Source organism: Podarcis filfolensis (assembly GCF_964270895.1).
Source record: "Podarcis filfolensis genome assembly, chromosome: 8".
Taxonomy (NCBI): Eukaryota; Metazoa; Chordata; class Lepidosauria; order Squamata; family Lacertidae; genus Podarcis; species Podarcis filfolensis.
In genome coordinates this window covers 47,704,718-47,765,665 of record NC_139611.1, presented here as the reverse complement: position 1 = coordinate 47,765,665, position 60,948 = coordinate 47,704,718, and the positions used below count along the sequence as shown (strand labels likewise).

General features: G+C 42.1%; 1 long non-coding RNA gene across 1 annotated transcript; it reads left to right on the top strand.

The window, feature by feature from the left end:
- The first annotated feature begins 388 nt into the window (after nucleotides 1-388).
- LOC310769993 lies at nucleotides 389-34,252 on the top strand. The gene is made up of 4 exons (XR_014551909.1): nucleotides 389-509; nucleotides 11,263-11,333; nucleotides 21,317-21,424; nucleotides 33,921-34,252. It is a non-coding gene; the product is annotated as an uncharacterized lncRNA (long non-coding RNA).
- Nucleotides 34,253-60,948: the final 26,696 nt, after the last annotated feature.

The window sequence follows — 60,948 nt, the reverse complement described above, 5'->3', positions numbered from 1 at the left end:
GCAAAGCTGGTAACAGGCCTAGGCCAGAAGGGAAATGTAGGCTCTATTTCAATCATCTTTACCAAAGATCTCCCTTTGCCTCTACCAGGGGGACTTGGAGTAGGCCCTTTCAAAAAGGTAGGTGCATGCCAATTGTGTTACCTGCCCCCCAGCCTCTGTTCTAGCCTGGTCATGCAGGATAGTTGTGTATTGGTATTATAGATGCACTGTTTCTGGATAACGAAAAGCAGATTATTTCCAACATAATACCGTGTGGATCCACATTCTTTTGCAGTGCAAGGGCTGTAGGTGAAATGGAGATTAGAATGGGGATTGCATTTAGAATCTTGAAAAGCTCCAAATTCTTGGAAGCAACTCAAGCCAAGCTTTTTCAGATTCCTTAATGCTACAATAAAACAGCCCACAATCTCAGATGTCAGGCTCTCAGTTCATCCATGCTGTTCTAGTTTCAGGTTTGGGACACCCATTGAAGGAACTGGAAATTTATTCTGGATGTCAGACAACAAGAGGTATTAAATAGCCAGATGAGAAGGAGGGAGGCTAGGCGACAATGAGAAGGGACAGTGTATGAGTGGGAATGTCAGAGTATTCCAATGAATACACAAATGGGGGAAGAAATTTACAATGTTCATTTATTCATCCCATGTCCAGAGTGGACATTCATCCAGTGAATATGATTGTTATTTACTGCTGGTGCTTTCAGGCCTCAGAAAATACATAATTGATTACATTTTCCCTCATTTGCTGGTGATAATGGATTTGTAGTACTCTCCATTGAGAATCCAGGGTTCATGAAGCATTTCTGCCCCCATACCCTCAACCCCTGTCATACAAGCGCCACATAACCCAAATTTCAGGACTAGGAGGTATAATAATAGTTGATATATTAGAGAAACGCTCTTATTTGGGACATGAGTCAAAGCTTTGAAGTTTGCAATTTGTTGGGTCTATTGGAGCTGTCGAAGACCAAAGACTTCTCTTTGTACATTGTTGGCTATCTCTTTAATGTATCACAAGACAAGAGAAACCCCATCCCTGAAAATAGAGGATTTGCATATAATTGGCATCTGCTAATTTATATGTCTAGAGGCAAATGTAGAATAGTTACTATAATCTAAGTAGAAACACAGTCTCAGCATAGCAAGGAAGGCTGCGACCAGATGACCTGTGTCCCTGACCAGGTGTTGACTGTGGACTAGCAACTACAAGGACCCTGTTCTCCCTTCTTGTGGTTCTTTATATTTAAACTGGTCTTGGAATGGACCGCCCTTCAAACAGAGGGCTGTCCTAATAAAGCTGGACACATAGTAGCCTTACTTTTTTTACAGGTGGGGAACATTTTCAGCCTAAGAGCCACATTCCCTTCTGGCCAACCTTCTGGGGGCCACCTGCCGGTGGTGGGTAAGGTATGAGGAAAAGGTCAGTAGAGCAAAAAAATGTTTATCTTGGTACAGCAGACTCATTTATACTCACACTCACATAACCTTCTTTAGTCTCCATCCCAAAAATAAAAAAGACATTATCAGAGTTCAAGGACACAGACTAGCCGGGCAAAAAACAGCTGAGGAAGGTGCAAAGCAGGGCTGATGAGGGGTGTGGCTTAGAAGGGCATGTCACCAAGCAGAGTGTTTCAAGGGCCAGGAAGAGAGAACTTGGGGGCCACATTTGACCCCTGTGCTTGAGGTTCCCCAACTATGCTTTGCATATCAACAGTGTTTATATTCCAGCCCGTATTTTGTGGTTTTGCATCATTACAGGAGGGGCCTGTTCCTGTCTTCTCAACAGTGGTACTGCTGACAGTAGGGTAAATTTCTGTAGGGTAAATTTCTAGTTCTCCACTCAGCAGACTGAGCAGAAGGTTCCCCTAAGCACAGCAGAGCTGACTCACCATATTTTAAAGTAGGTGAAGTAATACACATTACCATCTAAAGAGCTCCCCACCCTAAGACCATGAAGTCCAGAGTCTAAAATTACCTAACGGCACCACTGCTTCTCTCCAGCCACAGAAAGCCCTTCCCAAGCTTTGCTTCTGCTTGAACATTTTGTTTCTTGACCCAAGAACATTCTCAGGAAGCCACAGTTCTGGAAAGTCCTGGCCTTATTTTCCCTTCCTTGTTTAGCCTCCCACCACGTTGGTATATACGCAGAGGACTTTGTTCTATTGCATTCAATTGAAAGGTTATAATTTGGACTAAAGAAAAATGGCAATGTGAGCTAAACAAATTCAAACAATTTCACTAATCAGGGTTGCTTATCTAATTTTTCAAAGGAGTTTTTTCTCCCAATGTTCCATCCCACTATGTGCAATTAGGCTAAAATAGTAGAAATGAACTGTTTAGCTTTCCCAGATCATATTGTGCAGTCTAAGTTGATGGTAAAACAGTAATCACAAAAAAACTTCAGATTTGGTTACCATTACAGCCAAAGTAAAGGTAATACTAATTGCGTGGATAAGAACATATGAAGGTCCATCTAGTCCATCATTCTCTTCTCACAGTGGCCAGCCAGATGCCTGTGGAAAACCTCAAGCAGGACATGAATTCAATAGCCGCCTTCTCACTTGTGATTCCCAGCAACTGGTATTCAGAAGCACATTGTCTCTGAGGGTGCGTTGTTATGGACAGATATGGATGGAGTAGGAAGAAATTGGATAGTTTTTTCCTCGTCTTAATTATTGCCAAATGGCTGTAATAAGATAGTAAGAAGAGCCCTGCTGGATGAGGCCAAAGACCCACTCTGTTCTCACAGTGGTCAACCAGATGCTTATGGGAAGTTCATAAGCAGAACCTAAGCGCAACAGCACTCTCCCCATCTACAGTCCCTAACAACTGGGATTCAGAGGGATACTGCCTCCATCAGCAAAGGTCAAACATAGCTATCATGACTAGAAACCTCTAATACCCTGCATGAATTTGTCTCATCTTCTTTTAAAGCTAGCCAAATTGGTGGCCACTTCAACTTCCGGGGGGGGGGGGGATCCACAACTACGCGCTGCATGAAGAAGTACTTTTTAATTAAATGTGTCCTGAATCTTCCAGCATACAGCTTCATCGGCTGTTCCTGAGTTCTAGTATTTTGTTTGAGAGACGGAAAAATACCTTCTCAATCCACACCATGAATAATTTTGTACACCTCTATCGTGTCCCCTCCTTACCTTTTCTATATAAAGGAGTTCTTCATAAAGGAGTTGCTCTATCCAGTTAATCATTTTGTTGCCCTTTGCTGGACCTTTTCCAGCTCTACAATATCCTTCTTCAGGTGAGGTGACTAGTAGTATGGCAGCTGGTCTATGAGCCTGTAGGATTTTGAGATGCATTTTTTTAAAAAAAAAAAAAGAGGGGACAGGGGTGGACATAGGAGTCACAGACCAGGTACTCCATCCCTTGACATGAGTGAATTCTCGTCACATTAGAGAATTTCCATCAATTTTTTCCCTGCATGCATACTGCTTCTTGCTTATAACATGTCCTTTTGAAGGCTAACATTTTCATTAAAAGGATGTTTCAAGGAGGGAAATGTATATTACGTTTCTTACATGGAAACTGTGGAGTTCCTCATAAGCCCAAAGAAAAACAAGGCATAGTCAGGGAGAACCACATCCCATAAAAGAAATGAGACAACCACAATGAAATGAAATGAAGCCCCACAAAGGAGGTGAGTGGTTTGGCTAGAAGACGATGAAAAGGGCACATCTGGTGAACTGATGACTCTCCAAGAAAGGAACATAGAATGATGCTTGTATTGCATGGTAAAATTATCTGGCTGGCAAGTGGCCTTTAAGGCAAGACGGCTGGGTTATTGGACAGTTTGTTCCATTATCTGTGGCTGTGTGCTGTGATTACTTGCCACCTCTTGTGAGGTTGGTCATCCAAAATGTAATGCTTCAGGGGTTCACAATGATAAGTCAATAGGAATATTTCATGAATATCACTGCCAGCTGGGAAGCAGAGTAATATTTGGGGAAAGGAATCTGATTATAAATGGGTCAGAGGACTCTAGGAAATAGCATCATGGGCTGGAAGGTGCCTGCTGGTCATAAGTTGTGAGGAGGAGATACATTCCCTGGATTCAGAGAATTCATAAATCACCCTATAAATTTAGCATCAGTTACTAAATTCTTATCAGTTTTGTTCAGGCATGATCACACTGCCAACTCTCATCATCTTTAAGGGGAATTTAAGGAACGCAGGAAGCTGTCTTATATTGAATCAGAACATTGGTCTATCTAGTTCAGCTTTATGTACACTGACTAGCAGTGACTGTTCAAAGTCTGACATAGGAAACGTGCAGCCTTACCTGGAAATGCTAGGGATTGAACCAAGGATCTTCTGCATTTAAGGCAGATGCTTTCCCACTAGGCCATTCAGTAACCTCTAGGGCCAGATGATCCTAAGTGCTCTTCTACCCTAGCAGAAGGTATTGATCACTGTGACTCCAAAGCTCAACAAGAAGTGACCTGACCATGGCAAAGGACAGGTTGTAAAATCCTGTGCTTTCAGAAAACTATCATGTCTAGATAGAGAAGACCAATTCTAGAGTGTGCTCTGCTATATGAGTTGGGCCAATGATATGTTGGGACAATCCTATGGGCATCATAGCCTCCACAAAGCTGTTGTGGAGTTGTTGTGGATTGAGTGGTCCTGACATGGATATGAAGATCTGCCAGGGCAATAAAATTAAGTTTGGCTCTTAAGAACATAATCACAAAAAAACCCCATCTAGCTGAGCATCCTGTTCTCACAGTGGTCAACCAACCTATAGAAAGCCAATAAGCAAGATCTGAGTGCAACAATTTTCTCCCCACTTGGGGTTCCCAGCAGCTGGTATGCAGAGACATACTGCCTCCAATTCTGAACATGCTTGTGTGTGGTATCTTATCAATGTGCAAACACTGGATAAAGACCCTTGATGTGATCATGCATGGAATCACATCACGTGAATTAACCCTAATATGCAGAGTTCCCCAGACTGCCCTCTCCATGATTATTTGTGCATTTAGCATTCAAAGCAATCATTCTAAGAGCACAACTGCACCTCCAAGGAGCATCTCATCTCAAGATACGAACCAGCAAGTTGTGTTTTTAGCAGCTGACACTGCACACGTGCGGAGCGGACAGTGACTGGTATTTTTAAAAACAAATTGTCATGTTGCTTTTGCCCAAGCATCACTGGTATCATTATTGAAACCCACCAGTGTTTAGTGGAAGTGCCACTGCTACACACAAAACCACGCCCAGAGTCTCAGATTTCTTAAATACAGTTGTGCTCAAAGAGTTCCTCTCACCACTTTGTTGGAGTTGGCTTCTTCTCTCCATTCCTAAAGTACTTTTAAAACACACACAAACACACACCAAAATTACATATCTATCAATGTGGCAAGTTATTTTTAAAGTTTCCAAGGATCTACTTCCTCAAGTAGAACACTTTTTCTTCTTGAGAGATATTAACATCACACTGAGCTCTGTCTCCAACTCTGAATCCTGGAACTGCAGGATTGAAAAAGCTCAAAGGGCTTCACTTCCCGCCATCCACAAAGGGGGTGGCAGCAAACTAACCAGACTGCTGGGCTCCCCCAATACTAGCTAGCCAACACATATATATTTTTTTTTAAAAAAAGCTTGGATATGGGCAAGTGGTAGGTCACAAGAAGGGATGTGAATGTCTCCATCTGAAACCCTAGAGAGCCACTGCTGGTCAGTGCTGAAAATGCTTTGTGAGATGGAATAATGATTTCACTCAGTTCAGGGCAGCTAAAAGGGGAAAGCTAGAATTAATTGATAACTTTCTGTTTTCTTGCATGTTTTTAATTGAAACCTATGTTGTTTGCTTTGCATATAAACTTTTTAAAAAACAGTGATATGCATTAATGGGATATAGTTTCCTGCAAGCAACCTTCCAGAATTAGACTTACCGTATTTGTTGCTCTGTAAGACTCACTTTTTCCCTCCTAAAAAGTAAGGGGAAATGTGTGTGCGTCTTATGGAGCGAACGCAGGCTGCGCAGCTATCCCAGAAGCCAGAACAGCAAGAGGGATTGCTGCTTTCATTGCACAGCGATCCCTCTTGCTGTTCTGGCTTCTGAGATTCAGAATATTTTTTTTTCTTGTTTTCCTCCTCCAAAAATTAGGTGTGTCTTGTGGTCTGGTGTGTCTTATAGAGCGAAAAATATGGTATCTTTTTTTAAAAAATGTCTCAATGAAAAATTCATCAGCCTTTTAGTGCAAATTTCTCATAATGTACGCATGCTTCTATGCAATTTTCATTTTAAAAACATTTTTGTAAAGCAGTTTCCCCTAATAATCGTACTTTTTAAAATGCTATTTTCACCATAGAATCATAGAATCTTAGAGGTGGAAGGGACCCAATGGTCTTCTAGTCTAACCCCTTGCAATGCAGGAATCTCAGCTAAAGCATCCATGACAGATGGCCATCCAACCTCTGCTTAAAAACTTCCAAGGAAGAAGAGTCCACAACCTCCTGAGGGAGACTGTTCCACTGTGGAGCAGCTCTTATTGTCAGAAAGTTTTCCCGGACGTCTAGTCAGAATCTTCTCTTTTGCAGCTTGGAACCATTGGTTCAAGTCCTACCTTCCATAGCAATTTGGAACAGTGCACATTTTGAGGAATGGCCACGTTTTGGTTAGCATACAGTTTCATAGCTTGTGAATTAGGTACATTTGCCTTTAGATGTGAATTGAATTGAAGTTTCCCTCCATCTCTACTCACAAACACCCTTTGGCCACAACAAAACCCTAAGATAAGCACCTCAGAAACTCTCAAACTTCCCCATGAGAATTTCTCCAAAATGTTGTCTCTACTTTAATAAGGAAATAAAATACATTTGAAAATTATCAAAGGAGAGAGAACAGTGAAGGGGGGGGGGATTTTCTGCAGAACAGTAGATTTCATGCTCTGTCTATGGCTGATAATATAATGTGCTTTCCTCCCAAAACTGTCTGCTTAAGACAGCTTCCCCTGATTTTGATATGGTATAAGTTCTCTTTCCCTGAGCTGAAGTGAGAGAACAGCCAAGGAAGTTTGTTATTCTTGGGGACTGGCTTTTATACATGTCTCTTCTTGATTTTTGTCATGACATTTTCTGAACCAATTGTTGATTGGAACCAGGCCAGTTTTTTTCCTAACAAAAAAATCTTTTAAAAAACTCCCTTCTCTGAAATTAATGCTTTTGATGTTAACATATATACAAACCTAGCTGATAATAGCTATTTCAGTTGTTGCTCAGTGCTTTAAACAAGCTTTAACCATTGATAAATTTTGCATTTCTTTGTACATCAAAATGATAAGGGAATAAACTTTGACACAGTCTTTTGATTCCTCATTTAGCCCCCAGTTTATCCCCTCATCAGAACGTTCTTCTTCAGATAGCATTGATCACCAAGCAATCCTGCAATAATTCATTCTGACAGAAAAACTCCACTGATGAAAATGTTGGGCTCTGGAACGATTCTGCCACTGGCTTTTGAACCACAGTCTACATAAGAGAGGTTTCTCTCTGTTTACAGCTTAGCTTTCTGTGGACAAACGCCAGCTCCCTTGGCCTGAAGTGAGATGAGTGTCGCACCCCATAGTTGCCTTTGACTGGACTTAACTGTCCAGGGGTCCTTTACCTTTTTAAAACTTAGAAGTCATCTGTAACGAAGAAGTAAGGGAGAAGGGAAACTGAGAATGCATGTTATGATTATTTGGGGGGAAACAAATTCCCCTTGGGTCCCCTGAGGGTTATCTAGTCCAACCCACTGCAATGCAGGAGTTGCAGATTTAGGCAAGAGAGGCAGATTTAGGCAAGTGTGACTGGTTGCATTGGGTATGGAGCTTTGGGAGTGCTGCAAGTACAGGGCCGCCTTTACCTGGGGGTGCAAGGGGTGTGGGGCACTCAGGTGCCAAATTCTGGGAGGCGCCCACTGCTGAAGCCGCCTAAGCGTATTCTATTGAGCTGCTATCCGGCAGTGGGGTCAGCAGCACCTTTGACATGGCTGATCTTGCGCCACCTGCCTGCTAATGCTGCTGCAGGGAGAGCTCTCTGGAAAGTCTCACTCACCAAAGCTGGGAGGAGGGGGAGTGACAGGAAAGACGGAGAGACAGACAGAAAGAGAATGCGCCTATCTAGCGTCGGGAGTGCGCACAGGCTCTGGAACCTTCCCAATAAGAACTTGTATATGCGCTCTCACAAGGGCCCTCCCAGCTCCTCTAGAAATAAGGTAGCTCCTACAATGAAAGGCTGCCTGAGATGGCTCTCCCACGCATGCACACAATGCCCACCCGTCTCATCTTTCAGACACCTCCCTACGACTGTAAGCGCATGCGTGGAGTCTTTACACCGATTCCCAATGTGTTCTTTGTCTTCTTTAGAAAAGCTGGTTTTAAACAAAACACACACACACACACACACACACACACACACACACACACTCCTTTTGGAGCCACGCAGGTGTGAGCACTATTTATCAAAAGATAATAGTAACATAAGGCATAATAAAAGTTAATTTGGGGGCTAAACTACATTTGGGGGCACTGGGCAGATCTTTGCACCCCGGCGGCGCATATGCTAAAGACGACTCTGTGCAAGTATGATGTAGAATGAAAGGCAAGAGATGGGGGGGGGCACCAAATTTTGGCATCACACAGGGCACCATGGAAATATGAGATCCCAAGGTCTGCCATTGACTAAAGCATCCACGGCAGACCTCTGCTTAAAAACCTCCAAGGAAGGACAGCCCACAATCTCCTGAAGGAGTCCATTCCAAGAGCTGTTGAACAGCTCTTACTGCCAGACAGATCTTCCTGATGTTTAGTCGGAATCTCCTGTCACAGGCTTGTGACAGCCCTTTAGACATTGGAAGTCGGCTATCTCAGTCTCCTCTTTTCCAACTCCCTCAACCATAAGGCTTGGTTTCCAGACTCTTGATAATTTGGTTGCCTTCCTCTGTACATGTTCCAGCTTGTCAATATCCTTCTTAAATTGTTGCACACAGTATTCCAGGTGTAGTCCGACCAAGGCAGAATAGAGTGGTATTCTTACTTCCTTTAATCTGAAGAAGAAGAAGAAGAAGAAGAAGAAGAAGAAGAAGAGTTTGGATATGATATCCCGCCTTTCACTCCCCTTCAGGAGTCTCAAAGCGGCTAACAATCTCCTTTCCCTTCCTTCCCCACAACAAACACTCTGTGAGGTGAGTGGGGCTGAGAGACTTCAAAGAAGCGTGACTGGCCCAAGGTCACCCAGCAGCTGCATGTGGAGGAGCGGAGATGCGAACCCGGTTCCCCAGATTACATGACTACCGCTCTTAACCACTACACCACACTGGCTCTCCAGTGTGTGTCTCTCTGGACACTATATTCTGTTGATGTAGCCTACAATAGCATTTGTTTTTTTGCTGCTACATCTCATTGTTGACTCATGTTAAGCTTGTGATCTGCTAAGACCCCTATATCATTTTCACATGTACTACTAGCAACCTAGGTGTCCCACATCTTATATTTGTGCAGCTTGTTATTCTTGCCAATGTGTGGAACCTTACATTTGTTCCTATTGAAGTTCATTTTGTTAGTTTGGGCCCAGTTCTCCAATATGTGAAGGTCATATTGAATCACGATTCTGTCTTCTACAACATTAGCTACCCCCACCCCACCCCGGTTTGGTATGTTCTTCAAATTTAATGAGAATCCCCTCAGTTCCTTCAGCCAGGAAATTCATAAAGACTTTTAAGAACAACAGGCTTTGGCCCAAACCCTGCAGCACCCCATCTGTTACTTTTTTCCAGGATGACAAGGAACCATTAGTGAGCATTCTTGGGGTTCAGTCAGTCAACCAGCTACAAATCCACCTAACTGTTACCTCATCCAGCCCACATTTTATCAGCTTCTTCACAAGAATATCATGGGAGACTTTGTTAACAGAATAACTTAATTTTTATTGATCTTCCAGGAGACTTTCAATCCAAGAACAGCGGTTTTCATAAGCACTGGACCACATTTTTGTGACATTCAAAATTGAAAGTTCTCTCCCCAGCCTCTGGCTTAAGGGCAGGAAACAAATTTGCCCACTGGCAATTTCTGCTCCCATTTCTATTTTTGTTTGAATTCTCTGACATCCCTAATTATGATTTTCTGGGTGTTTTAATTGTTATTTTCTAGTGATTTCTAAATTTAAAGCAGTAAATCCTAAATTTAAAGCAGTCTAAATTTAAAGCAGTTTTTGAAATAAATTAAATGTGTAATTGCGTGGTGTCATGGTTTCTGTGACCTGAGGGGTGTTTGCCCTCTAGACAGCAGCTGTGTTCAGGTTTGACATCCTATAGCTGCCAACATGTAAAGAAGCTAAGAACCTTTAGCCCCAAAATAATCTAGGGAAAACCAACGCTTCCTGATAGAATCTGTAGCCCCACAAATCCTGGACCAAGGGAAACCTAGGTTGTTTCTGGATGTCCTTGGAATTCAAAAACACGAACCAAACAGTCCACTCACGGTCTTTTGAGCACTAAACCCACAAGTTAGTCAGTAGCATATGACCAAGTAGCCAGTTACCAGATTCAGAGCCAATGCTTACTCCAAGAAGCCACACAAAGGATAAATACAATACTTTTTTAAATAGGTTATGAATGACAGAATAAGAACCATTTACAAATAAGGTATATTTAAGAAAGGCTAACGGTGTAAAGACACTTTTCCGGGTTTGAAAACAGACCGTAATAGCTTGTTTCACCCTAATACCAAACATTAGGGTCACAGATCCCACTGCATCCAGGCACATGGGTTGTTGCATCACACAGTCATTCATTCTGATGGGAGGGTCATTAGATCAAAAACCATTTTTATTCAAAAAGGCCTGGATACAGAAGGATAGGTTAAGGCCAATAAGGGCTTAGGGGCACAAAAGTAGTCATAAACAATAAATAAAACGTCATAAACCAAACTTCCACATTTCCACATAAATGATAGAAAGATTTAAACAAAAGATACAATCAAACTCCTAAGCAACACCCCCAACCCAAGAGTCTGTTCAGAAGCCTCAGCTTTTGTAGCTGGAGTCAGTCAGGGACCCACTCTCCCAGGCCAGATGGCAAAAAGCTTGCAAGAACTCACAGCCAAGATGGTCCACAGTGAAGGTTTTTGAAGACAATTTCTAGGAGCAAATTCCTAGGAGCTAACTAATTTTAAACTCTGCTTACATTTACAGCTGAAAACATGCCACTTGCACTCCCCAATGCATTCAATCTTACAGTTGTTATTTATTTGTATTGCTACAGGTATGAACTGATGGTGCTCCCATTCCATGGTTTTGCTGTCCTCTAGTGCATGACTGAAGAACAAAATAAATGTAAGTTTTTGAGTGCTTATTCTACACCAAGCAGAAAAACGTAAGTGTTCCTACTCCGCCACCAAGTGGCCATGTTGCATAAAAATAGCAAGCATCTTTAAGGAGCAATATGTGTTGGAATATAAACTGCACTGAGGATTTAGCAATGCCGAAAAAACATGATGCTAGTTTTATTTATTTATTTTAAGCATTTCTTTCCTTGTTGGTTAATCATGCTCTTAACCTCAAAAAGGTTCCTGCAGTGGTTTTGTTGTTGTTGTTGTTTAGTTGTTTAGTCGTGTCCGACTCTTCGTGACCCCATGGACCAGAGCACACCACGCACTCCTGTCTTCCACAGCCTCCCACAGTTTGGTCAAACTCATGTTATTAGCTTCAAGAACCATTCACAGATCAATAAAAACAAGGCAGTTCCTGTATTGAGACTTACAACCCAATCTATATGAGCCTAAAGGAAAATGGATTGGGAGGGATAAGGAAAGGGGCAAAACCAGAAACTAGCTTTTAATTACAAGTTCTCCTAGTTATTTATTTAACAGGATTTATATGCTGTTTAGTCGCCTAAAAGTGGCTTATATAAATTATACCAATAACATCAAACGTTAAAAAGAAGTTGACCTAAACTTCATACAAATATAAATAAACCCAACAGTTTAAACACAAATGTGCATAATAAAGTAAAATCACATGTTAAAATGGCTTGCCGGGGTAGGCTTACCTATCCCAAAAAAAGTTTTAAGCAGGCACCAAAAGCAGGGCAGTGAACATACAAGCCTAATCAATAATCCTTGACTGGATTACCACACCCAGTGGGGTCACCACCTAGCGATCATAAAAGGCAATTGAACTTTGGAACATGGACTTTGTCGGATAATACAGATAACAAGCATCCTGAACGCAGAACTGCCATCATAACAAGAGAGCTACAACATTTTAACATCAATATTGCAGCGCTTCAAGAGACTCGAAGAGCAGGTGAGGGACAACTGAAGGAAGAAAAAGGAGGCTACACATTCTTTTGGAAAGGTCTATCTGAGTAAGAACATCAAATACACGGGGTAGGCTTCGCTATCAAAAACGATCTTGTGAAGCTCCTGTCAGAAGTCCCTACCAACATTAATGAGCAACTCTCAACCTTTTGAATAAAACTGACCAAAATCCAACAGGCTACAAGTGCTTATGCACCAACATTGGATGCCAATGAAGACATTAAAGAAAAATTTTACTCTCAGCTGGATACCGTCCTATCAGAGACGCCTAAGGAAGATAAAATTATCCTCCTGGGTGATTTTAATGCAAGAATTGGGTGAGATTTCGATCTGTGGCCTGGGACTATTGGGAAAGAAAGAATTGGCAAGAGCAACCGGAACGGAATCTTACTTTTGACAATATGTGCAGCGCACAACCTTGTTATTACCAACACACTCTTTTGACAGAAAAATAAATTTAAAACTTCATGGAGGCATCCTCGGTCAAACCACTGGCATCTCTTAGACTATGTGATTGTCCATGCTAAAGATCGCCATGATGTGCTCCTTACCAGAGCTATGACAAGTGCCGATGACTGCTGGACATATCACCAACCAATACACTCCACGATGGCTTTCAAGATTATACCTCAACGCAGGCTTCAAGGAAGGAAACCAAGGAGCAAAATGAACACTCAAGCCCTTCAAGATCTCGTTAAGTGGGATTGCTTCCAAATGACTCTTAAGGACCATCTGCTTTCAGAATTTCCTGATAACATTGATGAACACTGGACCAAGCTAAAAACATCCATTATTGCAGCCTGTGAACAAACTATTGGATACGAAACCAAGAAACACCAGGACCGGTTTGATGAGAATGACAGTGAGATGGAACGCATGATTGACAAGAAAAGGAAGGCTTTTCAGATCTGGCAAAGAGATAGAAACTGTGCCACTAAGAAAAACACCTATGCCAACCAATGCTGAGGTTCAAAGAAGAATCAGAGAACTAAAAAACACCTGGTGGATAAAAAAGCTTAAGAGATTCAGCACTTAGCTGACACTCACGGTGCACAGAGTTTCTTTAAAGCCACGAAGACCATCTACGGGCCAATAAATCATGGCATATGACCCCTATGCTCAGCAGATGGTACCACACTGCTAAAAGATAAAGAAGCTATTGCACTGCCTGGAAAGAACATTACCAACATCTCCTTAACCGCAACTCCCCCGTAGCTGCTGAGGTCCTCTCACAAATTCTGCAAAAACAAGTTAGAGATGAACTTGTGGTATCTACAAATCTGGAAGAGTTGTGTACAGCTATTAACCAAATGAAAAACAACAAAGCCAGCAGACCTGATGGGATACCTGCCAAAGTCTTCAAAGTGGGTGGAATTGAACTTACACAACAACTTCACAAGGTCATCGAAAAAATCCGGGAGAGAGAAGAGATCTCAGCAGACTTTAGGGGTGCCAAAATTATCAATCTCTTTTTAAAAAAGGTAACAGAACTGACTGCGGAAACTATCGAGGCATCTCTCTATTAGCTGCGGCCAGCAAAATTCTTGCAAGGATCTTAGCAACCTTCTCTTAACAATATCTGAGGTGACCCTTCCTGAATCCCAAAATGGTTTCTGGCCTTTTAGGGGGACAATGGACATGATTTTCACCCCTCGACAGCTTCAAGAAAAATGCAGAGAGCAAAACCAACCCCTGTATATAGCGTTTATTGACTTAAGGCTTTCAACACTGTAAATCGTAATGCCCTGTGGACTGTCCTTCTGAAAGTTGACTGCCCAGATAAATTGTGAACCTCATTCGGCTCCTCCATGATAATATGACAGCAACAATCGCAGATAACAATGGCTTTCAAAGTGAACCATTCACAGTGGGATCAGGTGTTAAACAGGGTTGTGTTATTGCCCCAACTCTATTCATTATTTTCATTGCCATGATCCTACACTTTGTTGAAGGGAAACTCCCCACCGAAGTAGAAATCATATATCGAACAGATGGAAAGCTCTTCAATCTGAGCAGGCTGAAAGCAAAGAGTAAGGTTACCGTAACTTCCGTCATAGAGCTTCAGTATACTGATGACAATGTAGTGTGTGCATGCTCAGAGGTTGACCTCCAAACCATCCTAAATATCTTTGCAGAAGCTTACAAAAAACTTGGCCCATCACTCGACATCCAAAAAACTGAAGTGCTGCACCAACAAGTACAAAATAAGCCCTCTGAAGCTCCACACATCCAACTCAATGGTGTAATGTTGGAAAATGTCTATCACTTCTCCTACCTAGGCAATTATCTTTCCACAAGGGCCAACATTGATGCTGAAATCCAGCATCGCCTGAGCTTTACGAGTGCGGCTTTCTCCCAATTGAAGTGCAGAGTGTTTGAGGACATTTGCAGGGAAACCAAAATGCTTGTTTACAAAGCTATTGTACTACCAACTTTACTGTATGCTTGTGAAACATGGACCACTTATAAACGCCATCTCCAGCTCCTTGAAAGATTCCATCAATGGTGTCTCCGAAAAATTTTACACATCACTTGGGAAGCCAGGTGAACTAATACCAGTGTACTGGAAGAAGCAAAGATCACCAGTGTTGAAGCAATGATTCTTCAACATCGACTTCATTGGATTGTTTATGTTGTGCAGATGCCTGATTATTGTCTTTCAAAGCAACTACTCTATTCTGAATGGGAAAGCGTAATGCTGGTGGTCAACAAAAGAGGTTTAAAGACTGTCTCGAGGCAAATCTAAAAAAATGTAGTATAAACACCAATAATTTGGAAACACTTGTCTTCGAGCACACCAATTGGAGAACAGCCTTTACCAAAGGTGCCATGGGCTTTGAAGACACTTCAACTCAGGATGCAAGGGAGAAGTGTGCTAAGAGGAAGGCACACTTGGCAAATCCACACTGTGACCAACTCCCACCTGGAAACCAATGTCCCCACTGTAGAAGGACGTGTGGTTCCAGAATTGGTCTCCACATTAACTTACGGACTCATTGTTAAAACCGTGTTCATGGAAGACAATCTTACTCGGCTACGAGTGATCGCCAGAGAAGAAGACTCCTGTCAGCAATCACACAGCAGCATTCTGCACCAGCTGTGATTTCTGAACCAAGTACAATGCAAGCCCCACACTAAGTGCATTGCAGCAATTTAATCCAATCTTCTAATGACCACATGAAGTTTGGAACAACTTTTCAAAGTCATCCTGACAGAGAATGAATTGCCATGACCTAGTTGGACGGGATCAAGGCATAAGTAAACATGGACAGATTCTCCTCCTACTGGAAAGGAGGCAGTTGATGCATGGCCAAAGCTGAGGAAATGCACTTTTAACTATAGCCACCATCCTGCTCAAAAGCAGCATCTGAGCACAACAGCACTTTCTTCTCCTGCAGTTTCTAGCAACTTGTATTTAGAAGTATATTGCCTCTGACTATGGAGGCAGACCACATCCATCAGAGTTAGTGGCCACTGATACTCTTATCCACCATAGAATCCTCCTCTACATGGGAGAAGATCCTGGGCCAAACAGGATTCTTCCCTGTGTGGAGAAGCTGTACAGATGTAACTCAGTGCACTTTTAAGTCTCCTTCTCATTCGTGCCACATGCATAGGTAAGGTAAAAAAAGGTACAGTACCCCTGGACAGTTAGGTCCAGTCAAAGGTGACTATGGGGTTGCAGCACTCATTTTGCTTTCAGGCCGAGGGAGCCAGCGTTTGTCCACAGACAGCTTTCCGGGTCATGTGGCCAGCATGAATAAACCGCTTCCGGCGCAACAGAACACCAAGATGGAAACCAGAGCGCACAGAAATACTGTTTACCTTCCCGCCACTGTAGTACCTATTTATTTATTTCCACTCGCATGCTTTCGAACTGCTAGGTTGGCAGGAGCTGGGACAGAGAAATGGGAGCTCACTCCATCACAGGGATTGAAATCATCAACCTTCCGATCAGCAAGCCCAAGAGGCTCAGTGGTTTAGACCACAGCGCCACCCGTATCCTGGTGGCATAGTTGGTGGGTGGCACATGCATTTGAGGCCTGTCCATAAGGGCAAGTGGAGCAGGGTCATACCAACCTGAGTCTGCTCTCAGCCAATCTCCATCTGCCTGCTTTTTCTTACTCACGAACACCTCTGGTTGGGCTCTCTGCCTTCCACCCTACTAGCCTCAATCGACACCAGCCACCACTGGACATGTACAGCATTGGTGAGTGAGAGCTGACACAGGACGCATTGCCAGAAATGGCTGTGTGATGTAACTACCCTATATTCTTTCCGGGACAATTGTATCATTAGGCACGCCCTCCGGAGATAAAATTGTTTTTATATTTGAAATTGTTTCAGGCATGTTTTTATATGAGAAATTGTTTGATAGGGGTTGCAGCCGGTGTAGAACTGTTATAGTCACTTAGCGGTAGACTTGTTGTGGTGATGAAATGTCGCTGCACAAGGGAAAACATAAGAACATAGATCATTGTGCCGCCGGTTGTGCAACAATGACCGACTGTTACGTAACAAGCACCAGCTGTTGCACAACAAGAATTACAGTAGGTGCTCTGCAACAAGTTGTTGCATTGGATTCTTTTCTTGTGCAACTGTTAAACTTGGCCACCAGATGGCACTGTGGAGTCCCGTCTTTTCCAACTGGATTTCTCTATGTGAGTTTACATCGCGTTTAGCTGAAATGCCTCTTTGATGTGTCTAGATCCAGCCCAAGTCTGAAACCAATTACCAAAGCACACCTAATTAATATACACACTAAAACAAATTCATCAACTCTTTAAAATAAACAACCAGTATTGAAATGTACAGTAATTAAAATAGTTATAACAGCAGTTAAAAGATTTAAAACAGGAGGTTCAAGTCAGGTAATCAGGGGAATTGTTACAGATCCTGTCTGGGGTAGAACTAGATTGTGAACTTTAAACAACAGCCTTGCTGTGTATGCCAAAGTTGACCAGGCCTGAGACACACAGCTGGGGAATCTTTGCAAAAGAAGAATGCAAGAATACCAGGATAAACTTGTTTGCTAACTAAATGTTATAGCAAGGGTGTTCTCTGTTTATTGAAAAGTAGCCCTGAAAATGGGGAACAGGAAATAGATTGAAGGAATTATCCTAACTAGGCAGGCTTAATTCATACACACAGCTTGGTGGTAAAACAGAGAACCATGACCATCTTATTAATTTAGGAGAGTTAAATCATGCACCTTTTGAAAATTTATAATGGCAAAATCACCCCACAGCTCTTCAAGAACATAAAAGGAGTCTTTGCTCATTTGGCTTTCATATTTTATATCCTTCATGTGAAACAACTCTCTCCATTGATCTTGTAGAGTGGCCTTTATTTTGGAAGGAGAGTGCCCTATTACAGAGGCAACCTGCTGGGCTTGAAGGACCAGGCGGGAACTGTGCAATGCTGTGTCCTTAAATGTTAATAGCTGATAAAATTTTCGTTAAGAGATAGTTACAGGCAGCCTGATTTCCCAGGAGTTGCATTAGTGCTGATCTGAAATGTGGCCTTCCCATTTCACTACCCCATTTGAGGATGGCAGGAGTGAAGTGGGGGGCCATTTTGGCTATCTCTCAAGTGAGAATCCTTCTTTGGCCTGCCCATAAAAAGTATAGCATGAGAGACTAGGGTGATGTCTGCTCTTTCCAGGAACTTTTCTCATTGTGAGGCTTCTGTGGGTGAGCTGAGAGTTTATTTGTACTCTGGGTGAGAACCCAGAAGCTTTGAGGGAGGGTGCACGAGAAAGAAAATGGATTTGTATTGATTAATATATATTAGTAATTTTGTATTTATGTAACATTTTTATATGTGGTTGTGTATTTGTTTAAATTGTCTGTTGTTGCTTCAGTTTTCTGTAAACTGCTTAGAGATATTTTTAATTCATTAAGTGGTATAGAAATTAAATAATCAAACAATCTATCAATTGACTGTGGAGGCATAACATTGCCATCATGGCTAGTAGCCATTGATAGATTTCTCCTCCCTGACTTGCCTGGACAGAAAGGGGTGTGTATGTGTGTATAGTAGCCTCTGAATTTTATGTGGCTTGAATGTAGCTAATAACAGGCAGAGTCAGCTAATACTTGTTTTGCCCACATTCTCCTCCCTGCTGAGTTCTACAAGGGGTAAAACTAAGACTAAGAAGGAGGAAACAGACAGATAGTAGGTAAGAAGGAAGGCAGGTGGGGACAAACTGAGGACAGACTGAAATTCATGGCACAGTGACCCACTGGCCCCATCCTGGCCCTGGCCCTGACCTTGTCATATACCTAAGGTTGATTTTGGGTCAGCTGAAAAGGGAGAATTCAGATGTGCTATCACGGCTTAGCACAAACGTCCAAGTTTAGCCAAAAGTGTTTGAGGCATTAATAATCGGCTCTTGCAGAGGAAAAGAGAGACGTCTTGTCACAATCAGGCTGTAAAAAAAAAAAAAAAATTATCACTGCCCTGCACCTTCATTTTTAATAAATATTTGCTGTTAGCTTGCCAAAAAGCTGTAGAGTGCTGTTTGACTTCCTCAGCTTCCCTTTTCACATACAATCCATCAAAACCCCAACTGCTCAACTCCACCGGAATGTCTATTCTCTTTATTTATTCCATTCACTCTCCTTGGCTCACTGGGGGCAAATAACCTGTCTTAAGCTGTGGCAGATGCTATTTTATATATTTTTGAGACAAGTGAATGTGAAGCGGATCTGGATTAGAGGTGGCATTTCCTCTTAGGGTCTGTAAGATCCAGACAGCTGCTCTGGCTGTTCCCATATGGGAAACATGCCCTCAAAACCTGATGCGGCATTCATACATATTTCTGATCCTCCCCTGCTGGCTACCTGTGTCCATCTGTTACAATGCTTCAGTGCCAACTTGTAACTTAATCAGCCCTGTCCTTAATGCTCAGTTTCCAGGCAAAGCACTAGGTTAGGCAAACAACACCCTGCATGACAATAACCCATTCAATGGCTCACTACATAAGTTTACCTGCATTGTGGATTCTGTTCCCTTGATTGAAGCGTTAGGGACACACATACTCTCTCTTTTGCTTAGCGTAGTGAATCCTCTTTTATCCCAAGGGTCACATTTCCTTCTTCAATACCTTCTGAGTTTCACATGTCCATGGTGGGTGGGAATAGAGGAGAAATTTGGTGGAGCAATACATGGAGATACTTGCCTTTGAACAGTAGGCTAGTCTCTACACACCCTCTCACACAAATATCTGAAGGGTTGTCACATGGAAGATGGAGCAAGCTTGTTTTCTCCTGCTCTGGAGGGTAGGAGATGAACCAATAGCTGCAAGTTACAAGAAAAGAGATTCCGACTTAACACCAGGAGGAACTTTTTGACAGTAAGAGCTGTTCCAAAGTGGGACAGACTTCCATGGGAGGTGGTGTACTCTCATTTCTTGGAGGTATTTAAGCAGAGGTTGGATGGCCATCTGTCATGGATGCTTTAATTGAGATTCTTGTGCTGCAGGGGGTTGCATTAGGTGACCCTTGGGGGAGGGTACCTTTGAACTCTACATCCCTCTCTCATCTCCATCCAGACAAGCAAGGGGCATTATCAGAGTTCAAGAACACATTCCAGCTAGGCAGAAACCCTCAAGGTGGGTGCAAGGAAGGGCCAGGGAGGGTTATGGTTGGGGAATGGGTGTTGGAGAATGGATTCTTGGGAGAATCCCAAGAGCCAGATAAAGAACATAAGAAGAGCCCCATAGGATCAGGCCTGTGGTCCATCTAGTCCAGCATTATGTTCTCACAGGGGCCAACCAGATGCCCCTGGGATGCCCACAAGCAGCACAACAGCACTTACCCTTAAAGTGATTTCCAGCAACTGGTATTCAGTAACATACTGCCTCCAGCAGTGGAAGCAGAACATAGTCATCAAGGTTAGTTGCCACTGAGAAGCTTGGAGGACCACTGGGCTAATTAGAAGCCAAGGCTCCTTATTCAGCAAGGTATATGATGATGGAGAAACTGTGCTGAAGGCTTGCAGGCCTGGATCTAGTCTAGAGACAAACTGGAATTTCTCAGAAGATGTTTTACTCTGAGATAATTCTGAGATCTTTCTTTCCACAAGCACCCCCTGCTCCCAAGAAGGCCCCTTTGCAGAATTTTCTCTGAATATTCACTACCATTTTTGCACAGCAGCCACTATTCTCACCTACCACCTTGTCCCATAAGCATGGAGAAGAATCTGCCATTACATGACAAGTATGAAAAGGGAGTATTATCAGGAGTATCAGCAGCTGACCCTCAGTGCCTGAATTTCAGAAGATGGCAGTTTGGAACAAAAACATTTCACAGATTATGATAATGCAGGTGATTTAGCAGTACCATTTATATTCTCAGGACATTGGGGTATTAGCTCTTATTTGCTATTTAAACATTCTAAATGTACCTAGAAGGACAAATGAAGAGGAAAAGAGACATATCTGAATATTTTAACCATCCTACTGTAGACCTGAAATTTGTATGTTCTGTGAATGTGTGTCTTTTAGACATAGGGAGTTAAATTCTTGTTTACTTGGAAGTAAGTCCTGCGTGGGGCTTAATCTCTGGTAAGTGCATTTAGAACTGCTGCCTGAAATACTCTTCCAAATCAAAACACTCCCCTTTTAAAAATGTCAGAGCGGAATAATGTAAGACAAGCACAGTGCTATGTAGATCCTTTTGACATTTAACAGCAGCACTTCCAGCGACACCCGATACAATCATGAAGCCACTAAAAAGACAGATGGATCGGAGCAATAAAATGAATGGCTGGCTGGCTAGGCAGAGAGAAAAAAAATCTTGCCCTGCATTTTATCTCATCATGGTACTTTTTGCACAAGGAGCTCAAGTCCTCGGATGGAGGAGGCAGGATGAAGTATAGTGGTTGCTTTTCTTCCAGCTTAAATGTCAGAACTTTTGGATCTGTTTTCAAAAGCAGCCATGTCTTTTATTTTATCGACATTTTTGCAATTATTTCCCTCCTCTTGTTCATCAGCTCCTTTAAGTCTGTGCCGGTAGGGAGCCAGGAACAACAACAGCTCAACGAATCATATGAAGATGAATAGAGGAGCAGAAGGACCTTTAAAAAAATAGAATCCTGAGGGTGAGACACAGACACAGACACATGGAGGGCTAATTCTCTTCTATTACTGTATCAAAACCATATTCATTCCATAATTCTTTTCCTCCATTCACATTTGTTTTACTTATTTTTTCTCTCTCCCTCTTGCAGGTTCTTTTAACTTTTGTTTCTGTCATAGCTTATGATGGTAGGAACAGTGGAAATATTATCAGTGGCTACCTTGTGGTGACCACTCTTCTATTTTCTCTGAATGCCCTTGGTGTGGCATCAATTCAAAACATTTTTAAGGAAAAAGCAAAAGCTGCTACAGGACAATGTCAACCCCATCAATCCCTATTTAAGGGCATGCCTTAAATAACAAAAAAGAAAAAAGAAAGCAATCCATACACATGGGTCCCATCTGGTTTCATTTTTCTCCCATTTTTAATTACAGCAGTATACAGTGCTATTATTCTGGAAAAAGAGGTGCCAGAACTCACCATGAATGCCTCCCACACGAGAGGAGCTGGAACTGGTTCCAGTGAGTTCCGGCTGAAAAAAGCCCTGGCAGTATATAATTGATCACTATCTCATTTATTCCCAGGTGTTCTTTTAATACGTATTGAACTTTGTTGTTGTTGTTGTTTAGTCGTTTAGTCGTGTCCGACTCTTCGTGACCCCATGGACCAGAGCACGCCAGGCACTTCTGTCTTCCACTGCCTCCCGCAGTTTAGTCAGACTCATGTTTGTAGCTTCGAAGACACTATCCAACCATCTCGTCCTCTGTCGTCCCCTTCTCCTTGTGCCCTCCATCTTTCCCAACATCAGGGTCTTTTCCAGGGAGTCTTCTCTTCTCATGAGGTGGCCAAAGTATTGGAGCCTCAGCTTCACGATCTGTCCTTCCAGTGAGCACTCAGGGCTGATTTCCTTAAGAATGGATAGGTTTGATCTTCTTGCAGTCCATGGGACTCTCAAGAGTCTCCTCCAGCACCATAATTCAAAAGCATCAATTCTTCGACGATCAGCCTTCTTTATGGTCCAGCTCTCACTTCCATACATCACTACTGGGAAAACCATAGCTTTTACTATACGGACCTTTGTTGGCAAGGTGATGTCTCTACTTTTTAAGATGCTGTCTAGGTTGGTCATTGCTTTCCTCCCAAGAAGCAGGCGTCTCTTAATTTCGTGGCTGCTGTCACCATCTGCAGTGATCATGGAACCCAAGAAAGTAAAATCTCTCACTGCCTCCATTTCTTCTCCTTCTATTTGCCAGGAGGTGATGGGACCAGTGGCCATGATCTTCGTTTTTTTGATGTTGAGCTTCAGACCATATTTTGCGCTCTCCTCTTTTACCCTCAATAAAAGGTTCTTTAATTCCTCCTCACTTTCTGCCATCAAGGTTGTGTCATCTGCATATCTGAGGTTGTTGATATTTCTTCCAGCAATCTTAATTCCGGCTAGGGATTCATCCAGCCCAGCCTTTCGCATGATGACGTATTGAACTACTGAGGCCATATTTTTGAAGTTTCTTCAAATAGAGTTTGGATTTGATATCCCGCCTTTCACTCCCTTTAAGGAGTCTCAAAGCGGCTAACATTCTCCTTTCCCTTCCTCCCCCACAACAAACACTCTGTGAGGTGAGTGGGGCTGAGAGACTTCAAAGAAGTGTGACTGGCCCAAGGTCATAGTTTCCTTGCTAATGCCAAATATATTGATACTTGGCGTGTGGGTTATCTTCCATACTTTAGCAAACACAATTCTATCTAGAGTAAGGATCTATAACACTTGTGTGCTTGGACGTTTGAGAGCACTATATTATTTTTGACATAATTTAAAAGGCACAGGAATAGATCATTATTTATATCTATATGAAATATTTCATGCCCAGTATTTTCTAGTCTCCCAACCATTCTACCAAATGGGGAAAAAATCTTACAGAACCAAGATTTAGGGTGCAATCCAACCCTCCAAACCCTATCAGTAGAGCTGTGCAGAATGTTGGAGCCACTGCAGCATCAATAGCCCAGCTGCTAATGACAGTCATAGTGGAGGTGGGTATGGAGCCAATAAGGGCTGAACTGAACCCAATGTCATCGTATGATGTTAGTGGCACCACTCAGCACCTCAGGGATCCCAGGATGGTTTAGACTCCACCCCAACCTCAGAATGCCCCATTTTGGAGCTTTTCATTGGCTACCACTGGTGGGAAACACAGCAGTGTGCTGCCCACACATTGGGCAGCTGGCAGATCTGAGTGGAAGGACACCTCCACACAATCCAGCTTGTCCCCCAGTCCCTCCACTGACCTGTGTTGTTGTTGTTGTTTACTTTACTCTTCCATAGGGCCAAACTGCATTATGTTGCCATTTTAACACAGTATTGCTTGTAGCTGAGGAAGTGGATCCTGTTTTAAATAGCAATAACAAAATCCTAGTACTTCAGTTTAGTAAAGCTGACCTATTTTGGAAAACCACTGTTGACCCCCCCTCCTTTTCCAACAACTCCCTGAAATCATTTTCTTCTGACTTAATTCTTGTCCTTACTTGATCCTGACTTAGTAGGAGCTTCATGTGATGATTTACAACAACAGTAGCAAATGCTGTGATCTGGCAAATCCCCAAACATACCTCATATAGCCATGAGAAGCTGCTGCTTACAAACCATGTGATAATGTGCTGCCTTTTCATACCACTAGTCCTTCTTTAACAGCCTGTGTTAACAGCAACAATAAACCTTTTCTCACACATTAGGGAAGTGGGAAGTGAATCGGGTTTTATTTTTGCAAAGTGTAGAGCACATTGGTAATCTGTGACATCCTCAGAAAGCAAGGAAAGACTCTTAATACCAAAAGTGCATTAAAGTGCATTGACACTGAGATTTCTGACTCATTGGAAATAACATAATGTACAGTGGTACCTCGGTTTTCAAACAGCTTAGTTCACAAACAACTTGGAACCCGAACGCTGCAAAACCAGGAGTAGGTGTTCCTGTTTTTGAACTTTCATTTGGAAGCCGAACTTGCTCTGTTTTGAGTCCCCCTGTGTTTCCTGTTGCGCTGCTAATTTGCACCCCCCCCCATTGTAATTCAAGCCTTCTGTTTCTAATTGCAGTGTTCTGAGGTGATAGTTGGAGCTTATATTTGGTGCTTTTATTTTTGCTATTTATTTTGCGTTTTTGTTTTGAGGCTTTTTCAGTTAATTTGTTTTTGTGACTGTGTGGATCCCAGTTCAGCTATTGATTGATTGATTATGTGACTGCGGAAATGGATAAAAGCCCCTCATCTAAACAATGACTATCATCAGTGCAGGTAAGATTTTTTTAAAAAATTTTTTTATCATCTACAATACTGTTTTATTTATTTCATAGTACAGTACATTATTTATTGCTTTCATTTTATGGATCAATGGTCTCATTAGATAGTAAAATTCATGTTAAATTGCTGTTTTGGGGGTTGTTTTTAAAAGTCTGGAATGGATTAATCCGTTTTGCATTACTTTTCATGAGAAAGTGCACCTTGGTTTTGGAACAGACTTCTGGAACAGATTAAGTTTGATAACCAAGGTACCACTGTATAGTTATGCTTGCATGAAGTAACATGCATAAGCACATTGGCAACAACAATACAACATGGGTTGTAAATTGTTGTACAATGTGCTACTTTGTTTTATAAGGATCACCCCAGTGCAGTACCTATGGTGAAGTTGAAGCATGATGCTGTCTTGAGGTCTTCCTGCCATAACCTGGCACTGTGGAATGGTGCAAATTACTGATCTGCCAAATGCTTGTGTTCTGAATTTTCCTTGTGTTCTGAATTTTGAGTATATGACAATATTGCTTTGTAGCTTTTAGATAGCCCCACCTATACTATATAATTAAAGCAGTATTGGACCACTTTAAACAATCACAGATTCCCTCAAAGAATTGTAGGAACTGTAGTTTGTTAAGGCTGCTAAGAGCTCTTAGGAAACCCCTATTCATCTCACAGAGCTACATTTCCCAGATTTCTCTAGGAAGAGGGATTGACTGTTAAACCACACCCAACTGGACTCCTTCAAATACTCCTTGAGTGCTTTTGCCTACTTGGAGTGTAATAATGAATCTGGTTTGCCTGGATGGAGGTGTGCGAGTGTGTATAGCCTACTATACACAAGTAAAATTTATAGTCATTGCTCTGCTCACTGTTGCCTCTGGCTCCACCCATTACTGTCATGTAGCTCCTGGAAAGGTACCCAGAAGGAAATGAGGCCCTTTAGCTGAAAAAGATTCCCCACCACTGATGTAACGTGAGGCAGGTAGATGAAGGCAAGAGGAACTGGAGTCTCAAACAAGACTTTTTAAAACTGCAGCAACAAGAGGGACAAGTGCTGTGCCTTGCAGCCTATTTGGACTCCACTTACCACAACCAGATGTCTTGGGCTGCCCCTGTCGGCACATGATTTCCCTATTTTAAAAAAAGTTTGAAAAAGAGAGAGAAGTGTAATAAAATGTCCAAGACAAAGTTGATTTCACGTTCAATATCAAATTTCCTTGGAGACTCTCTGTGTAGTTATGAACTTGAACACTAAAACCACAGATGAAGGCATTTGTGACCCACCCATCTTCCTATTGTCCTTTATTGCTGAGATGGACATTTTGGGAGAAAATCAGTGCTGATATTAAATATAGGGATCAATAGCTTATTGTGCTTAGTTTGAGTCTCTTGCTTACATGTCAGTCCTCCCATTTGCAAGACAAACAGATCTGATATGATGAGCTATCAGATTTGCCCAGCTGAAGATCAAGTATTTTCATTTGATTGTTGATAATCCCCACTCCACCACACATATTTGTTGCCAGGAATCTTATATTCAGAGCTGAGGTATATCTATCTATTCCTCCCATATATGGCGAGATGAAGGCTCAATAGAATTAGTTGCCAGGTGCCTTGTTGTTAGCTACTTCTCTCTGATACTTTTAATTTTTTAAACTCATCAAAGCTTGCAGACATCACCATTTCAGACAGCAAATTCCGTAAGTTGGTTATGCTTTGAAGGTGATTTTTTAAAAAGCTTTCCTGATTCTACTGCCTCTTGACTTGCGGTTATATAAGTGGTGCTTGTGCCAAGAAGGTGTGATTAGTATTGCAGCCTCAAATGAATACTCCAAGTTCTAGGAGTATGGGGGGGGGGGGAGGAAATGTCCTTTTCTGTTGTCATAAATTTTTATAAACCTCTGATATGAGTTTGGCCTAAGAAGGTCTCTCCAGGTTAGAAGCCTGGGGCTCAGTTCTGCATATGCTTTGTGATAAGTCTCTTGCGCTTCTCTGAGCTCCTGCCAGCTCTCATTTCAAACCAAACTGCACATGCCCTACAATAAAAGGGATCTGGCAAACAGTTGATGATATGGATTAGGTCTCTTTAATCCACTTGACATCAGCCAATTGCAATGGCAGTTTCTTCACTGCCCTCTTTTGTTGAATAGCTTATTACAGGCCATCCATCTCACACATTCTCAGAGCACAGTAGAGGGCAATAAAGGATAAGATCTACTAAGCTTTTTGTAAGACTCAAACAACATAGTTTCAGCTTATAAGCAAGAGTTACAGAGTAACAAAGAATAATTTGCTTCTTTTATTTTCCAGAGGAGCAAAATAAAATACAGTGGTACCTCGGTTTGCAAACTTAATCCGTTCCAGAAGTCCGTTCTTAAACCAAAACCGTTCTTAAACCGAGGCCCTCTTTCCCTAATGAGGCCTCCAGTACTCTTCCACCATTCAGCTCCTGTTCTGAGGTAAAGTTCGCAAACCAGGACACTACTTCCGGTTTTGCAGAGTTCGTAAAGCAAATCGTTCATAAACAGGGCTGTTCTTAAACCAAGGTACCACTGTAAAGTGGGGTCTCTGTGTGTTTCAATTTGGGGGGGGGGGGAGGTAAGTCCTGCTAGATCAGCCCACAGTTCCATCTAATGCATTATTGTTTCCCCACATGTGGTAACTACATTCTTCTGGAAACAGCAGCAGGATATAAAATCACCATCCTTCACTGTCTCTTCTCTGCAACTGACATCCACTGATACTGAACACTTAGGTTCCATTTAGACCTCATGGCTAATAGCCATTGAAGAAACTAGCCTCTGGGAATTGGTCCAATCCCCTGTGGATGCATACTAAACCCATGCCCATTGCGACACCTTTTGGCAGAGAGTTCCATAAATCAAGTATGTTTTGTGCAATGAAATCCCTTATCCTGAATCTTCTTCCAATAGATTTTAGTGGGTGACTGTTGTTCTTGAGACTGAAAGAACTCCTCTCTAGCCACATTCTCCAGACATGAATATATATTTTTATACCTCTCTAGTCCGTTCCATCAGTCTCAGGCCTTTGGATTCTGTGCATCCTTTTCCAGGACAGCACTTACATACAGCTTGTTAATCGTGGTTAGAGTTAGGACACCCATCACAGAGCTATAATTCCCAGCACTCTTAATAAACTACAGTCCCCAGGATTCTTAGGGGGGGCACCATGACTGATCATGTGGTATAAGACATCTTTAAATTCATTTGTGTGGATGTGACTGAAAAAGTCCCCCCAAAGTGACCTTAAAAGTCCCTTTTGTTTCATACTATACTTTGTACCTTTTATGTCTTGGAGTTTTTTCTCCCCCCCCCCCTTTGCTCATACAAGGAGAATGAGTCCTTTAGAAAAGGACAAAATCAAGGCTATTTTTTGAGATGGCATCCTATTATTATTGTTTCTGTACAATCAAAGATGAGGGGGTAGGGGAAAACAAAGGGAAAATGAAACTAAAGAGAGATTACATAGAATGTTCAAAGGTATTTTTATACGAATCCCCCTCCTTGCATCTTTGGGGGGGGGGAATTCTCACTGAAGAGGCCAAATATTTTACCTTTGCTTTATGGCCTGAACTCAGTGCATAAATTTAAAGTGTGAAAGCTGATTGATCATGGAATGTGGGGATATTTTGTTTTGTTTGGGTTTTTCTTTTCTACCCGAGTCCGATTTATTGCCCTTTCATATAGCATTTTTGGGCTATACATTATTGCTAACAACTTTGCTTGCTCGGATTACTATTAATAAATGATACTGTCTGAAGGTTGAAAGCTCTTCAATGCCAGAAAATAAAGCAAAAAGAGAGAGTGGATCCTGCTGCTTTCTGTTTTCCAATAAATTCAGGAAACCAAATGGCTCTTTTTGGTTTGAGTTTATATTGCCTGTGATTAACATCTTCACTGGGCATTCAGACATTAAGAAGTGGGGCTTTTTTTAGTTGTTACTTTTGTTATTTTAGAAACCCATTTATAAAAATTGCCTTTGGAAGTGTCAACAGCAAAAATATGTGGCTTAGAATTCCATTTATTGGGGGGGGGGGATAAGCCAAGTAGTCATTGAAGGAACTGTGCATGGGGCTTCTGTTTGGAAGGGCGATGGAGGCAATCGCTTGACATATGGAATGTCATGATAATAAAAAAACTGAAGGACACATCAAGTAATAGATAGGGTGGGGATGGGGTGAATTCCACCCACCATACAAGTTTGATTAAGAGTAGACCCATTGAAATGAATGAGCAAACCTAAATTAAGTCAATTAATTTCAATGGGTCTACTGTGAGGGAAAGGGACTTGGGTGGTGCTGTGGTCTAAACCACAGAGCCTAGGGCTTGCTGATCAGAAGGTCGGAGGTACGAATCCCTGCAATGGGGTGAGCTCCCGTTGTTCGGTCCCAGCTCCTGCCCACCTAGTAGTTCGAAAGCACGTCAAGTGCAAGTAGATAAATAGGTACCGCTTCGGCGGGAAGGTAAATGGCGTTTCTGTGCACTGCTCTGGTTTGCCAGTCATGCTGGCCACATGACCCGGAAGCCGTCTGCAGACGAATGCCGGCTCCCTTGGCCTATGGAGTGAGATGAGTGCCGCAACCCCAGAGTCGTCCGCAACTGGGCCTAATGGTCAGGGGTACCTTTACCTTTACTGTGAGGGAAACTCAGCTGAATACCACTCTTTGTCAGTTGACAACTGGAAGAGGGTGGAAAGTAGATGAGATTAACTGGGTGGGAATGTGTTCAGATTGCTAGAGTCCTCTTCATAAGTTGCGTGGACAGGCAGAGTCCCCCCAATTCCAGGCAACCCCTGAGCAGAATAATGACTCAAGACAATGTGCTATGGGATTAAAATTGGCCACAACTTTATTAAATTTCAGATGTAGGGAGACTTTGGCTCAGGCATTAGGCAATTATTCTTCCCAGTCCCCAGCCAGGGATCAGGGAGACATCAGGGTTATCCAGAATGTGTGGGGATTGGGCTGGCTCTGCAGAACATATGTTCAAGCAGAGAGCCCGCCCCCTGTTTCGCCACTGTTGGAGGGGAGAGCAATGACTACCTCTCGGCATATGGCCAATGCCTCCCCTCAAGACCCCTTTAACGGGGAACCCTGAGATCACCGCCGTAAGGGGGGCATGGGTCACCGCTTCACCCCCCCCCCCATTTAGGAAGATGGCCTGAAACCGCCAAAGTTGTTTCATTTTGCTAAGGGAAAGGCAAAACCTACCAATGCAGGAAAATTCCTTTCTGGCCCTTCAACAGTGACCCTGATGTAGCAGCGCCTGCGTACCTGTGGAAAAGAAGTTAACCTGCAAAAGAAGACTTAACTGAGGGAGGGCAGGGTGGGAGAAGCTCTGGAGCCAACTGACGCTTCGCAGGTAAGATTCACCTTCTGTTGTGTGGGCAGGGTGGTCCCTCCCCTTACCTGGCAACGCTTCCCCAGGTGGGATTGGGCGATTGGCTGAGGTAGGTGGAGACCTCCAGGTATCCAGCCTGGGGAGGATGAAGCCAGCCCGAACTACCAGGAGCTGCACTGGGATCCAGGGGGCTGTGCACATTTGATGTGGGGAGCAGTCATTATGCTCAAATCTTCAGTCAGTGTATGTTTGGTGCTGTGCTTCCTAGCCCCATTTCCTGGCATGTACATATTCAGTCTGCAGCATATATGAAGCCTTTTCATATATGCACGAAGACTTCTATCCTACAGATGTTCATGGTGTACAGGCACACGCTAGTAGGCAAAGCTATTGGGTGTGGACCTGTTCATGCTTTAATTAAATGTGTAGACATAATGCTTGTAGAGGGCTTACTTCGAATCACATTCATCACAGCCTTCAGTTTGCTGTGAATCTGCTCAGAGAAATACTGTGTGCCTGTTAAACCTGATAATTGTCAGTGAAACCCACACGTCAAGGGTTGAAACACCTGTCTTGATGCCTACTTCTATAGAGTGCTGTTAACACATTAAGACTTGTGACTGCATATTATGGTGTTTACTCCTAGGACAAAGTTTTGGTTCTTGGTTGTACTACACACAGTTCAAAGTAGCAGTATGGGCCTTTGAAGCCTTTCATGATTCAGTCCAGGGTAATTTAAGGATTCTCTACCATAGGGATTGCCAATTTCCTCAGATGTCTCATTCTGATTAGTGAGATTACTCATAGGATTTGTGCCTATTAGCACAATCCTAACCATGTCTACTTAGAAGTAAGTTCTATCAGATCTTACTCCCACGTAAGTGGGGTTAAGCTTGAAGCCTAAGCCAACAACCAAATGGCTTTCATTGTCCTCATGCTTAGGAACTTTGTCCATATGGAGTTTCAAAGCTTTTGTTTGTTTGTTTGTACAAAGTCAGCTCAGCAAGGCTCTGCCTTGACTCTATAAGTTTCCAATCAGTGTTCTGTTCTCTTTCCCAGACCACACAGTTAAATCTGGACAAAGCTGAATACACTATAATCTCTTTTGGAATGAGTTTCTGAAACCTTGTGGTCAACAAGCATCAATACACGGGTTTTGTTTTGTTTTTGCCTTACACATCCTTGTTTAATACAGGAAGAGGGAGTGGGAATGTGTGCATGTGTGCCTTTTGCATTTTAGATCAATAAGGTGATAATTACAAAACTTGCTATCTCTGAAACATGAAACTGTTTTTCACAAGTAGCCAGTGGAGGTCACAGAATAAGAACTGGCATCGTGCTAAGAAAGGAGATTATCAAATGCCTTGACTTGGTGTTAGTTCAGATCCCAAGATACATGAGAGTTTTTATTCGCTTTCAATTCCTTTGTTGCATTGGGATTCCTGTGTATTGCTTAGCTTTAATTTCTGTCAAAGCCATTGCATCAACCCTGTTGACTGCTTGGTAAAATAGCTCCCTCCCCTTGTGCTCAGCTCTGTCACAGCATTCTGAAAAAGAAGGTTATCTGCTCTATTAAACCTTTGACTTCTTGTCTTTGAAAGAGAACGCTTTGCATTCTGTTATGTCAGGACTGTAATTAGATCTGTTAATTAAGCAAAGAATGAACTTTTTAGAAACTCTAAAATGCTCTGCATTTATGATAAGTTTGCTTAGGTTGCTTCTGACCTCATTGTGCCATTTTGCCCCTGCTCGTTAATTGCTAAATTTTAATTAGGCAAGATGATGAATATGCTAGCCTTTGCAATAAATAAAAAAGGGGATTCCAGTTGTTAGCATTTACAAACCAAATTACATGAAAGTTATCTGCAGGTTATAGTACATTAAAACTATTCAGCATGCTGTTTAAAGCCTAACTGTGAATTCAGGTTGCCTATTCTATTCAAGGGATAGCTACAGCTAGCATTTAAATGTATGGAAATACTATGAGCTATTATGTAACCTGACCACATGCACAAGAGGGCAGAGACTCTGTTGGAGCGGGATGACTGCCTTGCCAAAATGCTCACCACGGCCTGGTTATTGGACCAGAAGCAGACCCACTGGTCCTTGAACTGCATGGTCCAGATGTGCACTGTCACTACGATGGGGAAAAACCTCAAGAAAGGTTAAATCACGGGCAATGGCTGTACCCTGCCGGAGCTCAGGCCACGGAAATAGAGCCCAAAGCCCAAGGAACCAGCGGCGTCTGAATGGACCTGGAAATCGAATTGCAGGTTCAAGGTTTGCCCTGACCTCGCTGGGCAATCAGACCTGGTGATGGGGTGAGTGCAGGACAGCTGAGAGTCTTGCTAAGCGTGCACAAAAGGGGAGACCAGGTGCCACCACCCTGCATGTGAAGTTCAAATGGCCCAACAGGGACTGAATCTGCCTCAAGGTAACTTTCTCCCATGGCAAGAATTCCATAATGATGTCACACAAAGTGATCAACTTTCTTCAGGCAGAGTGGAAGTTAATGCCACCGTATCCAACTGAATCCTGAGGTAAGACAACCTCGTGACTGGGCCTTCTGTTTTATCAGCCGCTAAAGGAACCCCTAACTCCTGAGTTAGGTCATTAAAAGCCTGCAAAAGCAGTAGACATTCCTCCGAATCGGCTGTAGAACTTAATAAAAAATCATCAAGGTATTGGGTCGCGCTCCTAAAACCTGTCTTGGTACGCAAAGCCCAGTCCAAAAGGGTACTGAAGGCCTCGAAAGCTACACAGGATAGAGAGCAGCCCATATGCATTGCCTTATCCACATAATAAGCTCCATCCAACTGGAACTCCGCATTAAATCTTGTCAAGGCCACAGGGTCCATGCCAATATTGGTCATGATAGACCCCAGACGATCCAATGTTTGCTGAGGAACTGCTGGGGCTTGCACTGAATGCAGTGATTGAGACGGGCCTCTAATTACCCCTTTTGAAGGGAGGGCAGGGCTAAGATTCCTTTTAACAGGCATCTCTATAAGGTCTCCCAATATTCAATAAAATTAAAATTAACTGTTAATCCTTAAGGTGGCGCTCCCGCCAAAACAAGATGGTGCTCCCACCAACACGGGCCCTGCCACCAAGACAAGATGGGGCTCCCACCAAAATAAGCAGGGCAAAATGGCTGCCGGCTCCAAGAATTTCCCAACCATCCTTAAGCAAATTGAGAGGGAGTGAAGTATTTACCAAGCTTACGGAGAGGGAACTCTCACAAGCCAAATTAGTGGACCAAACGATCACTATAACTCAAATTCCTTTGCTCCAGCTATTCAAGGCTCTATAAAATAAATGCATGGCTAACACGGCTCAGAATTACTGCTCCCTGAACCCAGGGAAATGGAGGCAACCCTGGAGACAAAAGCGCTAAAGCCAAGCCCTGTGGGCAAAAAGACACCGAAAACAATAAATTGGGGCCGCTGAGCAGAAGTTTTTCAAGCCGCAGCAACACTGCACTGTGAACCCCTGGATAAACCAGCTTGTGAGCTCAAGTCCTTTAAAGGAATAGCGATCGCTACACAAAGCCACAAATTTAGAATTGGGATCCATGGCAATCCCCAGCAAAAGGGAGCGCTCTGGGGAACCCCAAGGACAAGCGCCCTATAGGAAAGAAATTAGCAAACGAAAAGACTCCAAAGCAGAGAGCTAAGCGGCCGCAAGCCCTGTGGGGCCGCTCTAAATCAGGGAAGATCAAGGATGGGGAGTATTAAAAACAAACTTAAAAATTTAAAACTAGGGAAAGGAAGAGGGTAAAAGGAATTAAAAAGAAGAAGGGATAACGGAAAGATATCACCAGGACAATCCGTCGAAGGTAAATCTCTCTCTCTGTCTTGGCTTGCAGAGGACATGCTGTGGTGTTCCAAATGCACGCGCTGAAAGAGGAAGCTCTGAGTCACATGCATGGGCATAATAGGTCCCTCAAACCGTTTGCGTCCCATTGGTCAGATTGTACCCAGCTTCGAGGGACCTACCAATCGGGTGTTGTGGCTTACCAGATGTTCCCACCCACAACACAGGGTGTCGGTTTTCCAGGTCTCACCACGGTATGTGCCCTCTTTAAGGGAGGACCTGATTAGTGGTCTCCACCAGAGCTGCATTCACAAATTGGAAGCTCGGAATCATGGGCAAAGAGAATCTTTCCCCTTAAACTAAGAACAGCCGTGGGCCTTGAGGGAGCTGTAATAGAATGTTATTTTACAAAAAGTAAATAATGTAATAGTCTATTCGAATGTCAGCAGCAGAGTTAGAACTGTCATATCATAATCCTGACTTGAGCAACAATGTGTGAAAGAGTAGCCTGGAGCAATTTTTTTCCTCTAGTACTTGAATAATTTCTGCTTGCTGTATCCCCCTGATCTTTATTTAATATCTGTACATTGTCAAAGGAATGTTTTACCTCCATGTTAAAATGCAAGTTAAAAATAGGAGACCATAGTCCCAGAAAACCCCAAATTTCTAGTATTTACAGCTCTTCTTTCTACCCTGAGTTATGGTGGCCAATGGAGAAAATTGTATGCTTCTCACAGAGACAAATGCAAGCTGTAATAAACCTATAAATAAAAAGCACTTTCTGACAACTTCCTCTCTCCCCAATATAACAGCCACACTCTTCTCTCTCCCCCACCCACCCTCTTATACCCACCTTTTTTATTTATTCTCTCAGTCTAATGAATAATTCAATAAATTGGTTGGGTTACGCCTCACGTGCTTTGTGAGGAAGTGGCAGCTGTTTCCAAGGAGTTCTCAAACAGAAACTCAGGAGGGTCATGAAACAGCACGACTCTGAATATGCGTCTTTGTTATGAGTGAGCCAAAGCAGAGAGTTCAGCTTTCCGACACGGCAAATTGCTATTTATTAAGCAGGAGTTTGTCAAGAATTTGAAAGCAAACTTGGCATGCATACCTGTCTTTCAAGGCTTCTTCTAACTCACTTAGAGCTGGTTTATTAAATGTTGCGGCACTGCATCACCACCTCCAGGCATAGCTCCAGTTTTTTTTGTTTTTTGTTTAATTGTGTGTGTAGGAATTCTTGGGCAAGTTTCCTGTAGGAGGTTCCCAAGCACATCTTCTCTCTAATTAGTATAGGGATGGAGTACTGCAGACCAAATGAGACTATCCAGGCCTCTCTATCTGACCCATAGGAGCCAACTCCTAGGGAACAAGGTCCCTTCACACACACCCCTACAATATTGTTGCTGGTTTGAGAGGTTGGACAGGAAAGAATTAGAGCAGGGCAAATCACCAGGTGCGTATGTCTCATGGAAGTTATAGAAAATGGTCTGCAAGGCACTGGGAGTGAGATTCCAGTGGTGGTGGGGTAATGGATGTGACTCATTATTGCACAGTAGTCTACATTCCAACTACAGAAAAGTCAGATGGTTCTCTCTGCATATATTTCTCCAGCATGACAAGCAAGAGGCATCATTACAGTTCAAGGACACATTCCAACCATGCAAAAGTACTGGAGAGGGTGTTGATCAGGGCCTGTGAAAGGTACGGCCATGGGAGAATCCCAAGGGGCAGATAGAGAGGCCTGGACGGCCACATTTCATTTCCCTTTGACCTCACTGTTAAGCTGCCCGCCCAGCCCTAAGAAATACAGCTGTGACTCAGAATAACTCTTCATTCATCTGATGAACTGAGTGCTAGTCGACAAAAGCTGACACTGTAATAAAATCTATTAAAATTTAAGGCAGCACAAGATGCTTTGTTGTTTTTGCTGCAACAGACACACAAAAATTGTTCTGAAAATTGTTACAATGGATTGGAATGTAACTTGATGGGAATGTAATGACTTGATGGTATGGATGAATCTGTCTATTGTAACTGCTCATCCCGTTTGAATGTGTGCATTCATAAACCTATCTCACCTGATTTCCAGATTAATTAGCAATTTTTAAAATTACAGGAAAATTAGCATCTACATATTATTTTAAATGTATTTTAAAGCACCTTTCTTTCAAACATTTCAGACTTATTTTGATACATTTTTGAACAAAGAATTGTGTTGCTATGATCAGGAAATACAGAAGCCAGTTGATTGCTAAGTTTCCATCTGCAGCTTAATTTTAAAAAACTTTGCCATACATATCAGAAATCTCAAAGATTCATGTCATCAAACATCCCTGGTTGGTATTCATGGAAAGTGTGTGTCCCCCCCCACACACACACTTTCCTTCCTTCCTTCCTTCCTTCCTTCCTTCCTTCCTTCCTTCCTTCCTTCCTTCCTCTCTCTCTCTCTTCCTCTCTCTCTCTCTCTCTCTCTTTCTTTCTTTCTTTCTTTCTTTCTTTCTCCTCTTGGAGCTATTTCAATGATGAACTATAGGTGGCATTCTTAACTCACCAGAGTGCCTACGGGAGAATATAAGGGAAAATGTTCCCTGTAACGTTTGCAAAAATAAATAAAATGAACCAACCCCTCCTTGGTCAAAGAACTAACTGCAATAGACGTAAAGATCAGAAAACATACGCTAGAGAGAAAACTGGCCAGACATCTTGTGGATTAAGTTTGACTATATTTCAGCTGAATCCAGTTACCTGAAATACGTTGACAAAGTCCTGGAACTCAACTACACTGTAGTATAGGATTCCTCTGCCAGATCTCTTTCTCCTGAATTGAACAATGCTGACAGCAACATAGATATCATTTCCCTCTGGGTTATGGATAAGCTGTCAGAGAAGAAGATAATATTTTCTATAAAATAAACAGAGAAGGCATTTGCAAATGCTTGACTTGTGATGGGGAGTAGCAACTTGTCTTCAGTATTCCTAGAAGAAGCATGGGAAACTTTACTCCAGCCCTAAAAAGTATGGCCAAAGGCCAGGGATGATGGGAATTGTAGTTTAGCAACCTTTGGAGAGCCAAAGGTTCCCCAGACTTATACTATATCCTTTTCTTAATATTATATCCCTTGTTGAGGGTCACCTGCCAAGGGCTGTCCTGTTCATGAAAATCAGTAACTGATTTGGATCAGACCAAAGCAAATCCTTCACATAATGCAACATAATGCTGCTTCTGCTTTAGCAGCTTCAATTTTTTCCTGCCTCTGCCTTCTCTTCCTTCCTTCCAGCTCTGAAGATTCCCCTACCTCCTATTCTTGCCTCCTGGCTGGTACAGATCCCCACGGACCACTGCTCATCTCTCCCAAGCCAGACTGCAGCCCCTCTTCCTCCGGTGCACACTCATCGGTGTCCTGCCACTCCCTGACAATGGGGCAGCTGTATTTAGCAGTTCCTGTCTAACACCAAGATGCAGTGAAGGTTCTAAGCTGAAATCCTTACTGATACTGAACCCCATTATCTACAGAAAGGAGAAAGATGGGATGTGAGCATGATTGTGTGTATCAGTCATGGAGAGGAGACATACGACCCCTCAGAAGCAGGATCCACCCCCCAACTCCTCCCCTGCCCCCTTACCAGTGCCACCACCACCAATGAGAAAACGGGGAGAAAAAGGAGATCCAAAAGGAGGCTGATGGGGGGGGGAGGCATTGCTTCCAGATGTGAAAGAAAACAGCAGAAGCATGGAGGAGAAGGTGGTGGCTGAGAATGCAAATGGGAAGTAATTTGCTCCTTATGGGCCCAGATCTACTGCCCCATCGAATGTTCCCAAGCTCTGAGGCAGTTGCTTCACCTTGCCTCATGGATGGGCAGGCTCTGATTGTGACTCATATGCATGCTTTCTCTATGACAGATGTGGCATAGACATAAACTACCTAGGAGGCATTCTAATAAAATTTTATGTTGCAGAAGCTTACTGTAACAATGCAGTAGACAGCAGATCTAATTGTTGGTTAATAAGGGGTTTTCTGATAGATTGGGGAACTAGCTGAGAACCGCAGCTCTCTCTTACCTAAACTTTCAAGTGAAACTCAGTGCATGTTGTGATGCCATCACATCATGTGAAAACCCCATCCCCATCATCAGGAGCCAATGTGTTGGTGTCGTGGCTGTCTAATCTCAGAACAGGATGATATCACATCACATTGAGAATATCATTATTCAATAGGTATAAAGGGACAACCAGATGTGAGACAGCCATAATTGGCAGTAGTGCCATGTCTGTTTTATTATCTAGTCACACCCTGAAAGAGGGGGAGAACATTGCTGAAATGTTCAAACTTCAGGTTTTGGAGGCCCATGAGCACAAAACCAACAGTGGGTTTCTCTCTCAGCAGGCCCACTTCCTCTTCAGTGCTCTCTCTGCTTCCTGCTTCCTTCTCTTTGGGGTGAAGGGAGGCTCCTCCTCCAAGGAAATGGTGTGATTTATTCTGAGTCACACCACTGGTTTATCTAGCTTAGTATTGTCTGAACTGACAGCAACTGCCCTCTGTGGTTTGGGGCAGGAAGTAATTCCCTATACCCACCTGGAGATGCCAGGGATTCAGCTGGAGAACTTCTGCATGCAAAACAGAAGCTCTACCACTGAGCCATGGCTCGCTCTCACTGGCTCAGAGGTGACAGGTGGACAGGCAGTGGTAGGTGATGATGATTTATTAAATGTATTGGTCGTTTTCTGTAAAGAGGTAACCAAAGTAACTTACAGTATATATACAAGCCAAAACATCAAGTAAAATCCCATCATCACATCAGACGTTTGAAGCAGAACAGATCCATGCCTAAATGCCATGCCAACCCCACTAACTTTACTAAATTGTGGCTTGTTCTAATTCACACATATTTGGTCATATTGTTCCCTGACTCTTGTCTCTGGAGCAGCCTAATGCACCTGCACCACTGTGCTTCTTGGTTGCCTGGAGGAGCATAGAGGGCGTGTGTGTAGAAACTACCCTACTTTATGAAGGTTAAGTGGACATTCTTTGCCCCAACCCAGTTTTGTCTCTGGCCTTGCCCCCAGAGAGCTGAAAAGGGTTTCCTCTCATACCTTTAGATTGCATGATTAATATGAGCATATATATATATATATATATATATATATATATATATATATATATATATATAAAATGGAGATTGATTATTCATATCCATGAAGAAGGGGAGTTTCTTTTTGGAATGAACTAAAAGGACTTGTCAGCTTGTGGTTTGGGAGACTGCAAGAACTAAGAGCTAATGAAATTCAATACATAATGACTGCTTTTGGATATAACTGTGGCTATACTGTACAGATTGGCTGAGGCACGTGAATCTGTATACATGTAGGAGATTGTAATGTATGATACATGTTTGGTATTTTGCATGCCATAATATCAAACTTGCAGTTTCCCCCTTTTGATAAGATGAAAACTAGCCATCTATATATCCTGTTAGCACAATAATGAGCTGCTTTTGTGTTTCAGGTTTTTAGGGACACTAGAGGTCTCTCCAATCCTGTATACACTGTTACTATTCGAATGCCATTTCTCTCTTCCTAATGTTTGCTGTCATTTCAGTATTCATTTTGGATTCTCATTTCAGTTTACCTTTTTGACAATTTGCCTAGGATAACCTAATGTTAGTGACTAACACCCACCTATTAAATTAATCGCTTAATGGGCCAATTAACTCCAAATATTGCTCCCTCTCAGAATATATCTGAGCTTATTTTTCTCTTCTGCATAAGATCGTCATGCAAAGCAAATAGCAGTTAGACTTCGTGAAGACTCTTTTTCGTCTGAGCAACATTTTATTTTAACCAAATAATCCCAAGATTACCTAAACAGTAACACGTACATCTTCAGGTCTTGGAGTAAGTAAATCACTTTTTGCCATTTTATGCTACTTTTCCACTTAGTTCATATTAGCTAGCAAATATATGTATTTCTCTCTCTCTCTCTCTCTCTCTCTCTCTCTCTCTCTCTCTCTCTCTCTCTCTGCTTAATTCATGTTTTTGGCATTCTGTTTCATATACAATTAATGACACAGACATTTCCATTCCATGCTTTCCTTGATGACTTCATTTACAAGGTATTATCAGCCACCCTGCTCCTTATTGTATTTATTTTCTTATTTATAGCTGGCTGGGCTAACAAGTTTTTGTCAAGGCTGTTTTTCGCTCACTAGACACATTAGGAAGACCAGTCTCACTCAACTGTTTGACACTTCATATTTTGCAAACAAGAAATAGCAAGACAAATAGAAAGAACAAGGGTTGTGGTTGCGGAGGGGTGTTATCAACTGATTGTAGGGGAGTTTTTAATGGTTGAAACTTGACCTATTTGGAACCTCTTAATAGAAAAGTGGGAAACATCTGGTCTGGGCCCAAATGTGCTCCCCCAGGCTTCTCACTCTGGCATTTCAGGACAATCCCTAAGTGCCCCCATCACTGGTTCTGCTTGCATGTTTTTGCCTGGCTGGGATGTATCCTTGAACTCTGATAATGCCCCTTACTTGCCTGGATGGCAGATAGAGATGTGTGTGTGTAGCTTACCGTACAAAAGTAAAATGTGCTTTTTTGCCTCTCCCCTGCCTACACTGAAGGTGAAACTATACTGCTCCATCTCCTTCTACCCTTCATTGAGGTGGCTCATCATAACTGTTTATGAAACAGCAAAGCCCAAAACTGTACCACCACACAGACTTGGAGATTCCTAGCCAGTGGCGTAGCGTGGGGGGTGCAGGGGGGGGGGCCAGCCGCACCGGGCGCAACATCTGGGGGTTAGGGGGCGCAAATCCACGGGTTAGGGGGCGCAAATTACTTGCCTTGCCCCGGGTGCTGACAACCCACGCTACGCCACTGTTCCTAGCTTGCTTCTTTACCCCTCCTGACTACGGTGGCCAGAGAGTCCATAACAGAATCTTTTCCATTGCTTGCCTTCCTGTGGTAAGAATGGAGATTTCCTGAGAGAAAGGGTCTCTTGCATTGGTGTGTGCCAAATTACTCAACAAGATTGGCTGGAAGTTTCTGCCTATACAAACACCCTTAGATGCCATAAATATACGCATAGCTGAGCACGTTACACAAATCTAGCCCCTAAATATAGGGTTTGATCCATATCCATTGGAATCAATGGGACTAGTTAATAATTATTTTTCCTTAAAGCCCCCTTAAGTTCAATAGGAACCAAGTTCCACTGGCTTTATCTGGATCCAACTAATTGTGGATACTCTCAAAGAATCTTAGGAAGTGTAGTTTAAGGGTGCTGGAAATTATAGACATGTGATGGGCAAGCTACTGTCCCAGGATACTTTGGAGGAAGTCACACATTTAATAACACACATTGATTTTAAAGGACTTTAGCATGTTTAACCCTGTGGTGGTCTGTGGCCTAGCAAGGTCTGGTATGAAGATGGTTGGTGACCTGCCACAATCAACTTTTATAGTTGCAGTGTGCCCCCGCTTCAGTAAAATGCAAGTCTGATGACATAAGCATGCTTTTATTCTATTTTCCTATCTCTCTCCATTCTCCCAAACACAAATGTTTTATCTATTTCTTGTATCAGATGAACACAAGATACATAATTCCTCCAGCTGCCGTCCTGCCTCCATCTCAGTTCATGCCCCCCCTCCTTGTATGTAAAAATGGCCATTTATAGATCAAGCGCTCATTTGCGGCTGTTCTCTGTCCCCAGTGTGGAATCTGATTGCTGAAAACATGGCTGAAGGAGCTGAGCTACTGTAAATATGCAAACATTACAAATGAGGGTGATTGAAAAGCAGACCCCAAGTGTGATTCCCTCCCTGAACTCTCACTCCACTTCAAAAAATAGGCAGCATACTGTGCTGCCTCCTTTATTATGTCCTACACTTTATAATCTTTGGTGATGCTTGCTTCACATTTTAAATAGCTGTTTTAAAATGGGGGCAAAACAGAGGAAGGATAAATTGTAAAACTCCCCTGCAAGAGTAATGAATGCATTTAAAATTAAGCTACACATTTCTATACATCCATGACCTTTAAAACCTGTTAGGAAGGGTAGGAATTAGGATTTATACCTTGCAGGGTGATTGATGGTCTTTTCTTGTTAGTGCATGTGTTTTAAAGAAACTAAAGTAACAGCCACAGTCTGGATATCTATAATCCTCTTTAACAGCACTTGCTACGAAGGCACAACACGTTGCTTTGTGAAAAGAGTCAAGTTCTCCAATAGTGTGGTGGGTTTTCCCCCCTTTTCTTTTCTTTTAAGGAAACAAATCCAGGCTGCTGAGCTTAGCTGCTAGAGAGGTTTGGAATAACTGCATCAAAATTTGCAAGAAATGTTGATGCCCACTAACCTCTTTGCCAACAGACGTATCAATAAGGGTTGCCTCCCCCACCCCCATTTTACAAGGAAATGTCAGGATGACAGCAGAATGAAACAGAACTAGCTTTGCAGGTCTAGTGTCTCCCTCCCCTCCCCGCTTCCCACAGGCTGCTCTCAAAGATGTCAGCTTTCTGCATTTCAGCAAAAAAAAGGGTATCGGCATAATTACAGTGAGTTAAGCTCTGTCTCCAAGAGTTCCGCAACCTGCTGATAACAGAAGTGTTTTAGGGTGTCCCTGCTTTAGTCCATACAACTCTCTATGTATATACAGAAGGATCTTGTATTTGAACCTGGAGATAAAGGAGCTGGCTCAGAACTTGTTTTGCAGGGCTCATGTATAGAAATTGAGGCTTGTATGAATAATCTATATGTGCGAACAGTATAAAGTTGGAGAAAGTGGCTGATGGAAGATCATGATCCCCTCTTGTATACTTGACTAAATCACAAGATCAACCTCATTTAAATATAGAAGTCTAATCTTCTGTGAGAGCTTTCCTTTGCTATATACTGCTTGTGTGTTTTTGGGTGCTGGCAGGCAGGCAGGAGAATTGCATTGTCTGAAGTTATACGAGTCTCCACAAAGCCAACACATTGCTCATGTACATAATTTTCTCTCTCTCACTGGCTGTATTTGCAAAAATGATGAAGGGAGCAGAACAATCTTCTTTTCTCCCCAAGTCCAATGGGTTTTATACATCTTTACTGAAGTGGAACATCCCCAGCCCAAAATAGCCCAGCTTTATTTGGTTGTATGTTTAGATATTATATATATAATGATATACTAAGAGTAGACCTATTTCTTATTCCAATGAGTCTGCTATGAATATAACTAATATTGGATAAGTTAATCATGGTGTGTTGATTCCAACACAGTTGAAATAAATAAATAAATAAAATAGTTGCGGCAATATTACTGATTTCTCAAACTAGAACAACCAACCAACCCCCCCCCCAAAAAAAACCAACAACCAACTGATACAAATTTTTCTTTTTCTTGTGAGCAGCCAATTTTTTATTGTTGTTGCCACATGGAAAAAAAGACCAAGAGCAAACTCTAATTAAATTGGAACCATTTTCTGGCTTTCATTGGAGTACATTATAAGAATCCATTGCTTTAGCTTCAAATTGTCAACCAGTTCTTTAGCATTAGTTTTTCCATCGCAATGATCCTGCTATGTTGCTTTCCTTTTGTTCAGTGTAGCTGTAACAAAATTAACAATGGGCAAGGCAAAATGTTTGATGAATGTGACCTTGTTTTTCTTGGCTGAACAACTCAGCAGCTTGGACATCCGTACCAATATGCTCTGTGCAACACTCAGCTCACAGGAGATGGTAGGTGTGTTCTAGACCCCTGGTTTTCAACAGAACCCAAAAATGGATCTAAGGTGCATTGTGTCTATGGTACTAAATTATGTAGGAATGAGTGAATCTGTGAATTTTGGTTTCTCATTTTTCAAACTGAAATTCAGTTCTCTGATTTTTTTTTACATGACTTTTTTTAATTGCAATTTTAAAAATGAAAATTAATTGACATTTTAGTGCAAATTTTTCCTAAGACACACACATTTGTATGCAATTTTACTATGTACATATTTTTGCAAAGCTATTTCTCTTGCTATGGCGCATTTTTGTATGTTTTCACTAACGTATGCACAATTTCCTCTAGTAAATGCATTTTTGTACATATTACTTGGCTGGAGGACGACATCTCAGAATTAAGGGGAAAGTGTTACAGAAAATATATACCACTTTTCAAGCAGACTTCCCAAAGTGATTTGCATAAGATAATTACAAGAATAAGCACTGGGTCTTTTACTATTATTATTTTTAAAGTAACAATAGAATGGGAAAGACAAATTGTTTGTGTAGAAAAAGCTGCTGCTGCTTCTCCGCTTCTCTCAGGGCAAGATGGTCCTTTAGATGCCCCTGTGTTGACAGTAAGGGGCCGCTATGGGAGCTGGTTGGTAATCCTCCTTCAAAGGATTTCAAAGGATGGCTGTGTTTTGGTTATTTGTTGCTTCAGAACATGTGAAAAAAGTATGTTTGACACAAACTGAATCTAATTTCTCCTGCTTCCCTACATGTGTGTGCGGTTTCTTAAAGCAAAAGTAGAAAAGAGGAGGTGATTAAAGAGAATGAGTCTAAGTTTGCACTGCACAATCATACTCTCTCTCCCTTAGCTCATTGCCATAGCCCACCACCCCTCCAAAAGCCAGTGATTTGTAGACTGATGAGGGTGCCAAGATTTCTCCATCCCCACATTCCAAAAGCTAGTACAATACTCCCCCCTTCAAAAAAAAAAAGAGGTTTCCCAGGACTATTACAATTTTCAGCAGTTGTCAACCTGTGGGTCCCCAGATGTTGTTGGACTACAACTCCCATCATCCTTGAGCTCTGGCCTTGGTAGCTAAGGGTAATGGGAGTTGTAGTCCAACAATATCTGGGAACCCACAGATTGAGAAAGGTTGCATTAGATAATCTTGTTGAAACAGACCATGGGTTCATTTGATCCAGCATGCTGTTTGTCACACACTAGGAAGATATCATGGGAATTGCCTTTACTTTCTTTTTCCTCCTTTCCACATCACTTGGCACTCAATGCAATGCTCCCTCTGAACATGGAAGTTCTTTCACTCAGCCAGCATGGTTAGTAGCTACACGTAGACTTCATCTACACCTGTAGACTTAATGTATGGAAGTGGTGAGCTATACCACACCACTGTCCTTTTTCATGGCTCCATCATTTTATTGCCACTGTACGCACAAAGTCTGAGCATATACATTAAGGTACATCAAGTACATAATAGGCTCTGTGCACATAGGCATGATGATTGTCTGGACCAAGGTGCAATTCTGCTCTTTCCACATGTTGTTGTAGCTATTAAATTTTCATATCACCTAAACCCATAGATCTCAGGGAGGTTCAAAAAAGTAAAAGTACAATAAAATTGGAAGACCATGTGAAAAGGGCTATGAGGTCATAGGGAATGGAGTCTTTCTTCCGTGTAATTGTTTTCTTCTTGGGCGAAGACTGTAGCTCAGTGGTAGAACATCTGCCTGCAAAAGGTCCCAGGTTCAATTCCTAGCATCTCCAGGTAGAGCTGAATCCTTGAAGTCCTGCTATTTGTCAGTATAGGAAATTTTGAGCTAGATAGACCAATGCTCTGATTCTATATAAGGCAGCTTCCTTTGTTCTTGGGGTATGAGGGGACTCAACTGAACACCCGCGGGTGACTCTTGCTTGAAAGTAGTCCACTTTTAGTCTTGGTGCCCAGAAATCAGTGTTGTAGAGCAAGAGTCCTTCATTAACACAGTCCTGCATAATTTTGTGTTCAATTTGTTTTAATGTTTGCAATTGTGGTAGCAGATGAAGTGCTTGGTGGCTTACAGCTGAACTGAAAACAAATGAGCACAAAAGTCCAGGAAGCATATAAAGTCAGAATTTTATAGGCACTGTGACAAATCTAGGAGAAACACTTTTAATTTACTTGATTTTGGGGACAGTTTAAGTTCTAAATGCAGCAGATGGAAATTTGTGGCTTTGAAAAAGAACAGGAGATAAAAACAGGGAACAATAAGGTGCTCTTTTTAAATCTGTCTTTTGAGGCCAATGAAATACTCTTCAAGGAAAATATCTTGAAATGGCCTGCTTAATCCTGTGCATCCTACACAGGATCACATTTGCCTGCCATTGTTTTCTCCTTTTGTTTTTTAATTTCTGTCGATGAAGGGGAAACAGGGATGCATTGGTCCAAACTTTGCCCTGGATCATTTACCTGTAACTCTTGATATGCATTTTATAGTTCCTTTTGCTCCAGATCATGTTGGAAAGCAACAATGATCTGGTTCAAACACACGTTATACCCAACATGATTTCCTGGTGTTAGTTGGGGCCCTGCAAAGCAAGAAACCATCAACTTCATTAAACATCAGAGCAGCCACCATGGTCAAAAATGGATGACAGCAATAGACAAGTACACCTCCACGACACCACCATAGAGAAGGCCTTCCGTATGTTCCCTGCATGATGCATTGAACTCACAGAAAGGATTCTATGAAGGGCCCTAAAGGCCAATCTCAGTTCTTGGGCAAGGCTATGTGGAGAGGTTCTCCTTTAGGTAACTACGGTAGATCCTAAGCAATTCAGGATCTTCTATGTCATTGACAAGAGTATAAGAACATAAACATTGGAAGAGCCGGTCCTTGAGGTACTGTGGTCCTGAGGTGTTCAAGACCTTTACAGATCAAAACCAGCACTTTGAATTGGGCTGCCAGTGCCGTTGAGCCAGAATTGGCGTTATATGCTCTAACCATCTTGCCCTAGTGAACAGCCTGGCTGCTGAATTCTGCACCAGCTGAGGTTTCCCATCTGTATTCAAAAGCAGCCCCATGTATAATGTGTTGCAGTAGTCTAACCTAGAGGTTATCAGAAGTCAGGCTGTCCCTATCCAGATAGGGTCACAGCTGGGTTACTAGCTGAAGCTTTTGCTTCTACTGGCCACGCTCCAGACTTTAAAAACTGTTTAAACCAGCTCTTGCACTGACAGATTGGCATAGTGTGCACATATTGTTCTGGGAATATCAGTTGACCATCAGTGCCCATTAAAGTGATCACTTTAGCTAATAAGCTTTACAAGGATCTAGAGAGAAGGCCATCTCTTATCTTGATGCAACATCCAAAGAACAAAAAGCGCAACCCCATGCTTTGCAGACAAAATCATAAATCATAAAATCAAATAAAGTCACATAAATAGAATAGTCATCAATAATGTTGAAATGAAACCAGCAGCATCAGTAAAGAACAGCAGGATTAAAATGCAGCAATATTAGTCATTCCTCAAAGCCTGTTAGGTCTTGCTAATGCACATATGTTCTATTTCCTATATTAGTTTTATGTAGCCAGTTGCTTTCCTAGATATTGTACTCATGTGAGCATTGGAAGACCAGAGTAGAGTTAGAAAAAGAGGGGGGGGGGATGGAGGCCTTATCCACACTTTCCTTTGCTCTTTCCAGGTGCAGGTCTCCATGTCTGAGAGCCCCCTTTTCCCCCTCCAGAGCTTTCCCTACAAAAAACCAATCTTTAAAGCTCAATCAGAGCAAACATCAATCTGCAGAAAACCTGAATTGATGTTTGCTCTGATTCAGCTTTAAAGGGTGCATTTTCTCAGGGAAAACTCAAGGAGAAACAACAACAGCTAAGGTGTGGCCTGGAGAGAGTGGGGCAAAAGGTCAGTGTGGATAAGCCCTGAGAGAACCCAAAACTAACAAATTTGCCCATCCCTATTGAGTGACTTCTTTTTTTAAAAAAAGCAGCCTAATATGGAGGCACCTTTTGAGCTAGGCCCATATGCAGTCCTATGAGAAAGCAAGGAAGTGAGTACTTAAAGTGGTTTTAGCCAAGATGTCTCTCTACAAGGTTGAGCTATCAAATTGTGATGTGCCCACTGCCTAATTCCACCTTGAAACACAGCTTTTTAGCTCCATGGAAGCATGTAGAGTTTCTATTTACATGCAAATTGATGCTATTCATGTGTGAATTAAAGCAAGGACTGACTTCGTCAAATGGAATAATTAAGTAATGGTCACATCCTCTTCTGTTTAGGGGTGTACATCCTGCAGATTATAATTGCTACATCCCATTACATTACAAAATCAAATTAAAAGATAATTGAATTCCTTCCTTCTTTCCCTTCCTCCTTCCCTTCCTCCTTCCCTTCCTTTATTTCAACCTAAGAGTAACCAGAAAATGTGGAGGCAGTATGGAGGTCTCCTGAAGATTTATAAGCTGGAAGTGGAATAGTATGTAGCAGGCTGAGCTGATATTTAGGTTCAAAAGCCTTGAGATCCAGAAATAACATTCCATAGACACATAGTCTTTGGTTTATGGCAAAATAGTGTGCTATCTTTACCAGACTGCAATATTTATAGGCAGTGAAACATTACCACATTCTGTAGCTATGTGCAACAGCAAAAAATAGAGTCCTGCCCACAAGTCAGCTCCTAAATGATGGCTTATATTAGGAGACAGATAGGGGGACTTTGACTTTGTTGATTCTTGTTGATTTTTATAACCTCAGCCATGATATGGCTCTAATGGATGGGAGCTGGAAGGCATGGTGATATGATGCTTCCGTTCCTACCTGCAGGTCTATTTCCAGGAACTAGAATATGGAACCATTGGGAGGTCATCAGAGGATCTGGAGTGAGGTGTCACTAATGCATCAATGACCACTTTTAGACTGAAGGAGCAGAGCCAGTGTGGTGTAGTGGTCAGTTTTGGAAGAGGGCCTGGAGACCAGGGTTCAAATCCCCACTTGGCCAGGAATTCACTGGGTGATATTGAGCCAGTCATTGCCTCTCAGCCTAACCTATCTCATAGGGTGGTTGTGGGGATTAAATGAAGAGGAGATATAAATGCAATATAAATGCAACAAACAAACAAACAAACAAACAAAAAAACAAACAAAAAAACAAACATCAAAGGATACCCTTCAGCACCTGCCATCTTAGGTGGTTGCCTCACAGTGACTCTCCCTGTAGAAATTCCTTTTTTGTGTTCTGATGTTTGTATCCTAGTTTAGGGGAGGGGGGACCTTAACCAATTACCACTACACAGTACTGTAAAAAAAATGGGCAGGATTTTACCCATTTCTAATTCAGACCCACTATAAATACAGATTGCTAAATGCTATATAAAAATCTTTTTTTCTCTTATTCTTCCAAATTCCTCTTCTTTTTCTTGTATGGAGGATCCTCTGCTTTCACTGTGAAATTCTGTTTTAGGCAAAACTCAGTTGCAACTCCTTTTTTTTAACAAAAAAAAGACCGATCTTTCCCCAGCACTTGGTGAAATCACAGTGAGAGCCCGTGGGCTTCATTTGTCAATACTGATTACTAAGTGGTCTGCAGATAGGAAAACTTTACATTGCTGCTATCGACAATATGTCACTCTTTCTGAAACGTGCAAGTAACAGCTGGTTGGATAGAAAACAATGAAAGACCAGGATGCTGAATAATAAAGAAAATAATATGTAGCCTCACTGTTTCCATAGTCTAGCTTTGGTGTAAAAATAAAAATAAAAATGAGAAGACAGTGTTCTGAAATATCTACCCATCAGTCTGTCCACATCCCAAAAGAAATAATCTCAATTTGCTATATAGCCATTGGTTAGCACAATAAACTTATTGAATGAATCTTGCTGTATTACTCCTTTCATTTATGAAACTTTGCCCTCCCATAAGTGAAATTTTGGGAAACGGGTGGCGCTGTGGGTTAAACCACAGAGTCTAGGACTTGCCAATCAGAAGGTCGACGGTTCGAATCCCCACGACGGGGTGAGCTCCCAATGCTCGGTCCCAGCTCCTGCCAACCTAGCAGTTTGAAAGCATGTCAAAGTGCAAGTAGATAAATAGGTACCGCTCCGGCGGGAAGGTAAACGGCGTTTCCGTGCGCTGCTCTAGTTCGCCAGAAGCGGATTAGTCATGCTGGCCACATGACCTGGAAGCTGTATGCCAGCTCCCTCGGCCAATAAAGCGAGATGAGTGCCGCAACCCCAGAGTCGGTCACGTGCCTTTCCCTTTTTAAGTGAAATTTTATATTGCTATTACCATCTCCAACCCCTACTGGGGCACTGATTTCATTTTGTGATCAACAAATTTTTAATTCTGTCTGTCTTATCTTCTCCTCCTAAACTGGTTTGCTGGCACAGGCAAGAGAGGTCTAGTTGGAAAATTGAAAGCTGGGATATCTTTAGGGTAGGTAAGGGGGAACCTTTTTCAGCCCAGGACTGCATTCCCTTGTATGGGGGGGCACATGCCAGGGATAGGTGGAGACATGAGGCAAAAGTGAGTCAAGCAATGAAGCAAATTTAATTTTCACAGTAGGCTAGCTTTCACACATACTGCAAGAGGCATTATCTGTGTTCAAAAACATGTTTCAGTCAGATGAAAGCTCTCCAGTAGAGTGCAAAACAAGGTCAGCTGGCTAGAGAAGAATGGCTGAGGAGGGTCTGCATCTTGGTCATAGAGAGGGCACATTTGGTTCCCAGGCTTGAGGTTACCAAGCATTCCTTTACATCAGGAACAAGGGAGGGGGATAAAGATCTACATTGGGATCTGGTTCCCCTCTGGATGCTGGCACCCAAGGCAGTTGTCTCACCTTGCCTTGTGGGTGACCCAGCCCTGTCCATTAGTCTTATATTTGTTTGGTGCATCCCTCTATGACAGGGTGGCCAACTCCCAAGAGACTGCGATCTACTCACAGAGTTAAAAACTGGCAGTGATCTACCCCGTTTTCTGGGGTTCAGGTCATAGTTGTTGAACTATTTTTAGGGAGAAAGAAAGCCCTGTTTTTTGGGGGTGCAGGGCAAAAACGATGAGCTTCTTTTTAGGGGAGCCAAAGTTGTTGAGTTTCTTTGGGGGGAGCCAGTGATCTACCATAGACATCCAGTGATCTACCGGTAGATCACGATCTAACTGTTGGACGTGCCTGCTCTACGACTTCCAAATTTTCTGATAGACAAAAACAGCATATTTGCATTTCTACACTGTCATGAAGGGACTTTTGCCCTGCCCATCTCGCTGTTCCCACCAGAGTGGTACAAGGGATTATGGATGGCAGGACTTTGCTGTGGAGCAAGCAAAGTCAAGCAGAACAAAGGACTGTAGCTCTACCGGTGCAAATGCTGGGTCCCAATACTGGCATGGGAAGGTGGTCCTTCATGCACTGAATGCCACATCCTTAGAAATATAGGAAGCTGCCTTATACTGTGTCAGACTTAGTCCACCTAGTTCCATATTGTCTACATTGACCAGCAGAGACTCTCCAGGGTTTGAGACAGGGACATTCCCAGCTCTATGTGAAGATGCTGGGGATTGAAACTGTAACCATTTGCCTGAAAAAAAGATGGTCTGCCATTGAGCTGTAGCCCTTCCTTGGCTCAGCACAGCAGTTGTCATGGGACTGGTCTGTGAGTCATCTTTGATGCTTTCTTATTTCCCTGCAAAAGCTATTTCTTTGCAAAAGCCTAGCATATTATTTCACACAGATCAGGTTTGTGCTTTATGACTGAAGTTTTTAGCACTACTTCTCCAACAGTTTTGAGTGCCATTTGTCCTCTTAATACATACTGAAGATTTCTTGTTGATATTCATAAATAAAAATCAATACTATAGATGACAAGCTGTGAAAAACCAGGAAAAGGTTAAGCTCTACTTCATAGCACAAGTTCCCTTGCAGGCAGACCAATCCATGCTTTCAACTCTGTAAGAAGTCAGCTGTCTCAAATCAAGGTCTCTGGCAGCAGGGACTGATTGCCTAAATACTTGTGTTTGCAAGCAGAAAGACCTGCTGGCCTGAGCTCTGATGTACTTCTCAGCAAGCTGAAGGGCTTACTATGGCTTTTGGGTACTGACAGGCAAGCTTCCCCTAGCCCAAATCAGATTGGCTCAGAAATAAGTTATGTTACTCAAAGTCAGAAAAAGCTTAGCTTATTTTCCAAGCTAATCTGTCTTTGAAATTCATGGATGTAGTTCTTCGGGGGGGGGGGATACCATTTCCAAGGGCCTCTGGGTCTTTTTGCCTCAGAGTTGTCCATTAACAATTCAGTAAATGCTATGCTCTGGAATGTGAAGGTAGATGTTGCTTCAGCAACAATTCAGTTCTGCCTGAGAGTTTATGTAAGAACTGGAGGCTCCACCCCCTTTTGTTTCCCAACAAGGTCCTGACATTGTCAGGTGCTTCCAAGAGCTTTCCCATCTTTAAATGTAGGCTCACACGCAGTTAGCCAAGCCCTTTGCCAGTGTCTTCAAACTTCAGCATGGCACAGCATCTCATCTACTCCTGTCACAAGGGTGGCTGGTTGATTAAAAAATGACCCAGCCAGGAATGCCTGCAACCATTGTGAAGACCTACTGTGGCTGGAGTGCCTGGGTAACTTAAATTCTATGCATTCCTCTTGCTGTCTTGCTTAGTCCTTCACATACAGTGCAATTACTCTCAACAATCCTTTAACAAATCTCTCTTGGCAGAATATTCCACTGGACTGGGCTGATTACACTAAAGGCTCAGTTTCTTGTTGTCATGTGAGTCTCACCAAATAAGGGATTGACCAGATTTGTTCCTGGGGATGATCTCAGTGATTGAGCTGGGACATAAGGGTTCAGGCCAGGCGCACTGCCTTGCTCCTGTGACAGACGGTACCCGCAGCATTCTGATGTCACTTGCGTACATTGTGGGGTGTGCTGACAAGACACATGCATGCCCCATGGCATGCGCATGCTGCCAAGTAGAACTGTTTGGGGGTCCAGCCCCTTCATTGAAAATTTGTAGGAGCCTGGGAAATCCCTGAGGTACCCTGGACCTATATTGTTCAGGGCCTTGTAAATAAATGCAAGATCTAGCTTCGTAGTAAGTGGTAGACATGTGGAATTTGGGCAGTATTTTTCTATATTTGTTCCATGTTGCTTGATAGTCAAATGTTTCCTTCCAGGCAAGTTCTAGAACAGGCTTCCTCAACCTCGGCCCTCCAGATGTTTTTAGCCTACAACTCCCATGATCCCTAGCTAGCAGGACCAGTGGTCAGGGATGATGGGAATTGTAGTCTCAAAACATCTGGAGGGCCGAGGTTGAGGAAGCCTGTTCTAGAAGGATGTTTGCATATTCTCTCTTTGTGCCACCCCCATGTGTTTATTCAGTGGTGTCTGTCTTAACACCGGACTTGCTGTGAACAAATTATGTCAGCATGTTTTTCTTTGTGCATGGAGCCATGTCGCTCTTGTCCCATCCTTGTTGTTTTGTGATGTCAAAGTGTGGAGTGAAATGTTAATGTCTTTTCCTCTTCTCTCTTCTTCCCTGTGATTTCGAATACATCTGACACTTTCTCTGCAAATGCCTATATATCTGTAATTACATTAACATGCTGATGTGCACCAAGAGACTTCCTCTGGATTCCATCTGGTAAGTTTTCACACACACACAATCAGTTACTCCCCCCCCCTCCTTCTGAAATCTTCAAAGCTTTAACCTGAATACTTTGAGAGACCTGTCAGCTTACAATAACACCTGACACCATCAGACTATTGCTATTATCAATTCCAGGGCAATCACTGCCTCTTTTCACCACATCTCTCTCACCACCCTGCTTAATTTGAAGTTTTTTTAAAAAATCTTATTTTCCTTTAAGCCTGTTAGGGAAAAGCAGCAGTTGGATTTAGAGAATAATTTCACTCAAACTGGCCAAGGGGATTTCACCAAGATTGATTTCAGTCGGGCTGAAAATGACACATATCAAACTCGTTTGCAGATGCTTATTCACCCATTAGGCTACATAAAGATGACCCTGGGATTGCTAAAAACTTTATCCACAAGAAGAAAAGTGAAAAGAGAACTACTGATGGGTTTATGTGGAATGCCAGATCATTAAGACCCTTTCAGAAGGGCATAACAGAATGGATCCCTTGAAGACTGCTATGTCATTATGTGTATAAACTAAGAAGAAATTGTTTGCTTTAAAGATGATTCAGTATGGCGTCATACTTTTTAGGTGCTTATCTAGTCCAATGGGTGACTGTACCACAGTCCTACCAATGTGGAATGCTGCAGATGTTTTGGACTATAACCCATCAGCCCCAGCCATCACTGTCTGGGACTGATCTGATGGATGTAATGGTCCAGAGTACCTGGAGCAGACCACATTGATAGAGACAGCTGTACCAAGTCAGGAGAACATATTTGTGAGATCACTTGAAAGCAGCTCAGGTCTAAATGGTATATTTAAATCAGAAGGACAGGTTGGGTGGATCTGGATTAGCACTATTCAGTCCCTAAAAACTACAGGTTCTCCAAAACTCCCTAACATCTTGTCAGTAAGGCCTAGGAGAACTCTGTTGAATACTAGAACTTTGAGGGTCTGAGGGCAAGTTAGAAAAGAGGAAGCTCAAGTATAGCTGTTATTCCATGCTTTCAGTGGGATGCCGCAAACCAAACAGCACATGCCTGAAGATGCTGCAAAAAAATTATTTTATTTTCAAAACAACACATTTTCTTTGGTTTTGAGTTCATATTGGATGCACATTGGTTTTTGCAATTTTTTTGTTTCTCTTTCAATTGGATAAGATGTACTTAGGTGTTCATCCCCATTCTTAAACCCTAGTTGTCTTCAGCCATTCAGACAGGGACACTTGGTAATATTCAGGATTTGGCCAACATATACTGTACTTCCATTTCTCTACATAGTTTTGGTCTTGTGTGTCCATCTGATGTGGGTTCTCATCTAGCATCTACAAGAATTTGTACATCCTGTTGAATTAGATGCCTCTGGAAAACTGCCAAGTAAGGATGTGCATATGTCTCAGAATGAATGGGGGGGGGGGAATGAATGGGAAAAAGTGAAAAAATAAGTGAAAAAGTGAAAAAAAATTAACTCATGTTGAGAATACAATCACCATCAGTATATCCATCTCTCTGTGTGTGGTGTGAGCCAAATGTCCAGATAGGTACCCGCATGAGATTGACATTTAAAAGAAATGTGTTCAAATGCAGGAAGAGCAGTGAGGTTCTCAAACCACTGTGTTGGGTGTCTGTCCTCCCAGATTCAATGGAGGTTTCGGGTGGCCGGAAGGGCTCACAAAACCTACTATTGTTGTCCTGAATTAATCCCGAAACTGCAGGAAAATAATTAAAATCTACATTGACATCTGCAAATATCAAGGATTTTGCTAGTAGAAAATTGATAAAAACAACAGCTTCAGACCAAAAAAGTATCTCACTGGGCATGCCCATTTGACAAAATTTCCTAATGGGAAATTCCTATGTTTCCCTCACACTGACACATGGTCTGTTGTCAAACTAATTTAATCTAGTCCTTTTTGGGAAGAAGCTGTTAGTTTGAGTAAAGTAACTGGAGTGTCACATCAGTGCTGTCCCTGTGCTTAAATATATTCATGCCATCTGTCTTACTATCTCCAAAGGTAAAAACAATTGAGTCATGGGTGACTTCCAATAAATCCCCAGTTGTTCTGAACAGCTTGAGTTGTCTCACATCTTACTCAGTTGTTGCTGAAAGATGCTGCTACACCCCTCAGTCTTCTATTAAAATCATTTAAGATTCCCTCTACTGGCATAACAAAAGCAGAAACAGTTACTCCCTCCTCCCTAGCTTTGCATATTTTCCCCTTCGTGTAATTCTGCTTTACTCTTTGCAGAAATGCACTCCTTTCTGTATGTTCCACATCCTGAGGTTTCAATGTCATTTTTAATTAGAAATGGAAAATTAATGTTTTGGTTCTTTTCCCCCTCCGGCTTGATTTATACATGGATTTGTCTTTATTGCCATTCTACTATGTCCCATTAGACAACCACATCCAGGAGCTGGTGTCAAAATAGTACCACAATTGTATAGGCTAATGAATATAAAATGTCCAATTAAAAACAATCCCTTTTTGGAACTGGGCGTTGTATTGCCTTGATTACACAAGATGACAAGATAACCTGGAGACAGACATGGACATGAAAGCATGGGCATAGCCAGGATTTATTGGGGGGACAGGCTCTATATGGGGGGGGGGACAGAACCGAGTTATCTGCCATGCAATTGGTCAGTCAGTTAAGTATTTCTGTTTATTTACTTGATTGGGAGTGCAGTTGACCACCTGCCCTCAGCTCATTATCTTTATATTGGGAAGACAGGGATGTGCAAAAATGCACCATCAAACAGCGATAGTAGGGTTGCCATACATCTGGAATTTCCAGGACTTTGCTAGGACTTGGCTGTCAGAAACAGTGTTCAGGCAGAAATCACTTAAATATCCAGGAAAATATGGACGTACAGCAACCCGTGTGTAGCTTTTGGTGAATTTCCTTAAAAATAGTTCAAAAACTCCTTTGGCCAAACACAGTATTGCTAGGATATAGCAATATTATGTTTGCCATATGTACTGGGCATTCTCTGTTTTTTCAGTGTGTTTCTCTAAAAGGAAAACAAACAGCCTTTTCCAAGAATACAAGAATACTGCTAAATCAGACTTACGGTCCAACAGATTGCACAGAGCTTTTGATCATGTGAAGAAGTGCACACTCACACCACTATCTATGTGTAGTTCATCTCTCAGCTCTTCCACCAAATGCCTGTAGGTCTGGGGTAGAACTATCCAGGATATTTACATTTGGACTGGGCCAAGAATATGCAGCCCCACTTCTCCTCCACACATGCATTGAACTCATGGAGGTGTCTCTTAAGAGCACTTGTACTATATACAGATGCTATTGTTCAGCATGCAAAAGCTGTGCAAGATTTTAAAGGGCTAACTGTGTGCTACCAGCAAGCAGGTGCTATGGAGGTCAAATGATTTTTAAAGTGATATGATGCTCATCATACTAGAACCAGGGGTCATCCCAGTGCAGTGTAATGGTTTAGTGTTGGATTAGGACCTGGGAACAGCCATGAAGCTCACTGGCGCTCGGTGGGCTTGGGCCAGTCACCATCTCTTAGCCTAAGCTAACTCACAGGGTTGTTGTGAGGATGAAATGGGGAGGAGAAGAACCATGTACACCACCTTGAGATCCTTGGAAGATAAAGGTGGGATAATAATAATAATAATAATAATAATAAAGCTGAATGTTGGGATATTCCAAGTAGACCAAAGCAAGTAACACTTTGCCATGACATTTGCTACCATAAGATGCTGGTCCACCAACTTGTAGAGCTTTAAAAGGTGATTAGACAAATACATAGAGGATAAGTCTATCAGTGGTTACTAGTCCTGATGGCTGTATTACCTCCAGTCTCATAGGAGGTAGCTCAGTGGGACTAACACTGCAGTCTTACACATATATCCTTAGAACTCAGTATCAAAAGCAGCACCTTGCTGTGATCTGAGAAACAAATTGGCAACCAGTAGAGCTGGGTGGGGGGATGGTGTGATGATGACTAACCTAGACCAACTTTCCCTACCCTGGTGCCCTCCCCATATTTTGGACTATGTCTCCTATTAGCTCCAGCCAGCATGGCATTGGTTAGGGATAATGGGAGTTGTACTCCAACGACACCTGGTGGGCACCTGCTTGCAAAAGGCTGAACTAGATTGTAAGTGAATTTGACATTTGCCAGAAACAGGATTCTTATTTTTGCTATCAGACAGGTGGGGGGTTGTTACCAAATGCTTATTCATCTTGCTTTGCTTAGTGTTCTTTTTTTGTATCAAAGGTAGTAAAATAATTAATAAGGAGCAAAAGTTCCCTAGGCTTAAGAAGAGCTTGCTGGGAAGGCCAATAGCCCATCTGCTCCAGTATTGTGCTCTTACAGTGGCCAAGCAGGTGCCTACGGGAAGCCTTCAAACCAACCAATCTATTCACTCAGCCAGAAAGGTTCTGAAAGGGTTTCACTCCTTGGTCTGATATGAACGTGACTTGGCCTTTGTCTGGCCTTTCTATGTGCTTTCTTCTGTTGAAAATGAGTCACCAAGGTTTCCTGGAAAGATAGATCAATCTCCAGGGACCGTCAGGCCTTTAAAAAGTTGCTAATCTCTCAAAGTCTACAGCTCAGTGTGATTTTTTCTCCCCATTCCCTTTGTCATCTTGTGCAGCCTCTTTCGATCACAAGGTGCTAGTTACCTAGAAAATTGCTATTGCCACCTCAAATGTCTCAGCTTTTTTCCAGGGTTGCGGATGTAATGCCCTTAAAATAATAACTTTGGGATAACAGCTGCTGTAGTCAGAGATAGTGACCTGAGTAAAATTATTGCATTATTGGACATCAACAAAGAAACTTTCATCTTCTGATTTCAAGTTTGGCCACCACAAAACAAGAGAATAAAGCTACTACAGAGCAAGGAAGAAAAAGATGATGTTATTACATGGGGTACACATGTCAGACTGTTGCCACGGTGCTTTGGAAACTGTAGTTAGAAATGTATTACACAACTTTTTTCAATGAAAAGGAAACAAGACAAGCCTAAAATAAAATGTACTTCAATTTCTGCTTTTGCTATTGGGCTCAAGCTAGTGATTTACAACGACTGAAAATCTCCCATAAAATGCTTACATTCTGTGACTTTGCATCAGTTTTGTATCCTGTGTGGTGCATTGTTTTTCCTTATTAGGTTAATTTGGCACAATTTTCCCCCTTTGACTTTTTTTCTGGAATTTGGTTGCATGATGATATCACTGATGACAATGACTTGTGAGTGACAGCTACTGACATGAATAGGCTATAGGAGGCATCTGCCGTTGCTATGATGTCATGGAATGTTCTAAACATTCTGTCTTCTGAGTGGGAAGAGTCATTCATGCAATGCTGAAAGCTGAAGGTGGGTATAGTTGGGGTGAGGGTGGAAATAACAAATGTTTAAAGGGAAGAAATCCTGTATGTTGTAGCAAGCCTTGGAATATAAGAGAGTTGGGAAGTATGGGGAGTTGTGAGAGGAGGGACTGAGAATGTGGTGGAGGAATCTCACATAATGTAGAGATACATACTAGAGATAGAGGTTGAAAAATGAAAGAGAGGTGAAGCATCTCTCATGTGGACAGGATCAGGCAGCAAACTGTGGGAAGAAGGTGCCTGGAATAGAATCTTGGCCTGCAGGTAAGTGTTGATATATTAAAATGTCCATGTGGCCCTCCATGCTGATAGGCTGTTTGTAGGAAGGGTTTTTTTGGGGGGGGCGGGTGGGGACTGAGGCAAGGTGTCCTCCACTCAATTATCACCATGATGGGGCTTCCAAAAGCTTGCCAGGGAGTGGAGGACTAGGCTATATATATTACTAGGGACTTAGTGGTAGCAGACAACAGTTCACAGACCAGCCCTGCAAGGAGAAGCAATGGATAAAGTTACAGCTGCTGCTCCCATTTGTACTTCCCAGAATGCCTCTGTGATAGGGATAGGTGAAGCTGTCAGTTTTGGTTTCTCTCAGTTTCTGATTCTTCCAATGTTAGGTTTAGTTCTCCACATTTCCACATTAGTTTGCATTAAAAAACAACAACATCAACACAAATTTCTCCTTGAAATTCAAATTCATGAGAATAATTGCTTTTATACATATTTTCATTTGCAATTTTGTCTAATTCATACATTTTTGAAGAGAAATTTTCCTAATATAATGTATTTTTAAATGTTGTTTTCACTTATATGTACTTTTGTGAGTCAAAAAGATATTGTTGCCTATTAGAATAAAAGAAACACAAAAGTAAAAAGAAACTTTGATACAACGAAGTTAGACCTCTTTTTAGTTAGCCAGTGTATGAGTAGCATATTCTATTTATATGCAAGTACATTCTTTATTACTCTTGATAAATTGTCTGAACATAAAAATGGACAAGTGACCACACTGCCAAAAGCATGAACTGAAGACTGATTTCATTATTGTTTACATTAATAAACTGTAGTATGTTCATTGTTGTTGTTGATTTTTTTTGCCACCCAATTTCTACCTGCACTCTGTTGCTTAACTAAGATGGATAGGAGTGATTTCAATATAGATTTATTAAGATATAAAGCAGCAAAGGTTTGATCATGTCAGCTATCTGTAATGTTTTTAGAGTTATAGCTTGCCAGTATTATTTATGCAGGGTTAAACAATGAGTGGATACTACTGGAATTTCCTATTGAATGGAAGAACTGAGAGATTGTCTTTTATTTGTTGTTGAAAATATTTTATGCAGTGTCCATTTGTCATCCGTACACTGACATTAATATAAATTCCTTCTCTCTTCCTTTAATCCTCTTGTTTCTGTTGCATTCTGCATCACTGCCAGCTGAGACTAAGAGCCAAATGGTTGGTTGGCTTGGTTTATTAAATGTATACATTGCTTCCCACTAAACACGTTCTGAAGTAATTTACAACCAAAGTAAAAAAAATAAAACAATAAAATCACATGAACATAGTTAAAAACAGATTTAACAGGGCACTATCATGGCACTGGTGCATGTTTTATTGTATGTTATATTGCAGCTCTGGGTTATGATGTCCCAGTGGCACTTTTTTCCTTGCAAAGTACCCTCTGGAGGGGATGATGTGAGAGAATGAAATGCTTAACCCTTCCTCTGCTAGCTGTTTACCTATAAAAACTTGCCTATCAGTATTTTAGCCCCTTGGTAATGTGTAAACATAGATTTGCAGCCCCACGAGGCAAAGGCAACTGAGCAGAACAACATTTCAGGGTGAAATGTTTAGGGACTAGGGCCTGTGACAAAGCAGCTGCCCCAAACTACAATTCCCATAGGGTGTTTTTTTTTAGTGTACAAAGGCATGAGTGAGCATATCTGTGTAGCCTGCATAGTGGCAGATTCTTCCAGAATCCAATGGCCCAGCATCTTTTCTTGATTCAATTTTAAGCAGCAATTAAAACTGTAATTGATTAATCAGAGTGACTAATGAATTAAAGTCTGCAGTTCTAATTTGAATGCAATGTGCTAGAATTACTGCTCAAGTGGTTGTGCTGTCCTTTTCCATATCAATGACAATAGAGTAATCAGTAAGCTTTGTATCAACTTCACCAGATGATATTCCGGAAGTCCTGAGCCAGTAGATCTGTACTGGGAGTATTTCTCTTGCTATGAATCCAAGAGAGGAAAAACCACGTGGACTTAATACTGTGTCTTTAAACTTATGTTCCCTCCTTTACACCGAAAAGCTATCAATAATAATAATAAAACATTATATGATGCCCATCTGACAGGTTTACCCCAGCCATT